We start from the raw sequence: 72,089 nt of genomic DNA on the forward strand, positions 1-72,089 counted from the left end.
ATACAGCCGCTCAGGGGCCCAAAGCGTGACTCCACGTTTGATTCCCAAGATCCTGGAATGGTGGCAGCCAAGTGAATTCAGGAAATGTTTTCTAAATGAGGAACTAGAGGAAAAAATGATTAAGGAAAATCTGAAGTGCTTGCAGAGAGAGGAGTAAGACACACACATTTCAAAGGAGTATAAAACAGACTGATTTTTGGTAAAAGTTCCACATGTGTGATTCTCATTCTCATAAATCACCAAGTGAAAACTAGGCCTTACATAAGACATATGAAGTGCATTCCTTCCTCTGGGGTAATATCACGTGTGCTGGTGGCACAGATCATTGCTGTAATGACAAATACAGGTGAGGGGTTTGTTTTGACTTGTGCTTTAGGAAGAAAAACACTTGGTCAGGGTAGGAAAGGAACAGGAGTATGAGGTACTTAGTTCTGTTGCAGTCAGGAACCGGCAGGAAGGCTAAGCTAGAAACTTTAGACCCTCCCATACGCCCTACCTCCTCAGTCAGGCTCCACCTCCTAAAGGTCAGTAACTTCCGGCAGCTCTGTCGGGTGGGAACCAAATGTTCAAACATGTGATAGTTCTCACTCAAGACATGCCTGTCTAATTCTGTGTTGCCTTTCTCCAGACCTGCTTTCAAATTGTCAAGAGCAGCGATCCGCACACCTTGGAAACTTGTTTGTAGACTTGCGGTCTTTAGAACGGTGGTTTCTTTGACTATCCCATTTCCCAGTGAAATAAATGGTTTCCGTCGAATGTTGCATGTCAGAAAACACATCCTATGCATTATGTCATTTGAACGCTAGGACAAATTAAACAACCTTGTATGATAAGAGACCACACAAATTGTCCCCTTTCTGGGGCTGCGACTCATCACTGCAGACTGTTTTCACAAGACACTAGGAGTTTCTAAAGGTTTTGTATGGTTCTGTGAAGCAGCCAAGGGAAGAAAGTGGGTAGAGTTGCTTAGAGACCTTAGCTCAGCGGATGCAGTTCATCACAAATCAGGATGCAGGGCATTTGCACTGAAAACCAGACAGAGGAGGAGGCAAAGTGCACTACATAGTCAGACTATAGAATCACGGAATAAGAATAATTTGGGGTCGACTCACCCAGTGTCTTCCCTCTTTGCTTCTAAGTAGTAAAATTCGCAAAAGACGGCTCCCCTCGCCCCGGTTTAAAATCACCTTTGTACCCTCTACCCTTTCTCTGGGTAGCATCTGAAAACCACCACAGGTACAGTAAGTACCTCTGGTGCCTTTGAAGTGGAAAATAACCTTGAGTGAGGTCGCCTTTCAGTTGATTAGCAGCCTATATTTTAAACTTCAGTGTGAATGGGTGGTCCAAAGGGGATATTGAACACTGCAGAAGGGACGTGTCCAGGAAGAGCAGAGTACCATATGGAGCACACACACAGACCAAGAAGAAAGCCAGGTTAGAGACGCAAAGCCAAGCGGCTACAATGGCGCTGACCTTCACCCTCCCCAGCTTGCTTTGGAGAACTCGGCTTCATATTCCTAAGCAGGGTTCAGTGGAAACTGAATAGGAGTGGAGAGAATTCAGTCCACAAAAGAGACTTCTTTTTCTCTACAAAGAATTGCTTTTCTCTTCTCGAATGAAAAGGGGCCTGGGGAAAGCCTGGGGGCTCTGCAGGAACCACATACCCTAAAGACCGTCCAGTGAGCGAAACGGAAGATGAAAATCAAAGTATAGCTGTGACCACTCGTGTCTCTTTCGCCTTGCCCTGATCCACTGTTGACCCCAACTATGGTGTCTTTGACAGAGAAAGGATGCCACGGAGCACTCAGAGAAATCAGAGGCCACCACTCCAACAATTACCCCAAAATAGGACAGGGACACCTATCTGCCTGCAGTTGTACGAGTCATGTTACCCAGCGTGGCTGCACGGCGGGAGAAGTCATTTCGCCTTTATGGGAAGAAGCAGAGGTGGAGGAGGATGAGAGGAAGGAAGAGACGTGACTCAATGGGAAACAGCGTGTCGCCAAGGGCAAATATTGCCCGCCGATAAAAAATAAATCCGGAAGAGATGGGAGCAACAGGTCATCTGTGGAGCATTCTTTTCTTTCCCTGCCTCCCAGCCGCTTGTCACCGAGCACCACCCAGTCACAAAAGGGGAGAGAAGGGCAGAAATCAGGCCCGGCTACAGCTCAATGGTAGATCAGTTCCAGGCAACTTCTGTCTCCGCTAACTGGGACAGCAGAACAAGGGGTTGTTTGGGACGCTGCAGGGCAGACCTAGGGTGTTTTTTTAGGGAGGCAAGTGGCAAGATTAGCATGTTTATTGTAACCCTTCATGTGTATATGACCGAGAGATCTCTGTGTAGTCAGCTACAGGAATGTGGACATTGGTTAAATAACCAGGAGCTGGGACCTTCATCCGCTCCTGTGGCGTGGATCCTCTTGTCACCACGTTTTCTCTTAATGATGAGAATATGACAGGAGGTCGAAGAGTTCACTCAAGTTCACACTTAAAATTACGATGTGAGCCAAGACATTCTGAAAGCGAAGTTTATACACCAACGTTTATGTCTCCAAGGAGATGTCTACTTTCCCTAGGATCCTACCATCGGCTTCTCTTGTCTTTACCAGCATATAACCTCCCAGAAGCACGTGTTTGTACTTTTCCATCCTCAAAGGCAGGTCCTCTCCCAACCTGAAAGCTGTCCCCCAGCCTCATCTCCTAACACAGTTCAATCTTCCAGTGTTCTGGGCACAGCGTTTCTTTCCTTTTACAATCTTACTCCCAGCGCCTAGATTCTGTCCGGTGTCAGAAATTAATTTCTAAATGCCATTATTCACAGATAGAAGTCCAAGTTTCTCTACAACCTGTCTCAAGCACGGTGATTTATCTAAACACTAGCCACGTCGGCACACATTAACAATGGCATCAATTTCAATTTAGGTTAATCAGTTCTCCAAGCAGGACATATTTGGTGTCTTTATTATTTTTAATTCCTTTTCAGTGTTCCCACCTCTGGTTGTTACACCTCTTTGTCTTGACATTCTGATTTTGAAAGCCCCAGGAAAACATGTATTTGATTGCTTTCCTATCATTGAAGATGTTAATGTAATTGTTCAGAAGTAGAGCTTCGTGAAAGTTACCTGATAATATTAACAGTTTAGTTTTATAGTGTCAGGCAGATGTTCAATCTATCTATATAATGCATAATTACAACAATAGTGTATTATGATGTTTTTTGAGACTTGATCTTAATTTGTAGTCCGGGCTCTCCTGGAACTCACTATGTAAAACAAGCTGGCTTTGAACTCGCAGACATCTTCTTGCCTCTCCTGCCTCTCTCTGCTTCCCAAGTGTTAGTATTAAAGGTATGTGCCACTATGGCAGGCTGTATATTATAATCTCGCCATCAGTATGGATTGGTGTTGTGAGAAATTTGTTTTTGCTATCAAAAGTGGCTGGTCCTCCAAAGACCAATGTTCCATAAATCTTGTGAAAACATTTATTCAAAATTTTCAATCTCCCCTACCTTATAAAACATTTATACAAATCTTTAAAAAATCATATTTTAATATTTACTTGCCTTTGATTTTTATATACATGAGTGTTTTGCCTACATGTCTGTGTATGCACTGCAGGGGCACTTGGTACACGGGAAGGCTGGAAGAATGTGCTAGATCCCCCAAACTAGAGTTCTGAACAACTGTAAGCCATTGCATAGGTGCTGGGAACCAAACCTATTAAGCCATCTGTATAGTTAGTTCCCTGTGCAAATCTATGCATCTCCTCTCAAAGGCCCTGCTGCATTACAGGAACTTAATGACCCTTAGCACCCAACCTCTTCTCCTTTCCTTCAGGCCACTTTCCAAATTAACCAATCAGGAACAGACTGTGAGGTTGAACTTTAGCCAACAGTGATGAACAGCCAAGATTCCTCCTTGAATTAAGGATAAAAGACAGAGGCCATCTTGACTGTGAGGATTGCTCGCTAGTTCAGTTTTGGTTGTGGTGAACTTTTTGACAAAGACATTGTCTTCTCGGGTCACTTTCTTTCTTAGATATTTGTCCAGCACTGAGACTATTCTTTGCAGAGGTATGTGTAAGTGTAACTCAGCATGATTTTTACATTTTGTGTGTGTGTGTGTGTTTGCATGAGGGTGTATGTATTTTGGAAGGAGACATAATGTGATGTGCACATCAGTGTAATAGTCGAAGGTTGACCTTGGGAATCTTCCTATACAATCTTCAACTTCAATTTCTTAAGTCAAAGTCTCTCAAAGAAACCCAGAACTCCCCAACATGGTTAGTCATGCTAACCAGCTTCTCTGGGAGTCATGTCTCTAACATGTGAAGTGGGCTAGAATGAACGTGAGTCCCACATCCAATCAGCATTAATGCTGACTCTGGATATATGAATCCTAGTTATCTCGCTTGAGTGACCATATGTAGGAAATAAAGTCACTGAAACTAGAACTCCATGACACAGTTTCCATGATGGAGTGATGTGGTAAGGACCATACGCAAACAAAGGAAAGGTACCATGGTGTGTGTGGCTATAGCACAGAGCATACAGTTAGAATATACACTCCCATATGGGCAAGACGAAGGGACTAAAATGTAAAGGGAGCTAGAGGAGAGGCTCAGGCTTTAGATGTAAATCCGTTTGGCCAGTGGCTGCACAAGGACATGTTGCTTCTTGGCATAAGGCCTTGGTGTCCTGTCTCTCTGTTTGCACACATACCAACAGTGGAACTTTGTGCTGTTGCAGCTGGTTTGGAGTCCTCCATATACGTCCAGAAAGCCCATTAATCTCACTGGTCTCACCATGTTGGAGTCTTACTTTCTCTGTCCTTTTGATGCTCATCTGGGATGACTGATGTTTCTTCACATCTCTAGAAATGTTTAACATTGCCATTTTGCGATTATAAAAAAAAATAACTGAGTATTTTCTAGTGGTTATGAGCATTGCGATTCCTACATTCATCTTTTACTCTAATTTTTTTCAACTGGTATAATAAAACAGTACAGTACTTTGTTATAACGATTACAGGAGGGGCTGGAAAGGCAGTTCGGTGTAACCAGAGTACACTCTGCTCTTACAGAGGATAGTAGTTAGGTTCCCAGCACCCACATGAGGTGGCTCAAAACTGCCTGTAACTTCAGCTTAGGTCTAGACTGAGAGTCTGGGGGGAAATTCACATATATTTGGATAATTAAAGCTAAGAAATATATTTCAAATATATGTGAGTCTCCTCACTCACTCAGCATTTATGTTGGCTCTGGAGCTATGATATCTAGACATTTTGCTTGTATGATGATATGTACAAAACAGAGTGACTGAAGTCAGGACTCCTGACGATTGCTCAGTCTTAGCTGTGACTCTTAGATAGCTCATTTCTAGTCACCCTCTTATCCTCCAGTTTGTCCCACCTCCCTCGCCCCATTCAGTCCTGTGACCTGAGTTTTTATATGCCTCTAAAAGGTAAAGAATTTTGGTGAAAGAAAGAAAATAAGTGAACTACACAACATGATCTTAGTTTATTTATATCGCCATTTTAACTGATCTAACAAAACTTAATGTTCTTCTGATTAAACTATGCTTATTAAAATTCGTTAGGCAGTGGCTCTCAATCTTCCTAACGCTGCCACCCTTTAATACAGTGTCTCATGCTGTGGTGACCCCCAACCATAAAATTATTTTTAATACTGCTTCATAACTCTAAGTTTGCTTCTGTTATAAATAATAACGTAAGTCTGTGTTTTCTGGTCATATTAGGTGTACCCCTGTGACCACCCAAATAAGTCATGACCCACAGGTTGAGAAATGCAGGGGTAAGGTGTAATACACCAAAATAAGAAACTCGCCAATTGAATATGTTTAAAATAGTGAATAGTTTTTGCATACATAAATGAACTTACAAAGCAATAGTTGTAGACTCATTAATATCAAACATGGGAGTGACCATAAACACAAAACTTTGACACCGTGATACATGCAGAGAAGCCTAAGACACAACCGCACTCTCTTCTTCAACTCCAGTGTAGGCAGGCAGTCACAGAAATATCACAGTTAGGACTAGATGACAGAAGCAAGAAACAAGATGAAGGTTCTCCAGAGACCAAGAGGAAATTTGATCAGTTCATATCAATGCTGCATGCACCAGACCGTACCGTGAAGAACTGCATACAATTCAGGAGCTAGGGCTATGATCAAAGCTTAATGATAATAATAATAATAATAATAATAATAATAACAATAATAACAATAATAACAATAATAACAATAATAATGTTATTATAATATCACCAGAAAATTATTTGTATCATCTAGAAGAAACAAGAGAGCCATTAATTGAATCGAATTAGTCAAACTTTTGAAAACAAGATTCTTTAAAATGCATAACAGTCTTAGTATGATTTGTTCCAGAGGTTACCCACAGCATGCGAATTGTTTTGGAACAGGTGATTCTTATTATAACTTTTTGATTCTGAAAGTTTAAATAAAGTTACCTTTATTAGAAAGGACACAAGAGACACACATGAGATGCTTGCACCCCACTCGCACTGAATACTACAGATACTCAGATAAGAGCAGAGACCAAGCGAAGACTGAAACAACTTGTCTGGAAGAACTTTGGTAATGGTCAGCACTTTCTACCAGAGGCAGATGTGAAAGGGACAATGCTCTCTGCTGCATGATGAACCAAATCAGGAGTTTAGCCAAAACCTCCAGAAGAAAAGATTTGACATCAGAGAACAAAAATCCCTCTGCTTAAAGTCTACAAATGAAGTGTCCTAAATGGGGTATCCTCTGGGAAGATCATCAGGCCTTGTGTCTCAACTCACCGTTCATACACACTACTTTCATTGGTGTGCCTGATGGTGTAATTAATGTATTCAGGTTTCCTTTATTAAGAAAAAAAAAGCGCTGGTCTCTGCCTAGCACATAATTTCTAATTTCACATTCCAAGGACACTTCCGTTTCGAAAGGGAAAAAAGATGTCATTTCCCTACAAGCAAGTTAGCCAGCATAACTGTGGGGTTCCCCTTCTAGGATGCTTCCTGCTGTTTGCTTACAAACATTTCTGTAGGAATACATCACTTCCTCTTGCCGGACTGAGATTCCCTCTCAGTCACCCAGGCTCTCCCATTATTGTCATGTCTTGTTTGTTTGTTTGTTTGTTGTGTGTGGTTTCTGTTGTTTATTTTGTGCACACTTCCTATGTAGGCCAGTAGTATTTACTGGTGTGGCTTCTGTTTTCTGAAATACCTTAAGGTTTAAAGTTCTCTGAGTTTCTTCTAAATCAGTACTTATTAAGGACCAGAAGACCCTTGATTGCCCAGGGATTTTGGAAGAATACACTTCTGATTCAGTGCAACTGTGCTAGGACCTTGGATTCCGAATTTCTAGGAGTCACTCACTCCTGTGTCATGGACTCTACAGACCACCCTGAGACTGCTGTGGCTCTGAGTGACCTAAAAACACTTGTAATAAGGCACAGAACGAGAGACCAATGAAAGAGCTACAAACAAAGAAGACAGCAGTGGTATCCTTGTGCTCAGTCCTCTGAAAGGGGACAACAGGCGATTTAAATATTAGAATCTTCTCTACCCACATTAAAACACATTAGTATTCTCAAAACTGGCGATAAGGAATTAAATCTAGTCAGAAGCCAGATAAAAATGAGATTGAAATGTTGTACTCTCTTTGGAAAACAAATCAATAGACTGTGGGAAAATAAAACACTATGTGAAGACCATTGGCTAATATAAAATTACAAACACAGACACACACACACACACACACACACAAACACAACACAGACACAGACAAACACACACACACACACCTACACACACACACATACACACATGTTTTGGTAATTATTTTAAGTGTGTGGTAACTTTTTATTCACGTTAGTGACTAGTGCTGACACCATTAGGGTCACATGGCACTGTGGGGTATCTTTATCTCAGTGGTTCCACTGCCCACAAGCAATCTCAGACCCAGGCGGCCCTCAAGCAATATAATACAAAAACAGTACGCAGATGTTCTTCAAAATAGTATACATCGGTTTTGCTTTGTTGTATTAAAGTACACTGGGTTGCATTATATGCTATATTATAGCACCGTTTGCAGTCAGTTCTGAATTGCAGTTATGAGAAAGTCATGTGTCTAGAATGGGAGTCAAAACTTACTTAGCTTGGACAGTTATTACTCCACTAACCAATGCATCTGAACTAGATTTAGTGGAGTAATTTCCTCAACACTTAACTTCATATTTTTCTGAAAACTTCTACACCTGAGACTCATTTACAGTAAAAAGTTTCAAGTTTATATTCAGTAGAATTGCATTTGTGTTTCCATTATTGATACAAATCTACTCAGATGAAAGAATGAAACAAACATTTATTTATTTTCAACTTCATGCTTTCGGGATGTATAATCCCTAGATCCTAGATCGTTTAACTACTGGCTGTAAGTTTAGAATAAGAAGGTTTTTTTTTTTTTTTTTTTTTTTTTTTTTTTTTGTGGCTTAAAGAGTGGGGGGACAGTTATGATCCAGTTATCAACATAAAGAAAATAGATCACTCATTTTCAAGGCAGATAATTTGATTTATTCTATGTCATCATGATAAGACACTTGCTTGAAATGAGAATTTTACATGAGTTTCAAGCATACCTCTCTACCCTAGAGTATTGTTGCTGCATAATGGTTTCTGAGAATTAGACAAAGGACAGCAATAGAATATTTCAGAATATTTTCAATAGAATATCAGAGCTTAGATGAAAATTTAGAAAATCAGTAAAAAAAAAAAAAAAAAAAAAAAAAAAAAAAAAAAAAAAGCTAATTGCTGAGGTCCCTTTGGCTTCCTCTTATTCACAGCCTTAGCATGGTTTTCTCATTGGTGATGGTCAATTTCTCCTCCCTTGTCCTCGGGTGAGACCAGGTCAATGCCTGGTCACACCTACCACACAAGACCATGCCTCCTAATAATGCCACTCCCTGGAAGAAGCAAATTCAAAACACCATAGTGTCCCATCTAAACTTGCTAAGGCTTGTCTCCTTGTCTCCTTAGCCTTTAAAAATACTGGATTCTATAACAGTTTATTTAAATAGGCATGCTGTAAAAATAATTGATTGCTGTACCCTAAAGTTTAGTTTTTAAATATATATCAAATATACAATAATGAAACCCTGTTGGTTCCCTTCAACATTCATTTTCAGTTAGCTATTGTGGTACCATTCAGACAGAGCCATAAAGCCATAATGGACTGGAGCCTAACAATCACAAGGTGACTTTGCTTTCTGCAATTTCTGATGGAACACTGTGGAGGTTTGAATATGCTTGCCCAGGAAGTAGTATTGTTAGGAGGTGTGGAGGTGTGGCCTTGTTGTAGTAGGTGTGGCCTTGTTGTGGTAGGTGTAGCCTTGTAGGTGGAAGGTGTCACTGTGTGATGGCAGTCTTCTCCTGACTGCATTCAGATGGAGATGTAGAACTCTTGGCTGTTTATCCAGCACTGTGTCTGCCTGGGAGCTGTCATGCTTCCTGCCTTGATGATAATGGACTAAACCTTTTAACTTGTAAGCCAGCCTCAATTAAATGTTGTCTCTTATAAGAGTTGCTTTGGTCAAGGTGTCTCTTCTCAGCAATGGAAACCTTAAGACAGATACAAAAATAAATTTAATTTTTTGTTTGTTTGTGTGTTTGTTTGCTGGTTTGTATGGTTGCTTGGTTTAGTTTGGTTTTAGTTTCTTGCAACAGTTTGGTGATGCCCCTAGAGCTCCCCTCCCCTTCCCAAAGCAGGACTATGATATGAAGCAAAAACAAAGTAGATGCTCTTCATCCCCACAGCCTTGTTCCTAAGAGAGTCGGAGCATAGAAGTATTACTGGGTGACAAAGGAACAGGCTGCCTGCTCAAGAGAAAAAAAAGTTAGAGAACAAAATGTTCATAAGCAGATAATGCATAAGGTTCGGAGAGCAAAGATAATGCCTTTGGTTCCTGGGTAGAGTTCATGCTGGTAGCAACCATACTTCAGTGAGCCATGACAAGGCTAGGGAATGACTTACCTCACTTGGGATGGATGGATACTCCTGTATCACTCCTGTCTGTTCAGTTTATCACATTTCCACAGAGCCCTTGGGGCAGCACTACAATAATAAGAAAGCATTCCTGGTCCTACACTAGTCAGTTCTCCATCACTGGAACAAGTACCTGAGCTCGTCAACTTGTGAGAAAGAAAGAATTGTTCTGACTCACGGTTAGACTGCAGTTCATGTTCAGATGCCCCTATGGCTTTAGGACCAATTATAAAACAGCATATGATGGGAGCATTGAGCAGAACAAGACTGTTGGCTTTATGATAGGCCATATAAGAGAAGCTGAAGAATGAACTGGAGTCCAACAGGCAACAGGCAAAGATAAAAATTGATAAGAAAGGACGACACCTCATGAGAGGGGGAAAGAGAACGCACTGGAGGACGATGAGCCCAGAAGAACGGGGAGTGAACACAAAAGCAGCTACTCATACAGCCATGAGTCGAACAGTTATCTGTCAACTTAGAAATGGTTTACTATCCAATGACATCTCCTCAGAAGGCGTCTTAGTGTGTATAGACTTCGGTGTCTTTATCTCGTGGGGCAAGATGACCATGCCCTAGTTAAGTATCTCTACTAACATGAAATTCTCATGCAGGCCTTTAATGTCACATCAGACATGAGAACAAAGCAGATAAATAAACCCCAGGAAACGATTCAGAGAAAGTGGTTAACTTTCCCTCAAGCCTGAAGTTCCATGTTTGGACACCAAAGGAAAAACTTGTTTACATCATCTATCCACTGAAATTTAGAACCTCGGTTAGCAGAGCCCTGCCTCTCTACTCCTCATGGGGTCCAGAGTCATTTCTTCGAGGCAGCTGTCACAAGAACATAAGAACTGCTTCTCTGTGGCACCGGTGTCTTGTTGAGGTAGATCACCTAAACAGCTTATGGGTTCTTTTCCCCATTCATTATGAAAGCATCCTGGGACTGAGAACACTCCCCTGGTCCTTATGATTCCAGAGTTGCTCTTGATTTGACTTGTATATGGGCTTCCCCTGGGGGTGGCTTTCCCCCTACTGAGGACTGTTTTAAGCACTCATGGTAGGATCTTTCCAGAATGCAAGGCAAGCTCTCCTGGATCCTGTTGACTTCTTCACAGTCAGAATTACTCAGAGGCAGCTTAAAACAATGGGTGGGAACCAGTTTCTACATTTTTTTCCCTACAACAGAACCCGAATTGCCTCACAGCAAATGTCTCTGAAAGACAATGTAGGTAGCCTAAGAGAACTTCAAAGGCAGCTAAGGCAGGGTACATAGAACCAGAGGCCCTTTCTTGCTTTCCATGTATGTTGCCTCACAACATAAAAGCTTTGGGAAAGTAATTTAGTAGAATAAGACTAAGGAAACTAGCCTTTTGCAAGATCTTTAATCTCATGGTGTACAGGCAGCATAAGTTACCTAACGTTTACCACACTGACTTTCCCCCTGCCATTCCTAGTTAAAAGCCAGCCTCTTCTTTCCGGAAATGTACTACTAACCACCCTCATTGGATCAGAATGACATATGCCAGTGTTGAAATAGCACACTGTACCCATCAGCATTACAGCTATCACATGCTAATAAAGATAAATAAAATACCCATAAATAACACATTTACAATTTATGATAAAATAAACTACAAATTTATAATTAATCAATTAATTGATTAACAGTTAATACGAAGAAGATTGCCTCTTTTCCCTGTCAGCAGGAACCCGGGTTACTGGTCTTTTCATATCTTCTTTCCAGCTAAATGATCAGTTCTTTCGGTTTTTTTTTTTTTTAATCCATTTTTTATCTATTTTCAAGCCCCGGGTTTTCTCTTTATCCTCCTCCTGACCCCATGTTTCTGCTTCTTGATATCTATTTTAAAATGTACTCTGTCCCTTCCAACTTGCTATGGAAGTGTTCGCATAGGGATGCCTGGGTAAAAGACCCCTTTCATCCTTGTGGGGGGTGGTGAATTGTTTAGTTGCTGTCTCTAATTGGTTACTCTTTTCCTTAGTAAAAGGCAACTATATAGTTCATCTTATTTTTCTTTGCAATAAAGCCAAAGGAGGATGGTCAGCTTTTAAAACTAATATTTTACTTGTTACCTTAAAAAAAAACCCACAAAAACCATAATTTCTCACAGCGAAGCACATATTCCTGGGCCAGGATCCTCTGCGGCAGAGGATGTAGTTTAGTACAAGAGTGTTTTTCCCCAGGTAAAATGCACAATGCGTTGGGTTTGATCTCAAGCCGAAGGGCGGAGGGGGTTCCTCTCTGGTAGCAAGCTTGTATTTGCTGCAGTTGAAAATATTCAAAGTGCTCGTGATTACTGTATAACCTGTTGGTAGGAATTTCATTTTCTTTATTGCAGAGGCGCCCACACAGATTCCTTCCTTGTGTTTATATATAAAACGTTCCCTCAGGTTCCCAGCCATCTCGCTTCTGTATCTTTCTCTGTGAAACAAGACGACAGATCAGTCCTGAGAGGCAATGGAACGTGGGCGAAGAGAACAAACACAGGACGGGGCAGAAGCCTTTCTGCAGAGCCGGATGCCCAGTATGGGCATCTCTGCAGACTCCTGTGCTCCCTCCACCCCTGCTGAGATGATGCACTGGGAAAACACGCTCTCTCCCCTGGATTCCTCTCTGTTGGTTTATAGCTGGGAAAACGTTGCCCCGGGTCTAAAATATCTGCCCGAACAGCCTAGCTCTGATGAAGGCTTTCTCACAGGCTCTCGGCTCCCCGCGGGCGCTCCCCGCCCTCCGCTGCCAGAACCTTGGGGATGTGCCTAGACCGGGCGCAGAGCACGTCCCAGCCAACTGAGAGCAGAACAAACCCCTGGCGAACCGCCAGGATGCTCCCTCCCAGCCACCGCTCCCCCCCCCCCGCCCCCGCCAGCGCCTTTCCCCCCTCTATACAATACAAGATCGTCCTTCCTCAGTTCTCTTAAATCACAGCCCAGGGAAACCTCCTCAGAGCCTGCAGCCAGCCACGCGCCAGCATGTCTGGGGGCAAATACGTAGATTCTGAGGTAGGCTTGGGTGAGGGCGCGCCTGCTCCAAAGTGCCTGCTTTTGCTATCTCCCACTCCAAATGCTCGGGCTGCTTTCCTAGCCCCAGCCCTCTCTCCACCTTCACAGCACTCGAGCTGGCACCGCGGCGGAATGGGCTGGGTGGGGAGGTGAAAAGCTAGGAATGTCTTAGGGCTTCCTTCTGCAGAGGGGACCGATGGAGCCAACGGGGGGAAAAGAAGGAGGGATCCCCGGGTACTGTTTTGAGAGTCCGCCAGACTTTAGAAAAGTTTTCCAGATGACACTGTTCGCGGTCCAGCCCCTACCTACTGGGAGGTTTAGAACTGGTGCTGTGTGTGTGTGTGTGTGTGTGTGTGTGTGTGTGTGTGTTTTCGGGTTAAGGAGATTCTTTTGCTCGCAATCCTGAGGACAGTCCCCGACAGGAGTCTAAAGTGGCTAGCCTGGGCGGCGGCATGCATGTATTACACTTAGCAAAGTTCTCGAGAACTTCAATAATTCTGCCCCTGAGAGGCCCGAGGGAGTTCCGAGGTTGGGGAGCCTCTTTCCTCACAAGTACCACCGCCATTGTCAACTACTTCTTGGCACTCAGGTGAACTGAATGTGGAGACCTCGGTTCCCAAATAGACTATGGTTCAGGCTGGAGTAGACAGCCTAGGAGTGAGATAAGTAAGGGTGGGTTAGGGAGCCCTTCAGGTGACATTTCCTTCTGGGGCATGGGAGCAGGGGTGAGGGGTCTCAGAACATGCCTCTGCTTAAAGAAGTGTGTTAGGTCATGGCCCACTCGTTCATCCCCGTCGGCCTAAGGAAAACCATAGAGCGGGGTGTTAACGGGGTAGGGGCCGCGGCGGGTTCGAGGGAGAGCACGGAGGGGCTGAGAAGATCGGACCATTAAGTCTGTCAGTATGGTCTAGAGGGATCTTGGTAATGCTGGAAGGGATCCTAGGACAGCGTTAATGGTTCAGAGGGGGACAGTGGAACAGGTGAGGTTGTGGGGACGTGGGTGGCCTGGCTGAGAAGGAGAAGGAATACAGAGGAGGAGACCTAAAGGGAACCCCAGCCCCTGGGCTAGGGAGCCAGGGACGGGAGTCGCGGGGAGCACAAGAGCCCATGGGGCTTCGCCCTGACCCCTGGTGGCGGGCGCGGGAGGCAGGCGCTCCCTGCCTGGTACCGAGGGGTGTGGTGTCCTCCTCCGTCCTCTTAAAAGCTTGCAGCGCTGGAGTTTTCTGTGTGCAAAGCCTTTCTCCTTGGAGGCTGAAGCTCGCAAAAGTTGAAGCTCCAGGCTCCCCGCCACAGCCAGGCTGACTCTTGACTCTTGTTTTTCTTTCTGAACTTTTCTTCCCACCGCTGTTGCTGCCCTCCCCTGGCTTGGCCGGTTGCCCTCACAGGGACATCTCTACACTGTTCCGGTCCGGGAACAGGGCAACATCTACAAGCCTAACAACAAGGCCATGGCAGACGAGGTGAATGAGAAGCAAGTGTATGACGCGCACACCAAGGAGATTGACCTGGTCAACCGCGACCCCAAGCATCTCAACGACGACGTGGTCAAGGTAAGCACTGGTTGCTGTCTGGGTCCCAAAGGTTAGTCTCACAAGCTTTGACAGACTGGCACTGGTTTTGGGTTTTGTTTTTTTTGTTTTTTTGTTTTTTTTTTTTTGACCTTGGCTGTGTGTGAACCCCTGTGGGTCCACTGTCAGAAATGTCACATCTGCCTGCCTCCTCCTGCTCATAAGTTTAGCAGGAATTTCTCAGTTGTGTGGGGGGGGGGGGTCCATAGAACCTCAGCCACAAGTGCCCCAGCACACACATGCAAATTATGTGGGAAGGGAGGATGATTATGGTCCATTGACAGGTTAAAAGTCCCATTACAGGTCCTTCACATGCTGGTGACATAATTGTGTGAGACTTTGTGCCACTGGTGAATATCAGAATGCAGAATGAGCATATTCCTTGAGCTAAATCATCTCAATGATAAGCTTAAGATATTAAATGAGTGAAAATGCTTAAAACTGTAACATATGCAGATGTATGTACATATTTTGTTTGTATTGTGTGTGTATGTGTGTGTGTGATGTTTTAATTATAAAAACACAGCACATGTGCATGGTTAAGCCAATTTACCAAACTGAAGATCATTTCCACCTCTTGACTTCTGGATCTAGTTAAATGTGTGCGTCTGTGGTGACAGCCAAGGTCAGCCTGCCCTGGGCTAAGAGAACTCGGGTTTGCTGTTCCATTTTACACTTTCAAGATGTACCTGTTGGGCTTTAAAATACATTGCTTTCATGAGTTGTAGGCTACCGTAGACTTGACACGGTGGTCTGACTTTCATTATCATTTTGGTATTTAAATTTGACCCTTTCAACAATTCTGGCTCAAGGAATTTATTGTCTGAAGCCCAGTGGGTTGAGAAATCCTGGACCTGAGCTGTCATTGGCTTGGTTTCCTCTGAGTGGCCTGGAGGGCCAAGGAAAATCCTAGCTTCAGGGGTTCCAGTGGGAAGAGGCTGTCCTGCCCAGCCTCTAATTCACCACTGAGGAGGTGACACTGTTTCCACCCACAGCCTCCTATCTATGGATGGGAGGAGCTCCAATACAGTTTCACCTTTATGAATAATATATCTCAGAAAGAAAAATGGCTTAACCTACAACCACAGGGAAAGTGTACCTGTCTAAATTGACTCTTTTGCTTTGCTGGTAGAAGGAAAGGAAAATTGAACCATTTTCTCCTGGCCACAATGTGGAATATTTAAAACCAGCAATGAAGGCACCTCATAAATTGGAAGTTAGGATTGCTAAAAAATCCATTTATTAGCCACACTTCCTTAAAGGGGAAAGAGCAGTTTGCTTTTCACCCTTCTTGTGCTGCCTTGGTCGAAGAGGGAGACTCCAAAGATAAAACAGACTTTAGGATTTCAGATCCGCTCCCTTCGATGGAACCTCCCTGTTGTTGCAGTGTGGATTCCCAGGAGCCAGCTAGCCTCCTGGGATGAGTCAGAAAGGCCAGCAGTGTGGATGTGGGTCTCCACACAGAGCATGACTAAGTGGAGAAAGACGGCCCCACTGGGAAAAGAGACTTCAACACAGATGGAAAAAAGGCATAACAGGCTTGGGGGAAAAATGGCAGTTTACAAAATATTACGCCAGAAGTGAGTGTGGGGATCCTCAAATTAGAGAGATTAGAAGAGCTACAGCAATACCTGCCTGCTTGCTCACAGAAAATAAAGAAAGTGAGGCAGACAAGAACAATCTAACCTTGGGGAAAGAATTTGGCAGGATTTAAGCAGAAGTTCTGCCCAGGAGGATATCTTCAGAAGACACTTGTTTTGCAAAAAAAGACCCTGGGCTACCTCTGCTTGTTAGCCTCTCCCCTCCCCCACAGAGCTAGCTAGAAAAATTCTATCTATTTCTATCTGCCAGTGTCTGGCCAGAGTGCCCCAGCTCTTTACTGGTACCTTTTTATCCAGCTGAAAAAACACAACTAAACAAACCCTCTAGGTAGAGAAGAAATGGGGCCCAGATTTAAGATATAAGGATCAACATAGTGCATCGTCCCAATCCTTTCAGTCCTGTGCATCAAGGGAGGCATGGAAAGGCTCCAAAGCCTGTGTGTTCTACACTTGGACTTCAGAGCATGATCGCCTAGCCCTCTGCCAACAAGCATATCAACTTAAATAGAGAATTGATTGCCAATATAACCGTTTTCATATAGAGGCTTGCCACTCCACATTACGGTTTATTTACATATACACAAAGTATTGTGATTTGAATGTTTTTTTTAAACTGCTTTTACTCAGGTAGTTAAACCTTGGATCCATCACTCTTTCCTCCAACATTTATGATGTTTATTCATTTGCTGATTACATGTGATTAGAATTTGAAATTTAAAAGGCATTAAAATATATGATTTCTTACTTTATTCATAACCATTCAGTTTATTACATTATTGGCATGTGTTAGGCTAGATTCTTGCTGTTTAATCCTTAAAATAGACCCAGCAGAAAAAAGTATTACTGTTATTAAGACAGAAAAGATATGTGCACATTATTAAAATCTCAGCCGTGATGTCCACCAGTTGCTGCCACAGGGAGTCACACTAATGGGTCCTTTAGCTTTGCCTTGACTACCAGAACACATGCAGCTCAATTGTTTATTTTATTAGCACAATTCATTTGCTCTCTCCAACAGGTGATTTTGTGTTCTTTGTCTCTGTCTCTGTCTCTCTCTCTGTCCCTCTCTCTGTCTCTGTCTCTCTCTCTCTCTGTCCCTCTCTCTGTCTCTGTCTCTGTCTCTCTCTCCTGGCATGCACTAATATACGGCTACATTGTAAACCCCACTGTCATTTTAGAAATACACTTAATATATTCTATATAAGTCAAAGTAAGCAGAACTGCATATTTCAGGATAAAACTGTTCTCAGAAACTGATGGTCGCTGATACTGTAAAGGAAGATGTTGCAGGAAGAGCATCAGGTGGGTAGAAGATTCACTAAAAATACTTTAGTGGAGAGAGTCAAGGGGCGCACGCAATCTGGCCTGCGTGGGGGGGAGCAATCTGCACGCCATAGCTTAGCAGGGCAGAAGGATGAAAGGAAGGAGAGGAGACTGATACATACTGTATTTTGAGCACATCCTCTTCCATACCTCCTTACCCTCCACCTTTCCACCCCTCCCTTCCCAATTGTTTTCTTTGTTCCCCTAAACACTTCCATGTTTTTATTTTAATTTAAAGTTTAATCATAATTTTAAGTTTTTGAGATTATCTTCACATTTCCCTCCCCCAATTCCCTTTCCTCCTTCTAACCCCTCCCATTGTAACCCTTGGTCTTTTCTCAGATTCATGGCTGCTTTTTCTTTAAACGCTGTTACATATATGTGCACATATATTTCTAAATATGGACATATAGCCTGCTCAGTCTATACAGTGTTATTTGTCTGTGTGTGTTCTTCTCAGGGATGACCATTTGGTACTAGATGACTAACTGGTGTGCTTTTACCTGGGAAGACTGTTTCTCCCACTCTCAGCATTCTTTGGCTGCCTATAGTTTTAATCTAGGCCTGAGGCCTTATGAGCATCCCCTATTCCTCAGCATCTCTATTGATGCCATCCTTGCTAAGGTCTTCTTTAGGCAGCCATGTTGGTGAGGTTTCATGGGCCTTGCGACTCTGACATTTCTAGAAGACACAGTGTCACACAGCACACTACCTGTTCCTCTGACTCCTCTCATCTTTCCACCCCCTCTTCCACAACAGCCCCTCAGTATTAGATGCAGTTGTACCGTGCGAATTTTAATATCTCACTTTAATTGGAATCTAGGGGTTCATGTGGCAGAGTGGAAGAAAGGGGCAATGAGAGATTATAACCAAGCAGCAGAGCCCTGAATCTCATACTCAGTTGAAGATGGTAGGCTCCCAAGCCAGCAGTGGGGGGTTGTTTCAGAATTTAAGTACAGAATTGATATGAGATGCTGGAGTTTTGGGAAAGACTCAGGTGAAAGTATAGTGCTGATATCACCGTGCTCCGTAAAATGAAAGGCTGAAATACAAGTAGTCCACAACGCTTGGCAGTTCAACCTGATTATTCAATTTTCGAGGCTACAAAATTAAAACAAATTCAGTAGGAACTGTTCTTCAAAAATGCGAATCTTGACCTTTTCCATTCTAGAGATAGATAGCACAATGCTCTCTTGTGAAGCTGGGCAGTGGCAGTAAGCCATAGCTACCAGATGACCACACAATCACAGGAAGAAATAGCCACCAATGCTACAGGGTACCATATGGCTGGCTGGTCTATGGTGTTCAGTGGGTGAGGTCTGTTCAATGCATCTTTGACTTGAAATATTTGCAACGTATAATGGACGTAATTAAATTCAATCCCACAGGATTTTCAGGAGCATCTGTATTTACTCCATGGTCTGGATGTGACATGAAGCAAATGGTACATGTACTAAGGATAGAATCATCAAAGCACAAAACAACATAATTTATAAATGGTACATATACTAAGGATAGAATCATCGAAGCACAAAAACAACATAATTTATGGGAATACAATAGCTAGCAACCTAGTTTCTAGTCCCCCTTTTGGACATTAATAAAATATTAAGGGTTAATGAAGTTTAAAATGTTTTCCATAGTTTCAAAAGGTGCTCAAGACCTTTTGAAACGTACCACCAAAGAAGAACAGACAAGATTGCATAATTTGTCGCAGATAATTGTCATGGGGCAGAAATGGGTTTAGTAATCTTGGGATTAGCACTGAGACAAATCAGAACATCTGGGAGAAGGTCTTTGTCCAAAAGTAGAAATATTTGTTTGCGACTTTCTCTCCTAAAACATAAACATAATTACCCATGTACAAGCTCGGCTTTCATTAACCATGTGTGTGGTGGGCAGAGCAATACCAGTGAGCTTTTCTCTATCATTCTTTTATGTGAGGAAAAACTCTAGAAGTTGTGATTGATACCAGATAAGAATTACCTATAAAATTAAGCCACTTTAATTCACATAGAATCAGAGCACTCTTCTAACATCATGGTGGGCAACCTTTTCTGTTGGAGTTGATAGACATTTTGCTTCTTTGTTTGCTTATGGCGCTTCTTAATATAGTAATTCATGTTCCTCCATATCTGAAATCATGCCTGAAATTCAGGATGTCCAGTTTATAAGCTTGCATCCTTGACTGAAGCAAGATACTAAAATGAGAGACATTATTTATTCCTAAGCATATGAAGGGATTTTAAGTTCAGCCAACAATTATACATAAATATCATATATAATAGTTTATGTTTATATATTAATGCATAATATACTATATATTATATGTTCCAGGTATACTACATATATTATATTTTAATTGCTTCTTTAAAAGTTGCCCTTTTTCTTATATCCATCTCTTTACTAAGGTCAAAATACAGTGAGGAATTGTTTGTCTAAGCTCTGACTAACTGAATAAAAATCTGTATTTCTTATTATGACATATTATACTATTTATTCTTGAATTATGAAGGGTCCATAATGTGGGATATTTTTCCACTAGCAGCAGTGCTGGCTACATTTTCAAGAGGGTTTGAGTTATGAACAGCTGCAGTAGGAAACAGGACCCAAAAGGTCCAGATTTCAAAAGCCACCTGCTCATGCATCCTGTCCACTCAAGTGTACACAATAGCAGGTCCCTTCTAGCTCTTTCTAGTTTGCTGTAATTTGAAACAGCAGTTCTCTATGATTGAATTCCCAGATAGAGATGATTGCCAAAGAGAGGGGCCTGTGTCCACTGACCTATGGGGCTCTGGATCCTTCTATGACACTGTATTTACAGTAGGGAGAATAAATGCCTATAGTATAGCTTTTGCCAAGATGCATACATCCATTCTTCTGCTCTGGAGAACCTGCATGGATGTCTGTATATGTAGACATATGCACTCTCTGGAATTGTTTGTTACATGATATGCATTGTATATAAGATAATATATGCATATATATATAAAGGTTTTATGATGTCAATGAAATATCTTTGCAAGGATATATTGTTTTTGAAAGATATAAATGTCTTTGAAAACAAGTAGTGAAAAAGCTCCTCACTCTTACAAAGTGGCCCAGTGTAGGGAATTCAGGGATGTTCTGGCATAGTAGAAAGACCACCATGCTAATAAAATACTTTTAAACAGTGTCCTTTTTGGATTCTCTAAAATTGTGATTGAATTGCATTAAATATTGCAGTTAATATTTGATCCTCTCTCTTCACATATTGGCTTTTTTTTTTCTATTGAAGATTTGAAACCTGAAGTCTCTGATAAATTGATAGTCTCTTTCCAAACCCAGGAACTTTTGCAGATTTAGTTAAGGGGTCAAAATCACTCAAGAAATTCTTAAAACTCTAGAGCCTGGGCCTGCCCTGATCTGTGAACGTGGAACGTAAAGAAGGCAGGCCTGTGCATCGACATTTTCAGAGCTTCACATGATCAATTCTAAACCTGAAGACAGGTTTAGAAATAGTTCTGCCCAAGTTGGCTTATGATACACACTCTGTCTTCTATCCCTTGAGAACAGATGAGTCATGTGGTAGAGTCTGTTTATTTGTTTGTTTGTTTGTCTCTTTGTTTTGTTTTGTTTTTGACATTTTTCCCTGACAGCACATTATTTGAGGATCTGGACATTTTTAAGCTTGTCAGAGAACTTTGAAATGGCATGGATTTCTCCCAAGTCACCCTTGCTCAATGGCTTTCCATCTTTTGAGGTCATTTGAGTTTAGAGCCAACTGGAATCCCAAAGCCCCAGAGTAACCGGAATGGGGCAACCGTAAGTTCCATGTTGCCCTATCCCAGATAACACTGCTCAGTCTTGAGCAACCAGGATTTTCTTAACTTTGGGCCTCTAATAATAGTATTCCTCATTTCATAACCACAAGTGCCTCAGTTTGGAAAAGAAAAATAAAAATGCCTTGGCAGCCATCTGTGACTGCTTTTTATGCCTGAAATACAGTAGTAGCCATCTCAAACTCCTCTACCTCACAGATGGCACAACATTTTCACATTCCCTGTGTCCCTCCTCGACACTCTCTAGGGTCAGGCCTTCCCTGACTATCATCATAACCAGCAAGCTGCCCTGTCATGTGGATGAGCAGTTCCTAAACTCAGTGTACCTTGTTGGATTCTTTCCAGGAATCACAGGGTTAAATGGGATGACATTCCTCCATCCCATATTTTGTCAGTGACTCAATCAAAAGATCAAAATGTTTAAAATCACTTTACTATTTTTCAGCTAGTCCAGGAAACATGAACCAGCATACTTTCACATGAGCCATTGTTTAGGGAGGGGGAAATGCTTTTGAATGCTGTCTTAAAGGAAATCTGCATGATCAATGTACTGGGTGAGTACCAAGGGATTTCTCCAGTAGAACAAAGTTCCACCTGCAGAGAATACCTATTTCCTGCCTCTCACAGAAACTGTGCTGATGGTTCAGATATAAAATACATCTTGCTTTCTTTATTGAGCCTCACAAAGAAGTCTCTCGTTGGTCATTACTTCACGGGAAGTGCATGTTCTTAAAGGTACAAGCATATTTCCCCTTAACCATTGTTGCCTACTCTGGTAATTAAAAACTAGGCATTTTTTAACTTTGAGGAGACTTAAATAGGTTTCAGTGGAGTGTATCCAGCAGGAATGTAAAAGGTAAAAGCTTAAAGCTACATTTGGTATACGAACCTTTTCCAAGCCCAGGAACAACATTTTACTATAGCTAGAGATTGACAGATCCAACCCTAGATGTTTGCATCCAGAGATTATACTGGGTGACGTAAGGTGCAGATACCAAACACAAGTCCATTTTCCCGTTTACAATGAAAGACACTGAGAACAAATTGTGGAAAACAAGGTAACTGACGGCAAACAAACAAAAAAATTAAATGTCCCAGACTGGCCACTTGCTCCGTGCTAGGCTAGGCTGCATACACCCCACCTCCACCTTCCCCCACACATACTTCTATAGCAAAGTGCTGCCCTGTATGCGTACCCAGCCAGGCTTAGGCATTACCTGAGTAGCTGAGTCACAGCACCCATCTGCAAGACTGTGGGGCAGCGATGATCACATAGATATTTCAGAGGAAGACTGTATAGCTGGAGGGTAGGCAAGAGTCAGGCACAAAGCAGAGAGGGCTTGTCCATCTACAGAGTCAAGTGTGCCTTGGCACAGAAGGGATTCCCACCCGGAGCAGCCAGGGAGCCGAAGGTGCCTGGTATCAGGGCAGTTCCGGGTCGCCAGAGCCACCAGTAAAACCAGCAGCCAGTTCAGCAGCCACTGTCTTTGTATCTTTGTAAGGTGTCAGTGATCCACAAAGGGCCTTGGGGCCACAGAGTTGGCTGATGGTGCAAGCACCCTGGTGCTAAATACCTGAGTAGAAGGAAGTGGGGGATGGGAGGCCCCCTCCAGCCTTTCCTACAGCTCAGCTCCTTGATGCTCATTTGACTTTCTCTTCCAGTGGTCCCGTGAGAGACAAGCTTGCTGTCACTGCCACCATCGCACAGGTTGCTCAGAATTGCGCAGGCAGAAATCAGGCATGTCCGGGTTAGAACGCAAGAGTGGGATTCAAAAGCTTAGGCTCCTAACCACTGCTATCCCAGACCCCTCTGTAGCACTCCAGGGAAACACTAGTGCTATGGAACAGCTGAAGTATGTGATGGCAGCCCAGCCTCACACTGAGCACACAGGGGTTTTTTTGGTGCGGTCTTCTACGTCGGGAGTAGCAGGCATATCATTGTCAGACCTGACTCTAGGTCATGGCAGGTCGGTAAGAAAGAAGAAAAATGGATGTACAAACCGACATAAATTCCCAGACATACACGTTCAGGGGGAGGTAGAGGGCACTACGTTGTAAAGGTCAGAGGTGAGCTCAAACTCCTGGGGCATCTCAGTGAGGGGAAGCAGAACCAAAGGTGTTGACTGGAGAGCATTTAAAGAGCAGGGATCACCCAGGCTGCTGAGAGAACTTAGGGTGGGGCTTCTCAGGCTGGCTATGAAGGGTAAACATGAGAAAACACCAAGGCAGGCCCCAACACGCACAGAGCCGTGCTTCTGAATGTTCTCAGCTTGCCGACTCCTTCTGTATAGACATACGTGCCAGGGAGCCATACATTGTGGAAACAGGAAGCTGTTCCGATAATCTAAGTTAGATGCTGGTAGGAGAAAGGTCCACTGAGTTCTGCAGGGAGTTGCTCGGACACTTTCTCCCTGGGAATTACAGATTTGTTCTCAGAAACAAATGCCAGAAGCAAAGGCAGACTTAACTAGTGCATTCTTACAAGGCAGCATCAATCCCTTAGAACGACTAGAATGTTCCGTCAGCCGGGCCTCACGTTTTGCCTTCCCAAGACTGTTAGCAGTTGCATGTGGCTAGAAGTGTGCACCCCAAGATATGCCAAGGCAAGGGAACTACATTTGTTAGAATCATTCCTCATTATCCTTGTTGATTCAACAGATAATCCTTTCTTGTTTGTTCCTCAAAACGTCAGTTTGCTTGGTTTGGGAGGTTGTTTGGGGGGAAGAGGGAATGAGGGCAAGTAAAACATCATTGAAAACAGTTACAGCCCATCTCCCAGATTACAACGCCCTTCCATTTTTGTAGTTAAACAGCATGAGAATGAGTTGTTCCCATAAAACATGCTCAAGCGATACTTAGGAAAACCAGATCCCCACCAGACCCAGAGAACATGAAGTCTCAGAACACTAGGACCCAATCACAGAGCTACAAGCTTCCTGGAGCAGTAGCTTCAGATGCTTGTGCCTCATGAGCATCAGCAAAGTCTGCTCTTTACTCTAGTAGCTGCAGGTTCACTGCTGAATCGTCCATAGCTTTCTTTCACTGTTCACCAAAACAAAAGTGAGTTCATCTCTTTCTTCTTGAGAACACTGGTCTCTCTCCCCCTCTCTCTCCCTCTCTCTCCCTCTCCATCTCTCCTCTCTTTTGCCTCATCTCATCCCTGAGTTCTGCAGAATAGGCCCTCACTTCTACAGTTGCCCCAAACCTCCAGGTGGATCCCAGAGCCCAGCACTGAGTAGGCACCAGAGACTAAATTGAACCAACGCCAATGACTCAACTTCCTCAGCTAATTACATTTTTGGTTGTTTTGTTTTTATGAAAAACACAGTGGAATAGCATTATCACCTGGCTTCCTCTGCAACTTTTATCTGTATTGACTACAGTTTGAAACCTTGTAATAAAACAAACATCTGAAACAATAATAAAAATGTCTCCCCTTCAAAAAAAAAGTCTATGAAGAGAAGAAACATGCCTTCTACTTGTGTACATGCTCATACACACACAAATCTGCACATGTTTGTAAAACCTGTGTGTATTTCAACAAGTACTTTTCAATGTTATTCTAAAATTATTTTGACCCCAGGATTAGCAAATGTAACTACATCTTCCTTGAGCCTTCTTGGGTTGGCCTCCTCCTGGGGCTCCACAGATCAAGGCTAAGCTCCAGCATATCTCAGGCACATTCCCAGGATGCCATTGGCTGCTATTGGCTTCCCCATTACTTCCTTCACTCTTGCTTTATCACTTGGAGATAATAAGCATGCAGAATTTGAGGCTTGACTCGCTTAGAAGATTGGAATGGCCAAGCACTATTCTAGCAGCAGGGAAGGTTCCCTTTACACTAAAGCTGGTCTCTTACATAGTTCTCAGAGAAAAGGTAAAATTGAGTAGGCAGATAAACTAACCAACTAATCAACCAACTAACCAACCAACTAACCAATCAAGTAACTAACCAACCAACTAACTAACCAACTAATTAACTAACCAACTAACTAACTAACACCCAGAAAAGACAGAAGATAGAACTTGGGGGTCCGCTGTTAACTGCTTCATTACTGATGTCCAAGCCACATACATTGAAAACTGGGCTTTTATCTCGGATATCTGACCCAATATCGTCCCCTGTAATAGTTGATATATTTACTATAATATGTCTAAGGACCAGCTGCAACAGGATGTATGTGAAATATCTGCACTATGTCAGTTAAAAGTATATAGAAAGAAGAACCCTCAAAAAAGAATGTTGAAGTGTAATGAGAATGGTGGATATGTGACTTTGTACCAGACATGCAAGCCAAAATCACAATCTTAGCACTTATGGTGTTCTGTCAGAGACTGGAGTAGACAAGAGAGCTTTCACCTCAGAAATAACACCAGTTATGATAACCTTACTGACATCTGTGATAAAAATAAAACCAACTTGTTTTGGTAAATTACAGGCAGCCTGTAAGAAATAATGACATATACAAAACACAGATGTGTGAAAGGATTAGAAATAAGATACATAGTGAGAATCAGATAATTAAACATAAAAATAAAATGACATTTTGGTCATTTTCAAGGAAACATGTGGTTTGGAAGGCTGATATACCTTTTGAGCATAGTAGACTAGAACTCTCTACCATAATAATCCCACTGCCCTTGGGACCAAGACCTTTTTGGAAACTAGTGTAAACATTCCCTTAATGGATGAAGACAAAGTTCCTTGAGCGATGGTAGACACAAACTAACCCTGTCAGTTGTTCCAGAACATTGGACAACTCTGTAATTAAATGATGTTTCAAAGCATGCATGATTTGATATCTTAAAAAGAATGCCACCTTTCAAGATTCTTTACCTTACTGTGTTATACACTGCTAGGGTATGGGCTCCTATTTTGATCTTGAAAGGGTGTGAAGATTCTGGAGGAACCTTAGAGGGGAGCACAAGGCAGGTGGTCAGGAGGAAGGAGAAACCCCCAATGGAGAGGGGGCTGTTTGGAGTCAGTGGTGTTTTGGGAAAGACCATGGAGTGAGAGCTCTCTTTGCTTATTGTCAGGTTACTAGAAGGCCTACAAGAGAAATATTACCCAGACGTAGTCATCATTCAAGAAAAGATAAGGAGAAAATGCTTCCAAGTAATAACAGTGTTAATCCCAGGAATGTGTCACAAGAAGTGGCTTCCTGGTGGTTGTGTGTATTTCCTTACTTATCTAGACAACTTCTCAAATCTTTCTCCATCCTCTACAATTACAGATTGGTGTATGACATCATTCTCTCACACATCCTACCGTGGACATACAAACACCTTTATCTATTTCAGCAGAATGCCCAATTTGCTGGAGTGCAGCTTTGGTGCAGCTTTGCTTTAGTTGGTGATGGAGAACACCCAAAAGCAAAACACTGGGAAAATGCATGCATTGTAGTGAGCAAAAGGTCAGCATGAAGCATTATCTGTATGGCAGACCCGCCCTCCACTCCTCCTACACAGCACATACTCACAGTGCTTGCTGCTTGTATAAACCCCATTGTGATAGAGCCTTGAGCTGTAACCTCATGAGAGGGTGTAGCTTGCACAAAGAGGCTCTTCACCTGACCTCAGTTCATCTGGAGCACATTTTTAAAACACTGCACATTGATATATAGAAAATCTGATTAATTATTCTGTGGTAGGGCCCAGGTTCCATGGAGTCTTCCTTTATAGCGCCAAGATGCAGCTAACATACAGTCAATTCATTTCAGACTTGTTTAGACTCTCAGAACTTATTAATAAAAAATGCATCACAGTAAGGTTTTCATAAGCATAAAGGCATTAAGGTAAATATTACTTCACTAGCTCCTTACTGGTGGTGGGCAGGAGGGTCTTGGCCATCTTACTGGAATATAATGTTTTCTGCTGTAGCTGCTATATGAGATATACTTTACATGCAGAGTGGAGTTCCTGCTAGTTATAAAATCCAGCTATGGGTCACCTCTCTTCTCCTGGATTATCCTTGTTTATCCCACAAGAGCACAGCCTGTTGTTCATACCACCAAAATGTTATGTCCAGCTAATTTTCTTAAGTGCATTGGAGCTTACAACTCACATCCATTATTCTCCTAAAAGTGCTGTAAAACTCCTGCAATGTCAGGAGGCACGGGGACCGTCAGAGAATCTTCACCAGGCAGGGACTCCCATGTTCTCTAGTGCCTTACAGAGAAGAGACTCCAAGTCACTGACAGACATTTCCTGAAGCCCGGCATTCCTCAGAGCAGATAGGGAAACTGATTCCCAAAGTAGATTTTAATTCCAGTCCTCTTTTGGACACATCTCTCGAATGTTCTTTTGGGCCTTGGCTAAGTCCTATCTACTGCCTATGTCTATAACAATAAAAATTTAGAAATAGACAATTCCTAAGTCACTTTTATTTTTAACAATTTATATAATTCAAGTAGGCCAACATTTATTCAACAATAGAAGCTCCCGAATGCAAAGAAAGAATGTTGAAAGACTTCTTGTCAATAAGTAGTATATATTTGTTTATTTCTTGAGATGGGGGTTTTACTAAGTAACACAGGGTGTCCTGTGACCTTTGATATAGACAAAGCTACCCTTGAATTTAAAGAAATCTACCTGCCTCTGCCTCCTGAGTGCTCGAATTAAAAGCTTGTGCCACCATTCCCAGCTAACAATCAGTAGTATTTTTATTACACACTTCCTAAGTTTTTCCATCCTTGCACTTAATGCTGCAACTGTGGTGCTTAATTAAATCATCGTTGAAAGACCGAGCTCACAGGAGGCCTGCTAAACATATATGTTCCACAATGCACAATGGGTTCAGAAAACAATCCAGGTTCAAATTCATTTCATTCTCCAATCTCCACTCTAGACTTTGCATGCTTCTCTTTTACTGTGCTTGACTCCAAATTGGCTGCTTGGGTTCCCAAACGAACCAGAATTCCATTCCCCAAGTTGGCTCCAAACCTTCAAGATTTCTTTTTCCTCATTTGCAGCTAGCCAGTTCATCTAAGTTCATAAGGCAGAGAGGCAGAATTGTAACTTCAGTTAGAGCAGTGGTCTAATGGACCTGACTGAATAGAAAACTCATAGACTTTATGAGGCCAACAGTTGTCAAATTCACCTAGTTCATGTGGCCCCATTTCTGGAGCTTTTTTAAGGCCCATCTGTGAGCAATAGGATCGGATGACTAAGAGGCAAAGGAAAGGCAGTGTTACTTTGAGTCATATTTTCCTGTCAGGGAGTTGTAAAGTTTGTTTCTCTCCAACTGACATAAAGTTTAGCATTTAAAGGCCCACAGAATTTTAATCCCATCACTTAGCACCCCAGCTGTGTGACTCTGAAGGTAAACAGGGAGTCTCTAAAGTTCTAGACCAACTGATCTGTCCTAGGGGACTCATCAGCCCTCACAAGCAAAGCTACACCAAGACATGTAGGTCTGAATCCAAATGTTCATAATAACACACAGAACTAAATTAAGCCCTCTTCCTTGCCATTGCTCGGCCTATGTTCACACTTTCACCAACATTATACCTGGATTGAAAAGAAATGGATCATTTTCGGAGAAGTCAGTTTCTAATCAGTGAACCAGAAAAATAGCACATTCAGAACTGTTTCTTAAAGGGGAGTCCATCAAAACAGTGAAGAGGAGCTGCAATGCACAAATGTCTGTTGTGATGGCTGGAATGAGAGCGGTGCCCATAGGTTCTGTTTAAACATCTGTTTCCAACTTGGTGGATCAGGTTACAAGCCCAGCTGATGCTCCTGAGCTATGCCTGCCTGATGCCAAGTTCTCCCCATCCCCATGATGGTCATGAAAGCATAAGCAAGTTGCCAATCAACTGCTTCATTTCATCGTTTTCCTTGGTCATGGTGTCCCTTCAATTCATTCATATATTTAATGAAGACTGATCTACGATCTGCCACATTTCAGAAATGTGGAGTCTGCTAGCAGAAACCATACACACACACACACACACACACACACACACACACACACACACACACACACACACACACACACAATTACCTAGAGAGTGATAACCAAGGTGGAAGAAAAGGTTCAAATAAGCAATCACTGTGAAATTAGGATGAGACCTTTGAGGCAGGATAAGACATAAAAGTAGCCAGCTGAGAGTGATGGGAGAAAAAAGCCAAGCATCCCTTGTAACAGGAATGGGCCTGGCAGACATTATCCTTCATTCCTCAAGGGTCTATAAGCTTGTGATCTGGAATAAGGGGGAAGAATGCCTTCCTCTCTTACCTAAAAGTAAAAGAGTGCATCCCAGGACACTGCCCTCCCTTGTGGTAGTTCCTGGGTGAATCTGCAAAGCCATTGCTCACATTACTGTGCCCCCTTTCAGTGACAGCACCAGCCCGTTGACCCTGAGCTGGCTTCCTTTCCTCATTCCATTTATTCCATCCTCGAAAAGTAGATGCTTCCCAAACATTACATGTATAAATAAATGTCCCCAGAAGGTCACTGCAGAGCAAAGTAAACATCCCTGCAACAAACAGACATCAGTGTGGGCTATACGTACCCCTAAAGCCAAGGACTACCTCATCACAGGGTAGCAGTCTAGGGCAGCAGTCTCAACCAGGTGCAATTTTGCTTCCCTTCTAAGAGGACATCTGGCAATGTCTAGAGATGATGTTAACTTGTCACAATTTGAAGGATGTCACTGGCATCTAGAGAGTGTACTTTAAGAGCACTGATAGCCATACTACTGTGCACTTCCAACAATAATGGCTCATCTAGGCCCAAATACCAATCTTCCAATTATGGCCTGTGTGAAAAACCCCATTGTAAAGGTCAGGGGCTCTTACATAAAGTGTTAGTTCTGTACAATGAGCTGTGATTCTTCTTGCAAGGATGCTAGTCTGTATCCTCTCCCCTGTTCGCCAAGCAGCATTTGGGCCTGCAGAGATTTATCTCATTCATTTTCTATTTGTTTAATAAACAGACTAGAAGCACTGGAGGGAAAATATGCCTGCACTGAGGTAAAATTAATGTTGTTTGTACCACTCCCTTGACTGAGCTGAATGGTAGGAAGCAACAGCTGACACCAGAAAGGGCACAGCAGCACCTGAAAAAGGAGTTCACAGTCTTTAAAAGGCTGTGACTCAGAAACATTTAAGGGACTAAAGGAGTGGCCTGAAAATGGCAGACATTTCTGCTTGTTATATGTTGATAAAATATTAAAAGCCTTTTTTAAAAAAAAAGTATGGTAATATTCATATCTGTCCCATGACATGCCCAGAAGCTTAAGGAATAATAAACATCAAAGTATAAACACAGAATTTAGTGAGCAAGCCAGACCCCAGATGAGCCTTCTAATTGAGTGTCTGCACAAAATAAGATTTCTATATATTTAATGAGGCAGGCCTTCTCTATTGGGGACAGCATTTACCATGAATCCTCCTGTTAGTCTTCCTTTGGCATGGCAAACACAAGTGTGTAGTGCAATCATTCTTTTCTGCCCAAGTTCACTAACACACACTGTCTAGTTTCCTATCTCTGGCCTTTTCTTGGTCTATTTTTATGCTGTTGTCTGTTCTCTGTCACCGGTTTGATGACACTCAGCATCAACAAGTGGCACCAAATGGACACCAGGAGTCTGTGAGAAATAAAAGGCATGGAGAGGTGCTCAGCCTGCTTTGTACAGAGATATCTGCAACTAGACACTTTGTGATAAGGAAACTGAGGTATATAGATTAGTTGAGAAGACTCTTAGCCAGCTAGCCTTGATTATACAGTATGGTTCTAGGTTCCCATCTAGGATCTCCTTAAGAAAGAGTAGGCCACCTATTTAAAGTAGTGTGAAAATGGAAATCCCCAAACCCTGATACTCAAAATAGGTTTTGAAACTTTAAGGGAGATGTATAATCATTTTCTAGGATTCCCTCCCCCCGTCAAACCATTATAAGCTGGTGACTTTAAAGCAATATATATCCACTGTCCCATGGACTGAAGGTGAGGGGTCCAAAACACAAGATGATAGCAAGGCCATGTTCCCTGTGAAACCTCCTGCTGAGCTCTGTCTTTTCCTTGTTTCTTGGCTTGCTGAACGTTCTTGGTAGTCCTTAGATGGCAGCATCTTAACCTCATTCCATCATCACTGGCCTTCTCCCTGAAAATTGGGGTCTTAATTTAGCTTATAATGGGGACACAATTCAATGCATGGCAAAAATAAACACCTGTGTTCTTAGACCAGGGATGTTCAGCCTACAGTAGTGAAGTGTGATGCAAACCTCAGAATATATCGTACTCCTTCATGAGCAAGGCATCTGGACCAGTGCTCCTCAGACAGCCAGCACCATCCTAGACATCTTCCATATATTAACTATTAAATACTTTGAATATCCCTGTGGAGCTGACACCATCATACCTGTTTGTTTGAAGGAAGGAACCAAGGCAGGAGCAGATTAGCAGTTTATGTGACACTACGCTGCCATGAAAGGGGGCAAATACAGCCTTCATGTCATAGAGATGAGCAATGTATCACACTTCAAAAACAATATATACTGTTGCATTCATTCAGATCTGCACATTGAGGTTTTGAGATCATCTCTGCTAACAGCTTTGTGTTCTTTTCCCTAGACTTTCTGTATCAGATTCAGGCTGGAGAAAGACACCTAGATACCCAACCCAAGGTCATAGACTAATAATCCTGATTCTAGATGCAGAAATTTGTACTTTCCCAGTATCCTTCAGAAATTTGAAGTCTTTTATTGGTGTTTGAAAACCTGTCCCTCCGGAATAAAGGAGAAATAAAATGCTCTGGGGGAGAGAGGTGGTGAGAGGGAGAGGGACAACAGAAAGGAATGACAGCTCACTCCCCTCCTCCCAACCACCAAGGCTCTGATCAGGAAAGAATAAGATTACTGAAGACAGAACACAAGGAGGGGAGATGGTGGCCAATTTCAAGTCCAGGTTTCTCACTACAGACCTTTTCCTGCCCCATAATCTACACTCTAAATACTTTATTTTTCATTAGTTACTCTCTGGATTTACATTTGAATGTTATCCCCTTCCCTCACCCTGCTTCCATCCCCCTTCCCCCTCCACTTGTCTTCAGGAAGGTGCACCCACTCCCTCCTAATCACCCTATTCACTCCAATGCCTTGGCATTCCCCTACATTGGGAAAATGTGCCCTCCCTGGACCAAAAGGCCTCTTCTCACATTGATGCCAGACACTGCTATCTTCAGCTACACACATAACTGGAGCAATAGGTCTCTCAATGTGTGCTCAATGGTTGGTGTTTTAGTCCATGGGAGTTGTGGAGGGTTTGGTTGCTTGATAATGTTGTTCTTCCACTGAGATTGCAACCCAATTAAGCTCCTTCAGTCCTTTCTTCAGTGCCTTCATTGGGATCCCCATGTTCATTCCAATGATTAGTTGCAAACATGCTCAGCTGTGTCTATATATCTGTGGCAGAGACCCTGAGGAGGCATCTCTATCTGGTTCCTGCCAGTAAGTACTTCTTGGCATCAGTAATAGTGCTTGGGTTTGGTGGCTGTATATGGGGTGGATCCCCAGGTGAGACAGCCTCTGAATGATCTTTTCTTCAATCCCTGCTCCTCTATTTGACCTTGTATTTCCTCCAATGAATGTTTTGTTCTCCCTTCTAAGAAGAACTGAGGCATTCCCATTTTGGCCTTCCTTCTTTTTGAGCTTCATAAGGTCTGTGGATTGTTCTTGCGTATTCAGAGCTTTCTGGGGTTACTTCACTTACACTCATCTTGTGCTAAAGCTCTGCTTATACATCCTTTTTCCCCTGCTCCCCAAGACACTGTCCTGGAGACCTCTGAAAGATGACGTTTTTTCATATCTTCCACTGAAAAGCAGCAGGCTTCCAGGACAAAAACACAAAGCAATGCTCCTATGCCAGATTTATATTCCTCTAAAGTATGGGTGGGTCACTGAGGAGACTGTGGGCATTTATAACATAATCTGGACCCTCTGCCTTCAGCACTGGCTGTGAGAGCACCACAGCCTCTTGCCCAGTGGTGCCAGTTTTGCTCAGTAAAATCTGTTTCTGAGAAAACACATGGGAATTACGGAAAAGTTCCTGTGTTCTGGTAGCATTTAACTGTTCTTTCTCATCCTCCTCTATACCCACATACATGCTCAGACACAATATTATTCCATTGGCTTCAAAGGCCTCTCAACATGTTGGAAATTTGTGTGGGAACAGAGAAGGGAGTTGGAAGTTAGAACGCACGCTCTCTCTGTGTGACTAGATTTGGTACACACATCAGAATTTTTTAAATATGCATTGAATTTAACAAATACATTGGTTTTTTATTGAATATAGAGTGATAAACATACACAATTTCTACTGCCTTTTTAAAAATAATGATCATGAGAATTTATTTTTGAACAATAATTCATGTCTGTAGTAGGTTGAAATTAAGGAAAGCTTTTACTGAGAGTGTTTCTATTCACTTACTCATTAGCATCCAGGTGCCATCCAGCATATGAGGAAATCACAGTAGGAAGAAGAAAGGAAGCCAGGGCCAGAAGGCCCAGAGATTACAGCATAGATATAACAGGGCTGTCGTTAATTGTAAGGAGCCCTGATATGCTCTAATAAAATTTATCACTGAAGAGAGAAAGTCTGGTTTAAAGTGGAAGCCCTGGGGGAGGGGGCTGGAGAAATAGCTCAGTGGTTAAGAGAAGGTAAAGCTCTTTCAGAGGATGCAGGCTCAGTACCCACCATCCCTATTAGATGGCTCCCAAAGCATACTGCACCCTTTCTACCTCTGTAGGTACCTGCACTCATGTACAGACCAGCATACAGACATACAGACAGGCTTTTAGTCCTCGCACTCAGAAGGCCAAGGCAGGAGGATTTTCAGTTCAGGACTAGCCTGAGCTATCTAAGGAGATCTTGTCTGAAATAAGAAAAGTGCAGACCTCAGACCCCGCTCCAGGAAGTCTGACTGGAGTGAGAACATATGTTCGAACCGTTTTCCCCCTTTGAAGATCCTCTTGCCATATTACTCATCTTGAGAACTTCTGAAAATAAAGACCCATAAAGCAGTGCATTTGGAATATTAGATTTAAGGTCTAGATTTGGTTGCCTGGGTGCTTTTCTGCATATCTGACATTTAGGCAGGATTCTCCAGAAAGACAGAACTGATGGAACATATGTAAGAGAAGATTTATTAGGCTGGCTTGCCGAGTGGTAGTTGCGTATTCTAACAAGAATCTGCACACTGGAAAGGTGGAGGATCCAGTAGCTTCTCAATCCAGAAAACTGGATACCTCAGCTGCCCCAAAAAGGTGCTAAACTAGCAGAAAGATTTCTGAAGAGCAGCTGGTATCCTGTCCACATCGGAAGGACAAACAATCTGGAGTTGGGAACACTTAGGATGGAGCAAGTGTTAGCAGACAGTATTGCTTTCCCTTCAGATCTACTCATTTCTCAATCACCATTGGAAGGCACCACCCAGCTTGAGCCAGTTAATCCTCTTTGCCCAAGGTGTGGGTTAGATTATAAACACTATGTTAACTGTAAATCCTATTAAGGTAACAATTAAGACCAACGATCAGATTTGGTTATAAGCTCAAACCGTTTGAGGCATATGGGTGGATAGTGTTACACAAACACTGAAAAAAGGTCTACTTATTTTTTAAAATTATGTGCAATGTAGAAAGTTTAAAATGATGTATCTCCTTCTCGTGTGCTTATGTATTTTAGCCTCAGCACAAAATTTTTAGAAATTATGTATCTACTCACTCTACATGTTTAATATAGGTATCAAAGTTGAGTTGTCTAATATAAAAGACATACAGTAAAAAAAGGGTAACATGAAAGAGGCCCGCTTTAGAATCAGATTTATTGTCTAACCCTTCATATCCGATTATCACCAGATTTAGAAATGTATAGCAACAAACATCCATCATTGTATACTTGCGGCGTGGTGTGCCTTAGCGAAGAGGTTGCTCGGGCTCTCATGAGGTGCAGTCCATCTGGCAGAGCTATACCCTCCCAAAGCCAAGATCCGGGAGGTGCCTCATCCGGACTCATCGCCGTGGTTGGTGACTCATCCTTGCCTCTTAAACTGCTGGACTGAGGTTTCTCAAGAGCTGATAGCCAGGGCCTCCTCTAGGTCTCGCCCATGACATCCCCTTTGAAGGTAACCCAATGGTGGCAGCTAGCTTCCAACAGTGCAAACGAGAGAGCCAGAAAGGCACACACACCAAGGCGTTACAGGGTTTTGTAAATTCTTCAGAGACTCCCCCCCTCCAAACATGTTTGAAGGACAATCACTTCTAGCCACCATCTCAAGCAGTGGGTATTGCAAGAACCTAAACATCTGGAAAGAAATCCTTGAGACCCATTTTAGGCGATATTGTATTTTAACTTCATTTCTATAAATGAAAAACTGCTTGGGCCGCTTCATTCATAGCTAATTTGTCATTCTGATATTAATGTAAAGTAAACATCTTCTGAATTAAGCTTGGCTGCAATCTGTGGGAATTTCTAGCCGTTTGGGAAAAAAATGTTAAGGCCAGAAAAGGAACATGTTTCTGAACGTACATAAGCTTACTGTGCCTAGCAACAGAGAAGCGTGTTCTAGGAATGAAACTCAGAGCTGTGATTTACACTGATGGTGTGAACACACCTCACAGGAGGAGCTAAGTGGTCAGCATTTCTGGCATTTTTCCCCATATCTGGTCAATGGCAGGAGGAACATCTTTTCTATTCCCTGTATACTCTTACTCATTCAGGACATCACTTTTGTAATCAGCACACAGTATTCTAAGCAGGATGAAAGGTTTCTCCCCATAAGCACCATGACCTTCAGGAACATAAAGCTTCCCTAGGGGATGGGATGATGACCTAGAACTTGAGAATGGTCACCGTTCTCACAGAGAACCAGATTAGGTTTCAGATACCCACGTTTGGTGGTTGGAACTGCCTGCAAGTTCAGTTTCAGGGGATCAAAAGTCCTATCCTGGATTCTTCCAGGATCTGTACACACACTAGCATGCACACATACACACACATACAAACACACACACACACACACACACACACACACAAATAAACAAATAATAAATAAAAAGTAAACAAAGACTCTTTAAAAAGAAAAGCTCTCTTGAAATTCCTGCCCAGCAGACTCACTTAAATCTTATCGGTCAGAACTGAGCCACATGTATATTCTCAACAAACCATTTACTAATAATACTAATATGATCGATAATACCAGGTATGAACTAAACATGACTTTACTCTGAGATCAGGAGACAGTTTCAACTACCTAAGTGGTTAGGATTCTTTTGGGCAGCTGTGTAACAGTTGGATAGACAGCAAATGGGTCTTCAGTAAATGTCTTGGCAGCTGCTTAATTAGTATTATGTCCTGCATATACATTTAATTATGCTAATAACACACAAATATATACTTCATATCTTATAATACAATCAGAGTATTCACTAACATCTTTCCCCACTGAAACCAAAAACAAAAATGTTGTACACAAAACCACAAAGGTATTTAATTTGTCTTCACTGTCTCTTACTCAGAAAAAAAAAAAAAATGGTCCCTATTTGGAGAAAAGAAAATGACTGTGTTTCTTTTATTCCTGTGTACATGCAAACGGCCTTTAACATATTATCTATTCTCTTAAGAAAAGCAAATTTCTAATTCCTACTCCAGTCTAAATCTGAGTAAGCATATACAGTATTGCTCTTGGTGAGGCCAGAAATGCAGAACTGAGCACAGTTAGTTCTACTAGGTGAATGGTCATCTATCTAGTCAATGGCGGGGCAGAAGTCCATGCCTACCAAGGTACAGTTTCAATGAAGAGGGGTAAGTGGCATAAGCCCCCTGGGAGAGGGGACTCAAGGGCAGCTGTTTTCGTGGGAGGTTGATCAGTCTGATGCTCCGCTCGAACACTGAGCTCCAGGAGACTGGCAGGCAAAGGCGCCATCACTTGTCTGACAAAAGACCTGATAGAACTCTGGTGATCAAGATGCTTAAACTCAAGCAAAGGACCAGACGTCATTCTTGGTCTCAGAGGACAGCTGCAAGACTGACTGGGGGTGTGTGGTGATGGCAGGCAATGGTGGCAGAGGCCAGGAGGGTTCCCAAGCCCAAGTTCCCATCCTGTGCCTATTATTTGACAAGAGGAGAGAATTGGTCTCACCAAGGTGGTCATTTATTTCCTGTACTTTACACTGGACTCCAGTTCTTTAAGGATCATTTGCTTTATATTTCCCTGAATCTATTAACTAGCTCTCCTTTTCTTCAAGTGAAAGTGTGCCCTGCTGTTCCATTTTTATTCACCATGACTGAAGTATAAAAATGTGTTCATCACAGTATGAAGTCACCTCTCTAAAACATATGCAGACATACCACCAAGCCAACATCTTAGAAGGCAAGGAGCATGCATGGGTACCTAGAGATAGAACAGGTACAGGAAAAACAAAATGGCAACATTGTGAGGCCTTGGGCTATGCATGCACTTAGGATCTGTGGTATTAGCATTCTATTTTAGCTTTCCTTCTGATTCATTTGGGGACATGAGATTGTCTGCCTCAGTTTCCATATTCGACATTTAGCTCGACAGTCCTGGGCTGAATTCCCAGGAGTGTGAGCACATAGTGTTCAGAGTAGTATAAAAATAATCTGTGCCCAAAACTCAAAAATATCCTCCTTACCAGATGCCCTGGCTTAAAGTGGTCCTATTAGCAAGAGCTGTGCCTTTAACAACCACAGTGTGAGTGCTTTTGGGCAGCCATGTACCTCAGCAAAGATTAAGCACCAGGACTTTTGTAAGAGTTTGAATTCGCAGTGGTTCGTAAGCAAATGCGCATGCACCCGAACCGCGACACCTTCCGGCTATGCTCAATAGCGTCTGGGTGACCTGGAGCAATTTATTAACTTCCCTCAACGCCCTCGTCATCCAAAAGGAGTAGAAGATGCATCTCGATGCTTTCAAGGAAGGCAGCACAAACATAGGTTAGTCCTCGTGAGCCAAGCATTAGGCGTTGAATTCACAGCCTTTACAAGCTGTGCCAATCACGCTCGCGTATCTATTGGAAACCCTGCTCATCTGATCAAGGAGTCTGTCACCTCTGTTGCTTACTGAGCACGTGCTGCTAAATTGGAAACTGACTGAATATATTTATGTTTTCTTTTCATCATCTGGTCACAGAAAAAAACACACACTCAAAATCCACTGGGGTATTGAATGTTATGCTCACTACCTGTTTTGGGCAGGCATTGAAAATGTAGCTACCTAGAAACTTTCCAACATACCTAAAAAGAGAAAAAGGAATTTCCAATATGCTTACTGAAGAAGTATTTTAGATGTGAAGTTAAGGAAATTGTTATCAAAAAATTTTTTCATAGAAACACATGCTAAATATACTTCATTAATATGAGTTAATTACATAAATATTCATATACGTATATATGCACATATATGCAGATACACATACATATATATTCACACACATGTGCATACACAGACACACATACACACACACACTTTGTTCACTACCTCTGAGTTCATGCTATAGAAATTATTAGTTACCAGAAGAGTTAAGGGTGTCAAGCTTTTAAGTGTATTAATATGTCTTTTAATTGTGAAATACTATGTTCATTTTTTGTTTTTAAAATACTTTTCATAAAGTAGTTCAGTATTAAAGAAACCATCAACTTCTTTTAAGCCAGACTTGAGCCTCAAACCAGCCTCTTGTTCACATGGACAATATGTTGTCATTTCTGGGATAATCAGTAAAAGGCCTTCCCTTTAATGAAAGCAATGGGTCTTTGTGTACTTTGCACACTCAAACAGTTGTGCACTCAGAACTCAGAGACCTTATATCCCCACCATCACCTTTTACTGTGTGTGTGTGTGTTTATTTTTTATTTTTATTAAGGACAAACTCTCTCACTAGTCTGAACCTCCCCGATTAGACGAGTCTGTCTGTCTTGCTGAGCTGTACGTCTGGTGTGGGCTTTGGTTTGTTTGTTTGCTTACATGCTTGCTTGTTTACTCTTAATTTTTTAGTGTATTCTGAGGACCAAACTTATGTTCTTGTGCTTGCATCTGAGCTATCTGGTTTCTATAATCTGTTAAACACACACACACACACACACAAGTAAATATTTACCACAAACTAGTTCTAAATGTGCTGAGGAAAAATGCAATAAATCCATTTAACTTGTAAATTCCTTACAAAATTACAACTAAACCATTTTGCATATTATACAATTAGGACATTGGGCAATAGAGAAAGAAACAGAATGTTCTAGAAAATAAACTTTAGGACTGGTAAGCATCATGCACTTTTTCCGAAGATATTTTGGTGTGCTAAATCAAAGGTAGTTCTTTGGCCCTGAGCCGCAGCCTGAAGGAACCCAAGTTTTTTTTTTTTTTTTTAAACGACTTTATTTTGCAAAACAAAGATAAATGTAAAGATTTTAAACATTTTTTGCTTAAAATTATACATTTTTGTCAGTACTGTTTTTTCAGACATTAAAATAAATTTTACATAAAACCATGTGAATATGTTTTTTAGTCAGTACTTGATTTTTTTCAAGGGCTTGACAGTATGCATTGAAAACGTACTAGTTGCAATAAGCGTAAAGTACATGCAAAACAAAACGCAACATGGAAATAGTCAAAGTCTTCTTGTTTTGTGAATATATGTATATTTTTTTTTCTTTATTTCTTGGACTTCATACAGTCTGTGAGTTGTTTCTGGGGGAGTGCAAGCCTCTGGGGTTAGCATCCCACTATCAGTGACTGCATATTATGTCTGTTCTTTTGTGACTGGGTTATCTCACTCAGGATGATCTTCTCTAGATGCAGCCATTTTCTTAAGAATTTGGTTAAGTCATTGTTTCTGGTGGCTGAGTAGTATTCCATTGTGTATATGTACCACAATTTTTGTATCCATTCATCTTCTGAAGGACATCTGGGTTCCTTCCAGCTTCTGGCTATTATAAATAGAGCTGCTATGAACATTGTGGTGCATGTGTCTTTGTTGTGTATTAAAGTGTCTCTGGGGTATATGCCCAGAAGTGGAATAGCTGGGTCTTCAGGTAGTACTATATCCAATTTTCTGAGGTATCGCCAGACAGATTTCCAGAGTGGTTGTATTAGCTTGCAACCCCACCAACAGTGGAGAAGTGAGGAACCCAAGTTTTAGCCCAGACTCTGAGCTCTGCTGGGCTGCAGCTGGTCAGCATCAGTTTCTCTGCATCTTAAACTATGCTAGGGCCCCTGACAGAGCAATTGCTTTATTCTGCCTTCTTGATAATAATTACATTTAATCTTGTGCTTCATTTAGCTTATATAGAGCCTAAGAAGTAACTATGTAGGTGAGTCCTTGCAAAAGGAATGAATTTTCACTCAGATTCCCCCTATTCCTGTATACGCATCTTTGGAAAGTCACCGTGGATCTCTTCTTTTGTACGGTGACTGGAACCTACTGTCCCCAGGTCACTGATGCAAAGAAGCACTTGTGAATGCTATGTGACTGCAACTTTCGTTGATTACTTCCTAAAAGAAACTTTTGAAGTATCCATGATTCTGGGAGCACTGGTATTTGTCTTGATCATGGCTCAAATCTATATTCTCAATGTATCTAATTCTAGGGTGAGGTCCTGCTAACTTGGTTTTTTTCTCTTTACTGTTCTCCTTGCTCTAATGTCACACGTGTTGTTCCCAACAGTCCGATCTAGAGTTCAAAGGTCATTTTCTGTTCCTCTCTTTGGAGTAACCAAGTCCTAAGGGTTCTTGCCATAATGTCCTGGAATTATTTTCTCTTTGATTTCTTGGTTTCTTTTTTCTTCTACCATTTTTCTACTTATTTCTCACTTCCTTTCCTCCTTCTTTCTTTCTTTCTTTCTTTCCTTCCTTCCTTTTTTAATAACCACTTTCTTATCTTGACTGTACCATCTTCACTTGGCCTATGACACTGTCTCCCTGCTGGTTTCCTGTCCCTTTAGTACAGGACACACACACACACACACACACACACACACACACACACACCCTCAAACACACACATTCACACATTCATACACACACCTCTCAAACATATACATTCACACACACACACATCACACACACACACATATACACACCCCTCAAACACACATTCATACACACCTCAGACATAAATACACATTCACACACACACACACTCACACACACACACACACCCTCAAATATACACATTCACACATTCATACACACACCCCTCAAACATATACATTCACACACACACATACACACACCCCTCAAACACACATTTACACACACCTCAGACATAAATACACACGCACACACACACACACCCTCAAACACACACATCACACACACACATACACACACCCTTCAAACACACATTCACACACACCTCAGACATAAATACACACACACACTCACACAGAAACCTCAGACACTGATCTGAAGAAACTGTGTGAGTGTAGCTGCTCTTCCCTGATGGAACATCTTCCTAGCCTCTCACTGTATAGAAAACGACACCCATGGCCTCAGCCTGTCTTTCTGATATGTTCACTCTGGTTTCCTCTGCCTGTGACTCTCCTGAGTTTTCTTTTAGCTTGCTCCTGAGGCTTGGCTCCCAGCATTCCCATGAACCTTGATTACTTTCCCCATCACATACATTTCCAAAGCTCTGTTTTACCCAAAGTTATCTCCGTGCCTCAGCTCATAGTGACTTAACTCCCTGAAAGGATCCTTAATCCTGTTAACAGAAGTCATTAAGGGATTTGTCTAATTCTAAATGTATCTAGTATTTAATACTAGATTATGATTGTCTTTGAAGGCAGTAGGAACTTTGGTCACATTCTTTACCTCTGAGTGTTGGGTGTTCTCACCCATGTTTCTGGGTTTTGCTTTAAAATGTATTCATTTGTCCTGAAAGCAGTAGCCCTCAACTGATGACAGTAAAGAAACCTCTGGGATGTGTGTTAAAATCCTTTTCAGCCCTACCCTAGAATAATCAGATCTGAGGACAACCCATATACTCCTGGTCCTAGTGAAGTCCAAGGAGGCAGAGGCTGATGGTTACCGCTAATGGCCTTTCACCAGGCTGGCGCACAGATCTAGGACAGTTGCGTACATCTCAGTGGCACCCCCACCCCTTTCTTCTGCTCTCACATTCTGCCCCGTCTTTCTTTCAGATCGACTTTGAAGATGTGATCGCAGAACCAGAGGGGACACACAGTTTCGACGGCATCTGGAAGGCCAGCTTCACCACCTTCACTGTGACAAAATATTGGTTCTACCGCCTGTTGTCCACCATCTTCGGCATTCCCATGGCGCTCATCTGGGGCATCTACTTTGCCATCCTCTCCTTCCTGCACATCTGGGCGGTTGTCCCGTGCATCAAGAGCTTCCTGATTGAGATTCAGTGCATCAGCCGAGTCTATTCCATCTATGTCCACACCTTCTGCGATCCACTCTTTGAAGCCATTGGCAAGATATTCAGCAATATCCGCATCAGCACGCAGAAAGAGATATGAGTGACATTTCCAGGATGGAAGGGCTTCCCCTCCCCCCTTACTATTTCTTTGGTGCCAATTCCAAGTTGTTATCACAGCAGCAATTTATGAATGGTTTGTCTTGGTCAAGAACAAAGAATCCCTTCTCTCCATTGTCATGTATACTACTTGTCTCTTCTGAGCTACTGCACCTATTTTTGACAGTCTGGAATGTTTAAACCCCATTCCTGCTCTCTCTTTTATATGTGGATCATTGTTTCATTGGCTAAAACATAAACATACTGTTGAAAGATACTTTGAGGAAAAATAGGAAGGACCAGGAGGCAGAGGATGAATACGATCACCTCAACTGCCTGCTCTAGGTGACAATGTTATAAAAAGGGAAGAGTTTCAGGCTATGGCCATGTGTGTAGGGACATGAGGCAGGTTTTAAACCAATATATCCCAGCTGTCTGAGGAGTTGGTTATTGTCCTCACTCTTAACAATCCCGTGGGAGTCTAGTGATCACCATCTATTTGAAGACGGTCACCTTCATGATACCAGCAATGTCTTCTTCACCCTGACGTTTTAATCCGTTATTTTGTGTGCCTGGATATTGGCCATACCTCTAATAAGACCTAAGTGCCTTCTAATTTCTCCTGGTTTCTATTCAAATAGGGTCTAACTACTCTACTTGCACTGAGCCAGCACTGTCCTAAGGTCAAAGCACACAAAATCTACTTGCTGGTTCCCTGTACCTGTTTCTGACTCTGAGATGCAGAACCCATTGGAGTTGACATTCATACTTGGCTACGTAGCATCTGTCTCTATGTTAAGGCTGGTCACCATTAGCCCAGTGAAATGATTTGCCTCAGACAAATGGGGCTAAGTCCTCTCTGGACTGGCAGAAGTAGAAGCTACCTTTCCCTGACACTCAGCAACCAAATGAGGCCAGCATGTCTATCAATTTCGCTTATTTTCAAGAATAACCACACATCCCTGACTCCAAGCTAACCCCTTACCAGGATGGTTTAGTGACCAACTGGGATGGTTTAGGGCTCAACACTGTGCTCCCTTCTTACCTGATGAGTGAGCCTTCAGGGAGGGATGTCAAAAAAGGAGGCTGCCAAACCTGTTGCAAAGGCGGCCTGTTCTCCGCAGCACTTGTGATAGTCTAATGCTGTGAAGCTTGACCTCTCCCCTGCAAAGAGCCTTTGGCCTAATTCACATTTTGTTCAGAGAGAAGATGGGGGAGGGGTGGTAACAAACGCTTGAGGTAACGTCTTGCTGGAATAAGTTCGATTTTTTTTCTGAACCCAAACTGAGGAATTTCACCTGTGTAGCTGAGTCTCCAGAAAGCTATCTGTCTGGGATGCCTGAAAGCCTTGTACCCCCTGCTCATGTGACAGCTCTACCCTCGGGGATTTTTTAAGATTCCAGATAGGCTTTTGTTTTTCACATTCATACATTTATTGGACCTCTGCTTGTCTGGTTTTCTCCTTCAGTTTTGCTGACACTTTACCAACCTGCTAACTACTTCCATTATTCGCATTTAAAACAGACACTGGCATGGCCACAGTTTGACTTTTTAAACTGTGTACGTAACTGAAAAAGTACTAGACTGTACACCTGCTTAAATGTAGAGATATCCTTTATCTTTATATAAGGAGAATCACTTGGGAAATGGTTCTACGATTCAGTCTGTAAACTGTGTGCTCCAAGACATGTCTGATCTTCCTAGATATTCAGTCTTACCCAAGTCAATTGCTGATCCAAGAGGTTACTGAAATTTTATATGCTTACTGATATTTTACACTTTTTTATGCTGCATGTCCTATAAAGATTTCAAATCTGCACAATAAAATTGGTTAACAGTTAAGCAGTTTTGTGTGTGTGTCTGTATTTATGTAGTAAACATTTTTGTCTTTCAAATCGTCCACATTTTGATGGCATAAGAAGTGGAGAAAGACAACCTTAATATGAGGAAAGGGTAAAGACACAAAAGGAAAGATTAGTTTATGAATGCATAAGGTACTAAATACATACAGAATTAAATTTCTATATATCAGAAATATGCAAAATAAATGGGGAAGAGATGTGCTACATATTTAAAATATGCACTGCATAGCTTTATAATATACTTGAAATATAAGCTCAATATAATTTCCTAAATTAAGATTATGAACATGACAATTTCTAAAGGCATAAAAATTTTCATACACATGACAATAATACAACTTAAAAATTTACAAGGTACGTTTAATTATTTTGTGGAGTTTGCTGGTAATTTTGAATTAAAAACAGAAAGGGAGCATTTAATTAAAATATTATATTACTTTTTATTTCTAGCATTTTGAATATAGTTATAAAAAAAGAATTTATCAGGTGAACGGAGTTCAGGTAAACAGTAGTGACAGTTAAGTCACAGTAGTTAACATTGTGATGACCCCTGTGTCTCACATCTGTATACTTCAACTGCCTTCTTTCGAACACTTCTAAGAACTGTCTACGGTGCATTGTTCTATCTCATCATTTTAGTAATAGAGATTAAGAAGCTGTGACTCCGAAGAGTCAAACAACTGGCCCAGATTTTCACAGTTGGCGACTGGTAAAAGTGAGAAACTGAGAGCAAGGCAGATCTATATGAGGAACAGGTGCTGGTTAGCATTTCAGGCTTCAATGAAATACAAATAAAATGCTTTGCATCTAAATATAAAAGTAAAACTACCCTCAAAAGTTTATCAAAATCCTTTTAAGAGCTTAAAATCAGTAGGTGGGACCTAAGTCCCAGCATAAGGTCTTAAAAGTAAATTTTACCAGTTACCTTGATTTTGTTTGTTTGATTTAGGTTGCTTTTTTGTTTTGTTTTGTTTGTTTCAGAGCTGGGCCTGAGTCCAGTGCCTTGCTATTGTTAGGCAAATGTTCTACCACTGAGCTAAATCACACCATTAATACCAGCACTGGAGAGGCAGAGGCAGGTAGATCTCTGAGTTTTAGGCCAGCGTGGTCTACAAAGAGTTCCAGGACAACTAGACCTACACAGAGAAACCTGTCTCAAAAGGCATAGATAGATAGATAGATAGATAGATAGATAGATAGATAGATAGATAGATATAGAGATAGATAGAAAAACATTTTTTACATCATAAACAGAGTTCACAATGTACCTACTTTGCCATACAGCTTAGTTTAGAGTCTCAGTATCTTAGTTCCTTAACAATATGCCTCCTTGAATTTTACTGTATTTTTTCTAGACTGTTCTTATCATATGTTTCTCTCACTCCAAAACCTCCCTTGAACTCAGGTCTTGCTCTAACCCAGTAGTTTCAACCTGTGGGTTGTGGCCCCTTCAGCAGACTTCTGTCTCCAAAAATATTTGCATTATGATTCGTAGCAGAAACAAATGACAGTTGTGAAGTAGCAAGTTAAATAATTGTATGGTTTGGGGTCCCCACAGCATGAGGAACTGTATTAACGAGTCACAGCATTAGGAAGATTGAGAGCCATTTGCACCTGTTAACCATTTTATCTACTTTCTTTTACAGCTAAATTTCTCAAAGAAATATCTTTGGACATTATCCAAACAGTGTATTAAAGCTGTCCCCAGTTTCACTATATATCTAAGATGGCTAGGCTCTTAGAGTTCCTTTGTGGTTCAGGTGCTGCCAACGTCAATCCACTTGATGTTTCTTGTTTTGTTGTTTAGTTATTATCCGTCTATGAGATCATTACCAAGCCAAGGTCTGGAACACTGACTATGTTACATATGTATTTCATGTTTACTATTAAGCATTGAAGATGTTCAACTCGGAACATACTTATTTAGAAATATGGTATTTTGTCCTATATGGGTTGCACAGGCCTTAACACTCAGGAGACTGAGACAAAAAGACCTAGACTACAGGGGTAGCCCAGGGTGTAGAGTGAGACTCTATCTCAAGCAACCAAGGTGGGGGGGAATTACAAGTGCCAGAAAAGCACATGCAAGGCCTTAGGTTCTAACCTCTGTACCACATACCCAGGTTACATATATTCTGTTTGTACGTTTTTTTTTTTTTTTTTTTTGAGAATATAATGACAACATTTCCCCTTCACTTTTCTCTCTCCAAACCCTCCCAAAGATAACCCCTTCCTGTTCTCTCTCAAAATGATGAGCATACATATGCACTTAGGAATATATTCATATATATTCATATTTTATATACTCATGTAATGTATATGTAAGCTACTCTTTTTTGATAATGGTGTAGGGCACATGGGCTGTACCACCAGAAAAATTGGCATGGGACTGGTGCGGTTAGAGCATACTCAAACCCTGGAAACCTCAGAGATTTGAAACAAGCATGAATAGACCTAACTCTCTCCCTATTTCTAAACTGGCTTTGGAGCACATAACCATGACCTCCAATTAGGTGATCACAGTCTCCATGTTAATGAGGTACCTCTTAGCCTTGAGCCAATGACCTTTCCTTCATGGATATTCCCATGCCCTTCCACAAAATAATAACCCAAATAATGGGTATGTGTTCAACCCCACCCCCAATAAAGAAATACAAACAAGCCAAGAACATCCAGAGAGCTACTTCATTAGAGATCCTCAAGAAAGGCCTTTGCCTAAAGGAGCCAAAACACTAAGACTCTACAAGAAGGCCTTTTCTCTCCTCCCCTCCCCCTCCCAGACAGCATATGGGTGTATGGGCATATGGGTAGCACCCAGGCGATACTGTAGAAGAGGCACCACATAATGTTACTTGCATATTTTGTTTCAAGGGCTGACCATCTAGTACTGGATAACCAATTCATGTGCTCTTCTCCAAGGAAGGCTATTTCTCCTGATCTAGGCATTCCTTAGCTGACTGTAATAATTTATATAGGGTTGAACTCTATAGTTCTATGTATAGGGCTCTGAAAAAATAAACTTTAAAACAAAACAAATAATTCAATATAAAAATATTCAGTACATAACTGTAGAAGATTTTGCAGATAGATGATAGATAATAAATAGACAGACAGGCAGACAGGCAGACAGATAGATAGATAAAAATATAACTTGGTAACTTATCTGTATGTTTTGACAGTTCTTTTGCTAGATATTTATATGGTGTCACCATTCTTGCCAGATGTATTCTTTTCCAGTCCTTCTCTTTTCTGCTGCTGTGCATGGCCTCATTAACAGTACAGTGTATAATGTTGCACTATCACATTGGAGTGTCCTTCAGAAAGACTACCATTTGGATAACACCCCCTGAGTCACACAGGGAAGCTTTCTATGGTCTCACACATTATGTCTTTAAGAAAAAGCAGAGTTGGAATTGACAGTCTATTGCTTAACTTACACATTCCTATTCTCTCTCTCTCTCTCTCTCTCTCTCTCTCTCTCTCTCTCTCAAACACACACACACACACACACACACACACACACACACATGACAAAGCATATACCTCTCGTATGATTTCTCATTACATTCCATATAAAATTTGAATCCCCTTACCTAGACCTGCATAGTCTTATATGGTCTAGAAATTGACCATTCACTCCTCTGGCCTCTCTTGTATCATGTCCTAATTGCCTGTGCTCCAGATGCACCAATTTTCCTTCCATTCTAAAAGTATGGTATTTCCTGTCTAGTCACAAGACCATACACTGCTGCTTCCTCTGTCTTCAGCCCCCAGCCTCAATATTACCAGAGAGGTCATCCATGTCCTCCTTGGCTGACGTAAGTCTTCCTTCTTAATTTCTCCCTTGACTTCTCCCCTTTCTCTTCCACAGCATACTTCAGCTATTTCATCTGACTGTTCAGAAGACAGTCATTTTTACCATAATGGTTAATATTTGCTGGTTATATTCTTTCACAAACTGTCCAGGGGCCTATGAAGGCATGAACTGTTAAGTTTACTCCCTTACTACTAGCAACATCATGACGTCTCCTAAGCAATTGTTAAAAGAATTGCAGCATTCTCAACAAGATCTCTGTCATTTGTTTTCTTCTTTTATTTCATTAATTTCTCCATGTTGTTGTTCTCCATCAAAATTCCTTCTAGAGTCCCCATTTAAATGTTCTGTGTCAAAATGTGAATTTCAAGGCTGGAGAGATGGCTCAGCGGTTAAGAGCACTATCTGCCCTTCCAGAAGACCCAAGCTTCATTACCAGCACAGGCATGGTGACTCGCAAACATCTGTAACTCAGTTCCAGGAGATCCAACATCCTTTGCTAGCCTCTGTGGGCACAAAGCGTGCAAATGCTGGACAAATATATGTGTAGACAAAACAAGCATACACATAAAAAAGTAAATTAAAATTAAAACTAAAAATATTTTGGAAGCATGAACTTCCCTAGTAAATGGCTAGCCTCAAAGTTGGATGTATCTGCTCTTCTTAGTGGAATAATAACAAACACATGTTGATAGGGCTATTAAGGAGAAATATTTTCCAGCAGCTGTTGACTTCATCAATTCCTCTATGAAGTGAGTCATTCCAACATCTAGAGCTACACAGTTACGACGACGGAAGTGTGGGGTTTTTATTATTATTATTGTTCATCGCGGTGAGAAGATTGAGGAGAGTTAGACAAGTGTAGAACTTTTGCAAATTCTTTCTTCTTCTTCTTCTTCCTCCTCCTCCTCCTCCTCCTCCTCCTCCTCCTCTTCTTCTTCTTCTTCCTCCTCCTCCTCCTCCTCCTCCTTCTCCTCCTCCTCCTCCTCCTCCTCCTCCTCCTCCTCCTCCTCCTCCTCCTCCTCTTCTTCTTCTTCTTCTTCTTCTTCTTCTTCTTCTTCTTCTTCTTCTTCTTCTTCTTCTTTTTCTTCTTCTTCTTCTTCTTCTTCTTCTTCTTCTTCTTCTTCTTCTTCTTCTTCTTCTTCTTCTTCTTCTTCTTCTTCTTCTTCTTCTTCTTCTTCAAAGAATGTCAAGACTGCCAGCCTGAGTCATTTTAAGAACTTTCAATAAAGACGCCTATCTCTTGCCTTTGGGTATATTTCTTATGCCAAGTCTTAACGAGTTAATAGCTATTCCAGGCATTCATCAACACTCCTTTCAAGGATACATTTCTTAAATCCCATATCATATTGCCTAGCCTCTTGGAAAGGGTAATTCGAAATTATGTGCCAACACTAAGTCAGCAAGCTGGGCTGACTGTGTAATACAAGGAAGCATTCTGTGATGTGCTCAACAGAATATATACTGACGACATTTTTAGCCCAACAGAGACATTTTCCTTTGCTCTGTGGCCCTTTCTGTTGCTTTAAATAAGTTTGTACTTATTAAGCACATGCTATAAACTAGATGGGATCCTAAATATTTTATAAATATCACTGCTGGGCAGAGGTGGTACATTCTTTTAATTCCAGCACTTGGGAAGCAAAGGCAGGATAATCTCCAAGTTCAAGGCCAGATTGATCTACAGAGTGAGTCCCAAGATGGCCACAGAGAAGTCCAGTCCCCAAAAATCCAAAATAATAATAATTAATTATAGTAATTAACACATTTTTAAATTACTAATAACCTTATATTTATCATGATTTGGGTCAAGTGAATACCACAGATCTACTTTATAGATTAGCACATCAAAGCTCAGTGAAGGTCAATAACTTAATCTGGGTCAGCTTAATTTAAGACCCATGAATGTTGAGCTTTAAAGATTTTCTTTATGCAAAAATGTATACTGTTCTTGGGAGAGTGTGCAGAAGCGCAGCTCCACTTCAGAGTCTTACAACAGCATTACGTGTCGTTAGCCAGAAACATAAAGCAATAGTAAGAGGATGAAAGCCATGGAGACAATGTGCTTATTATTGAGTATATGATTATGTTAATAGTGTTGTTGGCTTTATTCTCTCCAGGAGGATCGGTGATTTATCATTATGGAGGAAAGGAAAGTAAAAAGAGAGGTCTTTGACTTCATGTTGCCTACTGAAGCTCCAATAGCAGCAATGGCAAGATGGGATGGGTTCCTAGCTCGCTGTCTTCTGCTGGAAAAATAGCTATTGTAAAACAAAAATTGTCTATAATAGGTTTTATAGCTTAATACAGTGACCTCAAAACTATGCCCTGTAGGATCCCTGAGAAACACAGGCTAGAGTAGGGGTCAGCATGGTATCTGACACTTCTCTACTGACAAGTTCTAGTTGACTTTCTTTTTGTAGTGATTTCCAGCCTTCCATTTTCTTTGACTAAATCACTCCATCAGCACAGAGAAAATCTTAAAGCTGCTGTATGAGCTGGTGAAATAAACACATTTCACATTGACTTAAACCTTACAAAGGGAAATGTTTGCTTTTGTAATTACCATCAGAATATATGAGTGGTAATATTTTTTTAATTTCTTTTATTTTACTTCTGTGTTTGTGTATATACATATGAATGCAAGAGCCTATGGGACATAGGAAAGGGTTTTGGATCCCTTGGAGTCAGAGTTACCAGCAGTTTTGAGGTGGCTGATGTAGGTTCTGAGAACCAAACTGGACCCTCTCCAAGGACATCACAAACTCTCTACTGCAGAGCCATTGCTGCTGATGGATTACAACTCCATCCCTGAGTTGTCATGCTCTTTAAAAGCAGTCTTAACAGAGTACATGACCAAACACAGGAAACATGTAGCAAAGCCATGGATAAATATCAATTAAAATATGGCATGGCCTTGCAAACTCTCACACCCTTGTTGAAACAGAAGTGAGTAATGACTGGATTGAAACCAATAGGACAAACATGGCCGTGTCCTTTATATTCTTGGGGAGGAAATGTACATGACAGTGAGGTTATTGATATTTGGGCAAATTTCTGACATACTGTAAATTATTGCCCAAACAAAGTGCAAATAAACTATCAGCCTTCCTCTGGTTTGTATGTTAGACTTGAGTGATTTATTTAGATTTTATTTGACTTTCAACCTTAAACGATTGGGGAAGAAAATAAGCCACTGGTGTAGCAGGAAAAGCTTTGAAATTAGAGGCAGAAACTTATCATCAAATCCTCAACTACCAAGCGTGACTTTGAAGAAGTCATGCAACTGATGACTTCTCTCCTTTGGAGATGGGAAAATCTCTAAAACAGACTCAGATCTCGTTAGAATAAGGAAGATTTGAGCAAGTCAACACTGCTTAAATCTAAATTACTCTTTCTAGAACACCAGAGTCACGTACCTGATTTTCTTAACATAGCCAAGCCTTTCTCTGGTCTTTCTCTGTAAAATACATTGCTTTGTATATTGTTCAATATGATCCAAGTCAACAATTTCCCAACTATACTTGACCCTCTAATTTTAAGGTCTCATCAGTTTTGTTACTATTTCTGATCCTGTATTCAGTCAGGTGACATCTTATTGGTTCAAGGTAGATTATGACGTCAGCACATCTTAGATTTGTTGTCCTCCAGTCTCCACTTGGTTATGGGAGTGCAGCCATAAGGTTTCAGATGAAAAGGAAGCTTGTTAGAAATTGAGATGTAGCAGGAAAAAAAAAATAGAAGACGCCTTTCTTCACAGTCTACATATCCATAAAACACTAATCTTCTGAACCTTCCCCCATATGAATTCCCAGAGTCCAGGAAATAAGAAAGGGGCACACGATCCAGTTTCAAGGAGGAAGACACAACTACCAAATTAAAGGACCTTCTCACTAGCGCTTTTTAAGTGCAAGTCATGAGTGAAAGTTAAGATCTTTGACTGGCTCTTCTGTCCTTACTGATGTAATCCCAGTACATATGCAAGTGCAGTAATCTGTATCAGCAGCAGAAGCAGTCTCGGGCCCACAGAGAAGGAGGAGCTATGAAAGGTCACTAAAGTGAAAAAACACCTTAAATTAGTCATGTATCTCAAAAGCCACACTTTTACTTCTGAGGAACTTTCTTGCTGTAGGTGGCATCAATGTCAGCCATAAATGATCCTGAGGTTTGAAACCCTGGACAGAAAATGGAGATCTCCCTTGTCCTCACAACTCAAGAGATGAATAGATTTTTCATTTAAACAAGTCTTAAAACCACAGTGCCTATAAGCCACTGCCTACAAATTGAGTGAATTGTCTCCCTGTAAAGGACACAGAAGTTTCTTTATTTCTACAGTTAAAATAAACATACTAAAGGGAGACAAGAGCCAACATTAGTTTCAACAAAAGGTCAGTGCTCAGTAAGTAGCCTTAAACCTGTGGGACTATTAGGAAGTCTAAATGTCCCCTCTGCATGACCTCTGATGAGGGTGGGAAGGAGAAAAAAGAGTCTTCCAGAGTTACTCAGCAGAACCCAGTGAAAGGCATCCTTGACCTGAGGCCTAATTGTCTGCCCTATAATTAATGTTGTTAAGCAAATTTGTGTGTTGTCACAGTTCCCACCCAGTGGTCCATGCTCATTTAGAAAGCAGAACAAAGAGAGCCCAATACTTTGAGAATGTCAATGCAAAACTTAAAATAATTATCATTATGTAACACCATTATTAAAGTATTCTCTCTTGTTCAAGAAACAAGTGTGCATTTCGATTGAGAAGACAGAAGAAACTGACATAATTATGTTTTTCTCTGATGATTTTCCCAAGTGGAGAAAGCTATTCTGGCCCTGAAGACCATGAGACATTAATTATTATCTCTCTTGAACTATAAACTACAAGAGAAGGTGGTTAAAGATCAATGTTTAGGCCTCTTTTGTGTCTACAGAATTTAGCCCAAATGACCAGCACATTAAATACCTGCCAAAAACTGACTTGAACTAAGCCTCTGTTGAAGAATATACTGCAGAGAATGTACTCTGCGACATGACATTTTCTGTGGGTTTACCACAATGACAAGTCCTTCTAGGTGACACTACAGCTAGTCTCTTTACACCTCTGTGACTCTATGCCCACATTTTTGAACAAAGGCTTCTGATGTCTCTGCCTTTGAGTTGCAAGTCGGTGCTATTGACAAGTGTGGTTACTGTATGCTTGAAACACAGCTAGTATGAGAAAAAAATATTAAGTTTGGTTATCTGCATTAATTTGCACTTGGCTCAACCATTGTGGTTTATGGTTACCGTTCTGGACAAAGGAGGAATATAGGCTGATGATTTACACATAGTGGTTACTATACGAATGTTTTTGAATGAGTGAAGGAATGAATAAATGAATGCACACAGTCAATCCCTCTGTAAACGTGCACCCTGCATACAGCTCTCAGAGACAGAGCTGAAAGCATTTCCTATGCACGAATTCCCTGGGTTGTGCCAACACAGTTGATTTCATCATAGGGATAATATCTGTACTTAGTGTAGACCTGCTTTGTTTTCCCCACCACTGTCCAATGGGCGTGTTTGGAAGGAATTTTAGGAGGGTAGAAATAGAGGAGTCTCTGAGGAGCAGAAAGAATGAGAAAGCAAGACAAGAGAGCAATGTTAGGTTGTCTTCTAAAGCTGAGAAGATCACAGGAGTATCTGGGTACCACAGGCACAGGTAGGCTATACCTGTTCCCTTGTAATGTAGCATGACCCTAACGAGGAATATCCAGATGGAGCTCCTAAGAACATTTACAGTGCCTTGAGTATATTAAGTATATATTAACTGAAGGAGAGCTGCCCAGCCTGCATCCTTGGAGAAAATACAGCTCTGTAGACCACGCATCCACTGTGGTCTGAAGGACCTTCATATGGCACAGTGAAGGACACTGCCATGATTATGTTTGACCTTCCCACCAGATGGGCAGCATAATGGCTTGGATCATGTTCATTTTGTACAGAGAAAGGAAAGGAATGTAACATTACTCACATCCTGTGTTCTAAAATAAAATCATATTGCTAACCACTTTATGACTGTGATTCAAAGCAGGGCTCTACCTTCCACTCCACACTTGTAGAAACCTCTTTTTTTTTTTTTTGAGATCAAAATTCACCTTTGAATGCTGAACATAGGTTTAAAACAATAATGTAGCTTACAGCATAAATACAACAACATGACAGGCAATACCACATGAGAGTCTCGGGGTACTGATACCCCAATAACTAATATAGACAAACGGGTCATAACTTGGTGGGTCACAGGCCCTCAAGTGTGTGTGGACTTGGGTTAAGCCATAGCTGAGGAACAGCACTGAGAGGCAGGCAGGCAGTGGTGCTTTTCCCAGAATTTTTTTCCTTCCTGTTATTTTCACATGGGGCAGAAAATCCTACACAGTATTTCCTGTCTCTCCACAGATCTTGATCACCATTCATTCCATCAACAGTTGACATTTTCTAGAATTCCTTGTGTTACTTAGCAAACTTTCCTGGGCTCATTGGATACAACATTATAATAGGACAGCTCATTTGGGTCTTTCCAACATTGGCTGCAGATCCTTGGATCATAGATTTCTTGTCTCACAATTATTAAAGTTAACTTTGCACCACTATGCTGTTCTGTCACATAACACACACACACACACATACACACACACACACATACACACACACATACACACACAGACACACACACTCCTCTGTTAGCCTTATAGGATTATAACACTTTGCAAAGAGTTTGCTGATCTGCTTATCCTCATGAAGAGCTTTCCCTCAGACCAGATGAGTAGTTTAATTTCTTTTTTACTAGGTCACATCTGTCCCTCTAAAATTATAAGTTAAAACAAGCCCTTTTCTCAGTAAGTTGGTGTTGATCATGAAATTTTATCACAATGACAAAAAAGTGACTTCTAACGCAGCATCCATGAGAGTTCTGTTGATACAACCTGGTCAACCCTAATGTCACCCATGTCCTAATGCCATTGCCTTGAGGGTCAAAATGTCAACATTTAAGTTTGAAATGGACAGTGCATTTAGACTAAAGCACCCACTATCAAACTGTAGAGTTGGTTCATCGCACAATTAGTTTCACTTATTAACTAAGAAAAGGGAAGTAGAGAAGATGAGGAAGAAAGGCTAAGTGATAGAGTTAAGAGAAGGGATGGAGGGATGGTGGAAGGAGGGAGGGAAGGAGAAGAGACCTAAGTCACCCATGAATAACAAGAGTAATATGATGAACTCATAATGACACTTTCACTTTTATAAGTGTATAGCAAATTTTGCAATAAAAAGATTTTTTACTAAAAACAAAGCACAAAACAACCCCCCTAGACTATTGCCATAATTTAGAGTAAGCTTTCTTTGGATCCAAACAAAGTAAAGGAGAATTATAATGCAAATTAACATGTGTCAAGATTGAGAGTCATGAGAGAAAGGATGGGAAACAAGCTAACCTGTATAGGCTCCCAAAGTATATTTTATCTTTATCCCAAATGACTAACTACCTAAGGAAATCAGAGTAACCCCCCATGTTGTCTAGTCCATATTCTAAATAAATGGTGCCCTTGTTTTCTTGCTTCGTGAGGACCAGTCTGGGATAAAAATTCATGGCCAAAGAGAGAGCTACTGAGAAGAAGGAAACCTCAATTGGGAAGTACGAAAGGAATGAAAGAGAGAGGCAGCTATTGGGTAGCTATTCCACAGCTGCCCCAGTTAGCTCTGTGCATGCAGAAAACCAGGGCAACACACGCACAGCTTTATCCACGTGGGAGGGAGGAGACCTCGCTAGGCTCATGGCCATCTCCATACTCTGAACTGACAGAGACAAACCAAATGTATTTCTACATTCTCAGTGCCCCACTATTGGGAGGCACTGGAAGAACGGGAGATTGCAGAGGGCTACCAAGGGGTTCTGCTGGCTTTCTATATACTTACTTATCACCCACACAATAGCAGATTCACAGGGGATTCGTGGTTCACAGGTCACCAGGTTTGCCGGTGGGAAAATGAAGTGGGATGGACCCTCTAAGATGACTGTGTGCTTCCAGGATTCATGAAGGATGGAGGTGTGGTACGTAATGCTGTACTTGTTAGTCTCAGTCACCTGAAAGAGCTCAGCTTACTCAGCTCCCAGCCCAGCAACTCCACGTTCTCAGATGATATGGTCTAGAATTGTATTTTACATATCATGTCCAGAACTTCTTTTCCGGACTACTGCTCCTTCCAATCGGTTGGATTGGCCAAGGAATAAAAACTTATCTGAGCTTCCACCGTTTCAGTCTTAAAACTTTTATGGCTTTTCCTGTTCAGGCCCCTTCAGGCATTTTTGGCTATGGGCTTCCTACTTTGCATCATTGTCTGTTTCTTCCAAGTTAGCTCCAGACCTCAGGACTACCCACAGTCAGCACCTGTGATGAGTCTGCTATTAATACCTGCCAATATGGGGGATGGGCTTTAGCCACCGTGCCAGGAACTGGCTAACTAGTTCCTCTCTGATGTTCTGTTCTCCCTTCTAGTCCTTTCTATGTCAGCATCTCTTTCATTGCCCATGTCCCTCAGATCTGCTACTGGCACTTAAACAGAATCCAAGCATTCTCCTTCCAGACTTGAACCATAACACCTCATCTATGACCTACCACCCACCCTCTGCCTAATGGCTGGAGACAGAGATCAAGAGACTCTATGAAACTTGAGTGTTTTAATGGCAACAGGTATCTTAGCGTAGGCCCTCAGAAGACGGTAGTGGCCTGTGCCATAACCATCTATCTCCACCCAGCAAGAATGCCTCCTGTGTGAGTAAGACTTTCCGCTGAGCTTGGTCTACAAATATCAGGGTTTTTCTGTTACAGCAGCTGGCCTTACATTATTGAACAGTCACCCATGACAAACGCAGTACTGGCAATGCCCCAGTGGCTTAGCCAGCTGTTTGTAGCATGCCTCTCCCCACTGCCGTCATAGATGCCCCTGCTTCCCTTCCTTCCTGCAGAGGTGGTTCCGGGCATATAGGGTGAGCAGATGGGTGGGAGGCATTGTTAGGAGATGCTTCTCCATGGGGGGAAAAATCTAACTTTTCCATGCTTTGCAACTAGAATTTTCCATGGTAACATAATGAGTCACTGCTAAGCCAGCATTTTTCCTGCTCGGTTGGGGCAACTGTCCTTCTGTAGGATGGGGATCTGTGTCCACTTCTGGTGTTGAGCATGGAGCAAGGATGGATAGTGAGAACAGTCCTGAGCTTAGGTCTCTTGGAGACCATTGCGAAGGCAAATCACACCAGCTTCAGGCAAGTGAGGGAAGTTAAAAGCAGCTGGACAGTCTCCTCCTGACTGAAATATAGTATTCTTTTCATCCTTTGTACAGATGACTTTGAGCCACCATTATTTCCATGTCACTAGAAATGCCCATCGCTGTGATTTAGCCCAACTAGCATCGATGCTGAATGAAGCCGAGCGTCCTTTCCTGTGAGATCAGCGTTTAGCTCCTAAGCGGCTGCCATCCGGATCCACAGCCAATGAATGAGTCTGAGACCCGGGAGAGGGAAGACACCCTTAACAAGGTGGCTTAAGGGGCCCCGGACTTCTTCAGAAAGGAGTTTAGTTTGCCTGGGTCACCCTCAGGGAATTCAGGAATGCTTCATCAGCCCTACCCAGAGCAGAAGGATTCCTCAGAAAAGTGCAAAGGGCACAGGGCAAAGAGAGGAGGAGGCTCAGGCAGCATAAAAAGCCTCTCCACAGAGAAATGCCCGAGCCCAAAATAAGCGCACCACTGGGCTTGCACTTAGTATAGCATGGGGCGTACCAACTCTGTTCCTTGGCACAGTCACCAGCCTTGGCAAGGCCCTGTGAGGCCAAACGTTTTTCTCATTGTAGCCGGGCTCTGACTCACTAGCTTAAAAAAAAAAAAAAAAAAAAAAAAAAACAAAAAAACAAAAAAAAAAAAAAAAAAAAAAAAAAAACATGGGAACAATAAGACTCAAGGGGATAGCAGAGTTCCCAACAAAATATTAGAAGAGGTGGGGGCGGGGCAGCGAGCATTCCTGCGGGCTGCATAAAAGGACAAGAGCCCAGGAAAAGTTTCCTAGGAGGTCTCCAGCGAGCTCTTTTCCTAGTGCACAAGCCCAGATGGCACCCTACCCTACTTTGCAATTTCCATTGAGTTCTAAAAACTCATAAGCTTGTTGTTTTTTTAGTGAGTGCTTGGAAAATGAGAACCTCTTTAATGCTGACCCGAGAGCAGCTTCGTGTGTCACTGGCCTTTGCAGAGCTGAACTGAAACAGCAGTCTACCACGTGGAAGTCAAGTGACATTAGTCTTCAGCCCCCCAAAGAGGTTAAAGAGATAGTGAATGTTTTTCAACCCATTCTCACCAAATTCGGCAAATAACTTCCCTTAAGCTGAAACCTCGGGAAAGTTGCAAAGCCAGACAGTCTCTGAGGATTCTGTCGGGCATAGGCCTTTTGTCAGGGTCAGCCCTGAAGTCTCGGTAGATGGTCGGTGTACCAATGGTAACAGCTGCGTATGGGTAAAACCTTTTCGCGGGGATGAAAAACCGGGCTGCAGTCAGCAAAGTGCTTGACTCAGTGTTGAGCGGGAAGCCGGACTAAAGACTCTGGCCTTCGCCACTCTGAGCTGTACCCATGACACATCTGCAGTGCTCTGAAGATCCCTCTCCTAGCCAACCAAGCAAGAGATCAAGCCCTTTCTGTCTTTCAGCGAACTGCCAACTCCTGCCCCAGCATCTCAGGAAAACGGTTACCCATGAAAATGATACACTACTTATCCAGGGGAACACAACCTGAGAGAGAAACTTTGGAACCTATGGGACTTGGAGTCTTAGTCAAATTATGTAAGGTTGGGCCATTGTAAAACCTGCTTTCTGTGACTGTAGGTTGGCCAGGTTCTGGGGACCCTGTAGATCTGGGTCCCAGGAAGCCCTGACACCCAGAAGTCTGAGTAAATTGCCTCCAGAAGCCTGTCTGTCCTTCCCAGTAAGGCTTCCCTAGACTTACTGGGGAATGAATGAATCATTGAATTAATGAATTAATGCATTCATGAATCATTGAAAGTCCCACAGAAAGGTGGATGCTTTACTTTTATGGTATATAGTTCATGCTCTTTGAGAAAATAACAAAAGAAATCTCTTACATGCTAATGAGCTTATAAATAAAGCTCGCACACGCACACACACACACACACACACACACACACACACACACACACAATTTCTCCAAGGAGATGGCATGTGCTTACCACACCACAGAAAAGCTAAATATGTAGATCATCACCCTGGCTCTTTCTAACAGGCAAAAAGCATGGAGTTAGGTTTAAAAGGGGCAGGGCGTCCTGTTTTGTCATGGTATGGGTGCTTTTCTTCTGTTCCATTCGGTTCTAAGACACAAATGAACTTTATATGTCAGGGATTCTGAAAGTGGCTAGTACTTGATTCTGATCTAGTCCCGTTGCAAGGGACAAGTGCAGAGGCAGGCACACCCGGGCTCACGTGCACATGGAAGGCTGGACATGTGGGGAACACATCAAAAAACAATCAACAGACCCATGACCAGGTCCTGACCAACTTCGCCTGCACCTGTCTTTTTCACTGTCTCTCTCTCTCTATTCCTCTTTCTCATCTATCTCTGTGTCTCATTCTGTCTTTTTTCCTCCCTCCTTCTCCATTTTCCCTTTCCTTTCCCAAATCACTCTGAATACCTCTTTAAGAGCCACCTCTTAGCATTTCATAGTAACTTTTCAGCTCACAGTTTTAGTGATTTCGGTCTGTGTTCAGCCAGTTGCTTCGGGCTAACGACAGCATGCTGTGACAGAAATGTAAAAATAGAGCAACAGCAGTCACATAGTCACCAGAGAAGGAGCTATGACCCCACAATCCCCTTCGAAAGCACGCTTGGGGTTCTGAAAGTCCCCTGGCACACCCTCTCTCTTAAAGGTTCCAGTACCGCTAAAGACCAACGTCTGAAACTCGGACATTTGGGGGCATACTTCATATCTGCCGCTAAATTGTGCTTCCAACGTAAAAGGAAAGCTTCCAGAGAACAAAGAATCATCTAGCATGTCCGAGTCACGTTTAAAGAGCAGCATCTCGGCTGCCAATCATACCCTAACAAATAAAATTTAAAAAACTAAACTAAACTAAAAACAGTTGTTTTCTGCCTTATTATTCTGGTATCTTAGGTATTTTAAGTAAGTTGTCTTATTTACTTTATTGTGCCAAATTTTTTTTTTTTTTTTTTTTTTTTTTTTTTTTTTTTTTTCAAAAAACGACACAGAAGAGCAAACACGTTTGCGTTTATGATGAAGGCAGAATCCTTCACAGAAGATGGTCAATGAAAACCAGTGCGTACACTGCCATCTACTGGACAACCAGAAAACTAACTGCTAAGCAGCCCTAGGACCTTGAGCTTGTCTCTGGACCTCAGTTTCTCCGCCCCTCCAATCCTTCCAGCCCCCCTTCCCTAACTCCCTCTCCCCCAAACCCACTCCTCCTCCATTTCCTTCAGAAAAGAACAGCCCCGGGATCTCAGTCAAACGTGGCATCGCACGTTACAACAAGAGTAGGCAAACATCCTCAGATCAAGGCTGCCCAGCGGGAAGAAGGGGTCCCCAAAAGCAGGCAAAAGAGTCAGAGCTGCTCCCACTGTCAGTAGACCGTGAGAAGACAAGCCACATAACCATAACGTGTTTGCCGAGGTTAGACCTACGCAGGCTCCCCGATTGTTGTTCCAGTCTCCGTCAGGCCCCGTGAGCCCAGGTTAGTTGGTTCTGTAAGTTGTTTTGTGGAGCCCTCGACCTCTCTGTCTCCTGCCACCCTTCCTCCTCTCCCGCAGGATTCCCTAGGCTCTGCCTCATGTTCGGCTGTAGGACTCAGCATCTGTTTCTGTCGGTTGCTCAGTGAAGCCTCTCCGGAGGCAATTATGCTTGGCTGCATTCTACAAGTATATCAGAATGTCTTTCTGAATCATTTCGCTGACTTGGTTGGTTGGTTGGTTAGGTTTGATTTTAGGATGGTTGTTTGTTTGCCTACATTTGTTTTTGTTTGGTTTGTTTGTTGTTTCCTGCCTGTTGTGTTCCTCTAGCTTATTCACCCTCTGGGTCCTGGCCCTCCATGCGGGGGTCAGGGGTGGGCTCCCTCTGGTAGCATTGGGTTTCAAGCTCTGTGACACCTTTACCCCCCACTGAATTTTGCGGGCGTTTAAATTATAGGTTGACAGGTCCGTGACTGAGTTAGTGTCGCCATCCCTCCAATGGAAGTCTTGCCTGGTTACATACAGGAGGTGGTTATTTCAGGCTCTCTGTCCCTCATTATTAAGAGTCTTAGCTGCTGTCACCCTCATAGACTCTTGGGGTTTCTAGTTGATCTCCAAGATGTCCCCAACTTTAGTTGTCACTCTCCCTGCCAGGACTATTCCCACCAGATCCCTCCTGTTATGTCCCGACATAAGAAAGGCAACAATCTGAATAAATCAGGCAAACAGGAATATCTGTAAGCACAACAATGCTCCGTTTCTGAGATGGTTCTTTCTAGAAGAGTGTGTCTTAGCATTAGGATAGCCCCTTCCTCCAGCAATGGCTCCACCCACAGGTGACAGGAACCTAGCACATCAATTGCCATGGAAACAGCCAAAGCATTCCCAGAAGACATCAGTTCTGAATCCCATCTTCGCCTGGGAGCAAGTGACGTCACTACCCCTACAAAAGACCGAAACCCCTCCTCCTCTCTCTCTTTTCTCTTCTTCTCTTCGCCCGGCCTTGAACCTTGCCCCATCCCGTTCTATTAAAACCTCTCCACGTGGAACCATGTTTGGTGTGGTCTGTCTGGGCATGGGCGAGAAATCTAATTAACAGCAGTGTGTATTGCTACATGTGACATTCATACTCCAGTGAGTACAGAGACACTGGAGTTACAACAATAAAATGATTTTCAAAATGTGGTGCCTGGATCTATCCAGGGAGCCAAGACAACTTCCTGTGACCAGGTAAAGACTGATGTGAGAACGTTCCCTTTCCCCAAAATAGCAACAGAATAAGGTATTCACTGTAAACACACATTATGAAAGTATACATTAAAAAGCTCGGTACAATTATACACATTAAAAACTCACACAACAACTACACACAGGAAATGGAACTCACTACTTCCTAAGAACTTTGGCTCACTCACTCACTGAGTTTCTAATGAAAACCTCATCTTCATTTCAGAAAATCCTGCAGGGCTTTGCAATGCCTTGTGGTCACTATTAAAATTATCATTTAGAATAATGCTCTAAAAATCATCACAAGTTGAGATTTCCAACCGCTGTTCCTCTAGACACAGGAACAGTCCTTGGAATGGAAGGAAGGTCACACAGAGGTCATACCAAAGTGTATAAAGTGACTAGCTAGGGATATTTGACATGTACATATAGACCTTACATTCTTTGACAGGTTTACAATGATTACAGTGCAGTGAAAGTTTGGAGTTAAGTAGACTTAGCTATAGAAATGATATCATCAACTACATATATTATACCTAGACTTCATAAACCACACTTGCTTATTTTGATAAGTATTTTTGTGCATAAGATTGTGCTAAGAAAGATACTTTCAACATCCTTCTGAAAACTCACTCCTAGTAACCTTAAATCTTAGAGGACTATGTGTGTGTGTGTTTATGTGTGTGAGAGTGTGAATAAGTATATGTGTGTGCACATGTGTGAGAGAGTGTATGTTTATATATGTGTGCATGTGTCTATATGTGTGGTTGTGTATGTGTAGTTGTGCATACATATGTATGTGTGTGAGAAGGCTTAAATTCTCTTTGGTGAATCCAACAAAATAAATTGTAACAGAATACATCCTAAGGAAAGATTTAGATGATTAGGTTTAATTTCAGCCACAAGTGCTCAAATAATATGCTCACAATAAAATATACCTAGTTATGAATAATAAGGAATGAATAAAAATTGGTGACATTTCTATTGAAGATCCTTTAGTGTTATCTATATAGACTTTTTGCAAATTTTCATTCATGTATATTCACTGGATACAGTGTTGGGTTTCTCTAAACTATATCTTGCTTTTTGACCTGGTAGAAAGTCTGGATTGTAAGAATGTTTTATAAAGTGTAATGAAACTAGGCATTTTTTATCTTCTACAATCTATGTAGTAAATAAAAACTAATATAAATCCATACTGTGTAGCATAACAAATAGAAAGTAATATAATTTTATTCCTTTTCATGGATGATAACCTCTTGAAGAGATGATCTCTTCAATGCAGGGAATACTTACAACCTTAGAAAATAATTAGAAATTGAGCTTTGAAATCACCTCCACCAAAATTACAGCGGCCCTTCATGTTTTTGCATGCTTCCATTTCTGCTTGTGAACTAGGAAAAGAAAATGCCTTTATCTCTGTCTAATTGAATCAGATCTCACAATTGAACCTTGAGAGGCCACAGCCACACAACAAATCCCAACACACTTGCCTGGTGAATTCACTCCAAAATGTGAGGGATCTGAAATGGCTCCACCAAGGTGACACATTCTGGAGAGCCACTCAAGTGTGTTGACAAATATGCCTCAAATTTATGAAGGATGCCTTATCATTCCATGCTCAAAACAAAACAAAATTAAACAAACAAAGCTCTACTTTCCAAGGTGGAAGCCACTAGGCTAGGCATGAGTGGCTATTTGTATTTAAGTTCATTTTATATTCAATGAAATTAAATTCACTTCTTCACTATCCACAGCTATATTTCCGTAGCCACGTGGAATATTGTCGTCTCAGTAAAGGCTCTATTAGATGATGTCACTATAAACCACTCAAATCTAGTTGTCACTCTGTATAGCAGCAGCCATCGGTCTAAACAAACATGCGCTTAATTTTACCACCGATGGCATCAGACTCAAAGAAGAAAATTTCGTGCACAAGGTCGTGGGAGCCTAGTTCCACCAGGTTACAGCCCAGCTTCCTGACTCTAAGTCCCATTGTTCATTTGAGCTAAATGCATGCTGAGAACACACTGCGGCCAGCATAAATCTCACAAGTTAAGAAACTCAACAGAATTTAAAAAAAAACAAATGGATGTTTTTAATACAGAAACTTCCTATGTAACATTTAGCAGTACTCAAAGTTGACACTAGGTGTCAGTTCGTCAGATTAGAAAACTGAACTAGACGAATCCAAAGGTTGGACACAATTGATGAGAAATAATCTATTTCTTCAATATATTGCAAAATGACACAGCATGTAAGGGTGAAACATTGATCCTGCCTGAGTTGACCCTGTGGGTTGGAACTGTTTAATCTGCCAAGTGCCTTCTTCTGATCTCTTCTGATTAGGAAGAGAAGAATATTTACTTTTCATAAACCTTAATTGACTTCTATTAATTATTTGGGGACGTTTCTTAATTATGTTTATTTGTGTTTAGGAAGAAGGTAAACGGATTACTTCTCAACTGTAAGGAGACCAAAGTGGACGTATACTTTATCTTGTATTGTTTGTCTGGTATCTAGCTGTAAGATAGCCTGACTCCAGTGCAGATGAAGAATGCCTCTGCTTTGGATAATTTAAAAGAAAATATGACCGCAGGGGAGGGTGGGTAGCTGGGAGACGGAAGGAATCCGGCAGAGGAAAGAACGCTCTCAGGCACTGTGCTTTGGGAGGTGGACACGGACACACAGGGTGCACGGCAGAAGACCGTTCAAAGCTAGCTCAGAGGCTGAAGGGCAGAGTGAAGGATGGTGCTTGGCAAGGGCAGGGGACAGGAAGGAGTGCGGGTAAAGATAAGAGGAGCAATCTAGCCAGCCGCTTCTCTGTGGCTCCCTCTGAAGACCACAGAACTCCACAGAAGGGGAACCAGGGGACAAAGTCAAGGAAAAGCGCGATAGAGTTAGAAGACCTTGGACACCGCTACAATTCTTGGGAAAGGGGGAGAGTGAGATTTTTTTTTAAAAAAAGAAATCAAATTACAGAGCACAAGAAGACCTCTGAAGGAAATGTCCACCAGAAAGCATCTGCATTCTGAATCACGTTAACTTGTGAGCAAGTCATGGTACAGCTACCGATGGGCTTTCCGGCTCGTTTTCTGCAGAAGCCATGTTCCCTGTGTTTCCTCCCAGACACCCTGAAAACATTATAATCGACTCAAGGATTTCATGCCAGATGTCTGCACTTGTGCTCCAGCTGCGGGACAGTCTGTGCGACCCTCCTGCCCCGAGTCTCAGGGACGTTGCTAACTCATCACTGGAACACAAAATTAAAAACAAACGAACACTAACAAGAGCAACAAAACAACAGCAACAAATCAAGTGCACAAAATTCATCCATGCAGGGATACTCTTCAAGGCGCCCCACCTGTTTGAGCCTATCCAAAGGTCTAGCAGTCATTCAAGACTTTCTTCTTAAGGTTCCTGCCCATCTCCTGCTACATACACACCTGGTGTGCTCACACATGCAACACACACACACACACACACACACACACACACACACACACACACCATTCCATCAAATCTTATTCTCCCATGAATAAATTTTGGCCTCGAAAGGAAAGAAACAAGACCATATGTTATTGGTAGGACTGGGGCCCCATCATTATAGCTTAAGACTATGCATAGGGTTGACTTTGTATCTCAACGGGAGGAAAAGCAGAGCTTTGTTAAGGACATGGACCAGTGAGGACACTCACTGTTCCCTCTGCATAGCTCTTCTTGTCTTTATAAGAATCAGATTTCCAGTGGGGTGAGATGAAAGGATTATTTTCCCAAAGGTTTTTAATTCCTGTGGTGTTGTAGGGTGCCCTGGTGGTGCTTTAGAGCCTTTTACTGGGGAAGATAGCAATAACAAGGGAAAACCTGGGTGTGTTGTTGGAGCCCTTCCTCCTACCCCACTCTTCCTTTATCGGAAATACACAACTTCAGAGTTTGGATGCTGGGAAGTCCAAGATCAGTATGTCAGTGGTTTCAGTTCCTGGTGAAGGCTTTCACCTTGCATTGTATATGCTCACCTTTCCACCATGTTGTCTCTACCAGTTTAAAGAGATGACTTCTTTCATAATCTTCTCCCCCTCTCCTCCTCTTCTTCCTCCCCCTTCCCATCCCCCCTCTTAATTCTCCTCCTCTGTTCATCTCTTTCTCTTCTTCGTTTTCCACTAATCTTATAATTCCCTCCCTAACCTTCCTGAAGTTTTCAAGAAGAATTGGTTTGGATTAAAATCCAGAAGTCTCCACCAGTAATGTACAATGTTGCAGATTTCTGGGAAAAGTTATTCAGCCAGAACAATTGCTGCGGGTTGAATATTTATGTACCACCAGAATTCATACACTGAAAAAATATTTTAATGTAATATTTTATCAATTCTTTTAGCATTTTATACAATGTATTTTGATCATATTTACCTCCTCCTCCCTCTAACTCCTTCCCAATTCATTCAGTACCTCTCAACCCTCTCCCAGTCTTGCATCTTCTTTTTCTTTTCTTCACTAACTCACCAAGTCCAATTTGTGCAACCACTCAAGGCCACACATTGGAGTGTGATTGACCTACTACTGGCTACCCAATCTTTCATACTACTTTTTGGTTGGTTGGTTGCTTGGTTGATTTAGTTTGGTTTGATTTTCAAGACAGGGTTTCTCTGTATAGACCTGGCTGTCCTGAACTTGATTTGTAGACCAGGCAGGGCTTAAACTCAAATCTCTGCCTGCCTCTGCCTCCCAAGTGCTGAGATTAAAGGCATGTGCCACCTTGCCCGGCTAATGGCTATACTTTTAAAGAAAACTAACTCTCCCTCTCCCTGAAATCATTGATTCTAAGTAGCTTCTCGGTGAGGGATAGGCAATTTTAAGCTCCTCCCCTTCCCCCTCCAATGTAGAATATTAACTGGCTTGATCTTTTGCAGATCCTATACAGACACCTACAGTGTCAGTGAGTTCACTGATGCAGGGGTCCTGCCATGTCCAGGAGACAGTTTCACACTGGTCTTCCATAAGCTTTGCTTTTTAAAATCTTCTCACATCCTCATCTAATATGATCTCTAATCAGGGAATGGAGGAGGGGAAACCGTACAGGTACTCTATTTGGGACTGGGCACTCCATACATCATCTACACTTGGACCACTTGTGAGTTTCTGTGTCAACTACCATCCACTGCACAAATAAATTGCTCTGAGTTTTGAGAGCTACACTAATCTGAAGAAAGAAAGATCCAGATTTAGAGGGCAGCTTGATACTGTATCATCTTCTGCTTCCAAGAGACAGCCTTGTTGTGGTAAATATTTTTTTAAAAATCTGCTGTTATTGGATGGAGGAGGAGATTTCAGAGGCAACAGGGAAGCCGGTGTGTATTTTTCTCTTAGCACATCTCTAGCTTGATGAGGATGTCACAATTATTTCTGAGGGTTTCTATGGGTCTAATTTATCTTATTTAGATGGACAGTTTGTATGTTTGCCTGTTGGGTGTAAGCTTGTTGTATAGAGGGTTTGTGGATTGAGAATTTAACATATAAACCTGTTTGATAAGTTGATGGATGTGAGTCATGTTTGTACTGGGCAGTGGAGGACTGTGTGTGAGTACAACACGCTGGGGAGGCTGTATCCACCCGGGACAGAAGCCAGAGCAAGTGGAGCAAATCACGTTTGAGTTCTTAAGGGCAGCCTGGAGTGCCAAGATAGGGATCCCCGAAGTGCCAGATGGCCCCACAAGGGAATCAGGAGCCAGAGTTCCAGACCAAAAGAGAGACAGCTGAGAGAGTGCGGTGTGGGGACCACAGGGTGTGTGGTCAGCTCTGCACTAGAGTGGGTGTCCTCGGAGTGAGACTGCAGTGCCGATAACAACAGAACTTTTAAATAATTATCACAACACAGCCTGTCATCAAGGAATGCCAAGACAGGAATCTAAGAGCTAGAACTGAACAGAGACCCTCCAGAAATGGTGCTACCTGGCTTTCTCTCAAAGGCTTGCTCAGCTGCCTATCTTACACAGCTCAGGACTACCTGCCCCTGCATTACACTGCCCACAGTGGACTGTGCCCTCCCACATCAGCAGGCAAAAGTGCCCCCCACCCGGAGGTGAACACAGGCCAATCTGATGGAGACAATCTCTCAGTTGAAGTTTCTTCTACTCAGGTGACTCTAGTTATGTCAAGCTACCTCACTTTCTTTGACTGTTTTCTATGATACCAAGCCCTGTAACATTCCAGTCGCTGTCCTTTTGACTCAACATGCTTGTCCTTAGGCATTCTAAGTTTATCGGTGCATATCATAAACACCTGCTTATTTGCTTTCTAAATGGATACCACAATGTGATGCATTTCATGTGTGCCACTGCTAATGGTTATTTATCTGCTCAATCCAAATGCGAGCATTTTTATTCAAAACCATCACCTCTAACATGCTGAGACTTTCCTCTTATTCCTACCAATTGATTCCTTCATAGTTCTTGTCTCACCCACAAGTCCCTATTTGTTTCCTTGACATCCAGGCGAAAGGCAACATCTCCTGAAACCTCTCTTCCAAGGAAGAACTATTAACCACTAGTATTTGGATCTCATGGTTCTCAGTCTAATGACCATTAAGGGGTCATTATTGCTAGCTTGTGAGAAGACCAGAACAAGCTATAAATGGGAATGTCTTGACATCATATGCCCTTATTTAAAATAAGAAAAATTGTGGATAGTAGATGATTTATTCCTGTCTGGGTGGAGGTATAAGGTATGTGTGTGTTTGTGTGGTGTAGTATTCTTTCAAATACTTGAGCACTGTAGTTATAAGAGTAATTCAGATAATAGTCCCAGATAATGAAATTCTCTATTCACAATCTAAGGCAGTGTCTAACATGCCACTGTCATCTTAATAGTTAATAAGTACCACAACTGGTCATTTGATCTCTTAGGAAACTCTTAAACGAACAACAAACAATAAGATTGTGACAACCTGACTAAAAAGTGACTCACAGCATTTCAGAAGAATTGCATTTAGACAGGAGTTAGGGAGAAAAGGGGTAGTCAAGTTCCCATCAGCATGTAACACAGTGGAATATGGTCTAATTGTAGGTTTCTCTGGAAACTCCTAAAGCTAACCCAAAGAACTTAGAAGTCTGGGGAGATTTTCTACACTATCCAGTGCTTCTGGAATGGAGTGGTTCACAGTTCAAAGAATGTCTTTAGTGTGGGGAATCGATGCCAGCTAAACAGAAAGTAGTTCAAGCTCTTCAACTTAGCCACTTTTATCAGGAAGCTTTCAGTTTCTGGTCCCTCAAGTGACTAGCATACGATGAGGATGTAGGTGTCATCTGAAAAACTGTTTGTTTTAGTGTTCTGAAGGTAATACAGTTTACCCTGAAGATGGGGGATCTCAACTTTAACCTTACAGCCTTAGATAGCATCGACCAACAAATATAAAAACAGTGTGGGCTCTAACGGACACTTTTCAAACTAGACAGTAGTACTCCTTGTTCCTGGATAAAGGAAGGAAACAACCTTGGCTCTTGGGGCAGCTAGTCAAAGATATTTAGGGACTTTCAGCTTCGGAAACCTGGGTGATCCCAAAGAAGAGCTGGTTAAGGCTACAGCCAATCAGGGAAAGTAGACAGGAATGCCTTTGAAATTCCCCTGGAAGTTGAGTCTTTAAAATGGACCCGGATTTATTGTTAAGTACAGTGTGGGGGGGGGGATTTAGAAAATAGATGGGAATATTTTATACAGCTTCCATACTTGAGTGTACTAAACTAGTAGGATGATTCTTCTTAACCTAGCTCACCAATGAAAGAGCTGATTCTCAAAAAACTGAAGAGATTGGGTGGTCCCAGGTAGTGGGAAGCCAGGTTGAAAGATCTGATCTATGTGCCCCCATAACCATAATTACCATGGCAAGGAAGACCGCCCCTGCCCCAACCATGATTACCACAGCGAGGAAGAACACAGCTGAGAAATGTCAGTGAGCTTCACAGAGTTTGTAATTCGAGCCAAGCTCTGTGGTGACACTTTTCTCTTTACAACAGATAAAGTTGGTGCTTCTGCCTTGTTTTATAGCTGACACCAGTCTCTGATGGAAAGACCAAGGGCCCCAGAGCACAACTCCAACCTCTACCTGTCACTTTCTCCCGTGACCACTACCTTCCCTTAATATGCAAAGGTTTTCTGCTACTAGTTAAAATAGTCAAACACCCAAACATACTGCTTTAAGTTAAAAACCCATCAGACAACACAGGTGTTTTACATTATGATTCACAACCATAGAAAAATTACAGTTATGAAGTAACAAGGAATATAATTTTATGGTTGGGGGTTCACCACAACCTGAAGAACTGTACTAAGGAGTTGCAGCATTAGGTAGGTTGAGAACCCTGCTCCAAAGCCAACCAGTGCCTCTTGTGCTTCATAAGTAGGAGACCACTCATTTATCACAGTGGATAGGTCAAGGGATTTCTCCCAGAGAGCTGCAGGGCATTAGCCCTGCTTGGTTCATGTTTGTTGTTCTAAAATCACCCTTTTCCACAGCCCCATGCCCTGTCAAAGGCAGACTGTATTTGTCTCTTCTATGCCTGCAAAGTTCAACAGAAAGAACAAGGTCAGTTATGCCAAGCTTCATCTTGCTAGCCATTTTCACCGGTAAGAGCATAAGGGGGAAGCAAGATTCATCTGTTTCTCTAGACAATGGCTGTGACTCATTGGTCTCCACAAACACACACACACACACACCACTATTTTAATTTTTGTGTTATTTCATGTCATATGATATACAGTCTCTGGGTCTTGCTCAAACTTAATAGTTTACTTTTGAAGTAAACTATGAAGTAATAGTAATTGTAAATTAAGTAATAGCATTAAGTTATTAATTGTAATAATTGCAACTTTACTTACTCATTATCACAGGAACACTGGAATTTCTGGAAGTGATGGATAGTTTAATCCCTTCCCTCTCAAAAGTCTTCTGAACCATTTATGCAAAATTATAAAATTACCTTACATATTTGCAAATAGCCAACACAGACCACCCCATTGTCTACAGGTTGGCATCTTTAGCTTCAACAAACTCTGGATGGAACACAAAATTCTTTTAATTGTGTCTCTACAGAACATACACAGATTTATTTCTTTGTCCTTATTTTCTAAACAGTACACCAGAACAAGCATTTAGAAAGCATTTGAATTATATTGGATAATATAAGTAATTTAGAGCTGATTGGAGATATAATATAGGATGTTCATGGGTTTACGACAATGTAGCATTTTACTTTAGAAACTTGTGCATCTACAGATTTAGTGTCCTTGGGGGTCCTGGCATTGATCCCCATAACAGTTACTAAAGAATGACTCTAGGTCATCCCACAGTAGGAAATCAAAGTTTACCTTCTCTTCTGTCAGAATCTCTTAACACTGATGCAAAAGATAAAATTCAGATCAATTACTGACCAAATTAAAAGGGGGGGGGCTGAGAAAAAAGATAGCCAAATCCTTTATTCTAAACAGCGGAAGAGCTTCGAATCAACCTAGCTGACCTACGATGTGCTTCAAAGA

The 72,089-nt window shown here is 41.9% G+C and overlaps 1 protein-coding gene across 1 annotated transcript; it reads left to right on the forward strand.

Moving 5' to 3' along the window:
• Positions 1–12,981: 12,981 nt before the first annotated feature.
• Positions 12,982–44,731, forward strand: CAV1 (caveolin 1). The gene is made up of 3 exons (XM_080936160.1): positions 12,982–13,087; positions 14,473–14,637; positions 42,558–44,731. The coding sequence occupies exons 1-3, from the start codon at positions 13,058–13,060 to the stop codon at positions 42,897–42,899; spliced, it is 537 nt and encodes a 178-aa protein (XP_080792286.1). The 5' UTR covers positions 12,982–13,057; the 3' UTR covers positions 42,900–44,731.
• Positions 44,732–72,089: the final 27,358 nt, after the last annotated feature.

This window comes from Micromys minutus, assembly GCF_963924665.1.
Source record: "Micromys minutus genome assembly, chromosome: 23".
In the NCBI taxonomy this organism is placed as follows: Eukaryota; Metazoa; Chordata; class Mammalia; order Rodentia; family Muridae; genus Micromys; species Micromys minutus.

Bases quoted from the DNA above. Each gene is read 5' to 3' on its own strand.
- CAV1 (XM_080936160.1), top strand. From the start codon at position 13,058: ATGTCTGGGGGCAAATACGTAGATTCTGAG. The intron at 13,088-14,472 runs GTAGGCTTGGGT...TTGCCCTCACAG, and splicing joins GCAAATACGTAGATTCTGAG to GGACATCTCTACACTGTTCC. The intron at 14,638-42,557 runs GTAAGCACTGGT...TCTTTCTTTCAG, and splicing joins TCAACGACGACGTGGTCAAG to ATCGACTTTGAAGATGTGAT.